The following is a 72089-nucleotide window of genomic DNA, read 5'->3' on the forward strand; positions in this document are numbered from 1 at the left end:
CATCATTGGATGATACAGTGAAGTCTATTGGGGGAGATTTACTGGTAGGTGTAAAAAGGAGAAGTTTAGTTTTTTAGGGTTTAATAGGAGACAGCGCTTTGTAAACCATAGTTCTACAGAGTTAAATAAGTCTTGAGAAAGGGAATGAAGTTCTGATACAGATGTGGCTGAGCATATAAGTGTGGAGTTATCCGCGTATTGTATACATGTAGCTTGGGGAACTACTTGGTGAAGGTCTTTGATGAATATAGAAAACAGGAGAGGGCCCAGTATGGAGCCTTGAGGAACACCGATATTAACAGGTAGATGGATAGAAAGAACGTTGTTCCAGAGCACAGCTTGATGTCTGTTATTTAAGTAGGAATGGAACCATTTTATAGCTAGTGGGTTGAGAGACAGAGATTTAAGAATGTTTATTAGTATAGTATGATTTACCATGTCAAAAGCCTTGGACAGGTCTATGAAAAGTGCAGAGGAGAGCTTGTTAAGATTATGGTTGTTATTGATAGTGTCAATAAAGGAAAGGGCAGTAGTTGTGCTATGGGAAGGTCGAAACCCATGTTGGGAGTTGGAAAGCAGGTTATTATGGAGAAGGTGGTCAAGCAATTGCCTGTGGATACATCTTTCCATGATCTTAGATGAAAGAGAGAGTAGGGCTATGGGATGATAGTTGGAGAGTTCAGTGGAGTCTCCCCCTTTATGAAGGGGAATAATATGAGAGACTTTCCAAAGTTTGGGGATATATCCTTCAGTAATGGTTCTATTGATGAGAATGGAGATGGGGTAAGCAATAGATTTGGCTGCTATCTGTAGGTATTCTGAGGGTAGTCGGTCAGCAGAAGGAGTGCATGGTTTCAGTTTTTGGATAAGGGTGAGAATAAATGCTGTGGGGACAGGTTGGAAGAGAAATGGAGGAGGTGGGTTAGAGTCAGAATTAGATGTTATGTTTTGAGGAGAGAGCTGACAGTCAAGAGTTTGAAATCTTTGGTGAAAAAGGTGTTAACGGCATTAGCAGTTTGTTTAGCATTGTCTTTGTCAGTGCCTTGAGGGTTAGGTGTGATAGATTGACTTAGATGTAATAATTGATTAATACTTGACCAGAACTTTTGGGGTTTATTCTGGTGGGTCTGCTGAAATTGTAGGTAATAGTTTTTTTTATCAAACAATATTGCTTTTTTTGTTTCATTTCTCAGTTGTTTGTAGTTTTGGAGGTCAGCATGGTTTTTAGTTAAGCGTGATTTATTCCAGTATTTATTTCTGAGATGGATTTTTTGCTTGGTTTCCTTAGCAAGCCATGGAGCAGATTTAGTTCTTATCCTGATAGAGTGGGTCAGAGCATGGTGGTTGAGTATGTTTAGGAAATGAGTATTAAAGTAATCAACAGCTTCATCAAGAGAAAGGTGTTTTAAGGGGGACCAATTACATGCTGTAAGTTCACTTAGGAATAGATCCAAGTTGAATTTTTTCTTTGTTCTAATTGCCCTAAATATGGGTTGAATGGGTGGATTGGTTTTGAGCCTGATAATGTAGGTTAGTGAGTGGTCGCTTATGTCATCAGGTAGGGTTCCGGCTTCATAAGTCTGGGGTTGATTATTAATAAGTATCCAATCTAAGGTGCTTTCTTTCTTATTATTCTTGTTTATTCTAGTAGGGGAAGTAATAGTGGGGCAGTTTTATTGCAAACATGCCAATCAATGTTAAAATCGCCTAGGATTATGGTTTCTTGGGGAAGGTTTAGAGATAACCAACAAAGGATGTTTTTGATGGTAGTGATGTTATTACCTGGAGGAACATAGATGCAAATAATATAGATAGATTTGACTGGGTTTAGCTGAAACTTGGTAATAAGTATCTCAGCATTTGAGTCTTGAGGAGGTTTTTGGTTAATGATGGTTATTTGAAAATCAGATTTGAATAGAACAGCTACTCCACCACCTTTCTTGGTTACACAGTCTAGACGTATGATGTTGTAACCAGGTGATAAAATTTCATTGTCTTTTGTTACTGGTTTTAACCAAGTTTCTGAATAATATCAAATGAGTAGAGTTCCAAGAGAGCATGGAGTTGTGTTATTTTATTATTAATGCTACGTGTGTTGAGGTGAGCTATTACAAGTGAGTTTGGAGGTTTTTTAAGTATGTGAATGATAGAGGGGTTTGGGTTAACAAGTTGAGTGGTAATGGAGGTGTTTGGATGAATGTATCCATCCTTTAGGGAGTGTAGTAGTGTTAGATATCGATTATTAGTGTATTTACTGAGAAGAAATGGATACCTTCTGGAATTAGGGAAGTTATATCTAATGTGTGCTGTCCTATGGTATTTAGGTAATAGATAGTTGGGTATGGATGTAACGTTGAAATGGTCGGTGTGAGAGGCTAGTGAAGAAGAAGTAGATTGTTTAGTAGGGTATAGCGAGTTTGTATATACTGGGTGCTCATAGGAGGTTAACAGGTAGGCAAGAGTTAATGGAGGTAGAAGTGTGAGTATGAGTAACATTTGTAAGTGGATTATGGTGGAGGGTTTATTTATAGACATGGTAGATATAAATTATAACTATAGGTGCAGTGGTAAAGTTGGTGGGGTCAGGAAAGGTAAAAGAGAGAGATGGGAGAGATAGGAAGTTGTTGAGAAAAAAGGTGGGAAAATAAAGAAGATTATGTGATGGAAGTGTGACTGTGATAGGTGAAATGGAAAAGGGGTGTGGTTTCATAGGTATAAGGTTAGGACCTCTGGGGGTGGGTGAGATTTGGGGGTAGGGCAGGGGAGCGGAATGACCCCCCAGGGTGAACGGAGCAGGTTAGAGCAAGTAAAAGATGAGATCCCAGAGACAATCAGAAAGCTACCAATTTAGATGTTAGGTGTATTTATACACTACTACAGAGACACACAGCCGATTTGGTTGGCAGAGTTAGGTAGTTTACATATATAAAAGTATCAAAAGCCAGCTATGTATTCCTGCTGAGCAACTCAGAAAAATTATATTAGTAGGTATTAGGTGTGTCTTAAGAGGATGATGACAGTAATAATCAGTAAAGCAGTAAAATACAGGTGAAGCGTATCCAAACTAAGCCCTTCAGCTATCACATTAAAAAGCCAGCGCTCACAATTAGTTTAGCTTTAATAGGGAAGGCGGCATACAATTGTGCCCTAAATACCATGTTTAGTCATACCCTACCAAGTCTCCTCGCAATGCACTTTCAAAAGAGGGAAGGCTAGATCACAGTGGCGTGGGTATTGACAAAATAAAATCAAAGATAATGCCAACACAGGTAGAAATTGCCGCTCTCAAACTACAATTGGTCTAGCTGTTCTATTTTCCCACCTTCAGTTTGGCTCAATAGTTGTAAGTGTTGCGAGGAAATTAAATGGTAATAGCCTCGATAACAATGAGCAATTGCAAGTGGTACTAGGCTTTCATTAAACACCGTCTATGCTGGTTCTAAATTAAACATTAGGACAGCTATTCTTGTACGAAAGACACAGTCCTAGGTCCAAAGTTGGTAGTGAGATCAGAGTAAAAGTAATCAGGCTCACTATTTGTGTTCCTACTCTAACCTGTGCAAATCATCATTAGATAGTTCTTCTAGGGCATACACTATACAAATACAGCTGAAATATACAGCAGCTAATAATGCCTTTACCCCAATTAAAAAGCGAAGCGGCAGCTAATAATGCCTTCACCACAATTAAAAAGCGTAGCAATCTAAGATGAGGATACTACCCTTAACGTTTATTTTTAATGCTCTCATGGGCAAATTAGTTAGCTGTAGGTCTCGGGAGCCAGCGCAGGACCCTCCCACTAAAGCAACGGTGCTAGAACTACGGCGTACATAGAAAGGAAGGATGGCATGGTAGAAACCCATGAGGAGGCACTATGTTTGGTTTATCAACTAGTATGTTGTAAATAGTCAAGATGATAATTAAATTAGCTCTATCTGTTAACTTGAAGCAACTCACTCCGGGCACAAAATAAATGGATAAGTCCACCAAGCAACTTTCTTTGTTTCCATGCTCAGCCAGCCGGAAATGCATGCATGTGAACCCTTGAGCTCAATTCTGACAGGCTGGTGGAGCTGAAGTCATCCCACACGTGATGACATCAGCTCAAAAAGCACAGAAATTTTTTTTTTAAAAAGCTAGGGAAAACAAATCAGAAATAAAGGGGTGCCACTCGAGAATCATGGCACTCCATTATTTGCACCCCAAAACTCAGTAAAAAATGAGTAATTTGGTATGGTTGGGAGGTATGGTTTAAATGGGTGCCACTCGGGAATCGTGGCACCCCATTATTTGGACCCCAAAACTCAGTAAAAAAATGAGTAATTTGGTATGGTTGGGAGGTATGGTTCAAATTGATAATATTACAGACAGAAGAACAGAGATCCCGGGGTGGTGGTGCTGTGGTAGCATTGTCACCTCACAGTAAGACGCTGTCCGGTTCGATTCTCAGCTAGAGCGTCTTCTGCATGGAAACATGCATGAATGAGTGTACCTTCTTTGAAGGTTGTGCGCCAGGCCTGGCAAGCCGGTACGTAAAAATCAACTGCCAATCAGTAGCAGACCGGAGTTCCACTGTGGCGACCCCCTAACCAGGAAAAGCCTAAAGACACAAACAAAACAGACTGAAGAACAGAAATGTACAGAGCAAGCAAAGATCAAAAGCAAAGCTGAAGCTGCTCTTTATAGTATTGTTTAAAAATGCATATTTACTGGATAAATACCACATATGGGGGGGAATTCATCAGTCTCACACTAGGAGAGTTCTGTAAAATTCTCAGAAGTAATTTCTTCTGTAGTAAACTCTCAGAAGCAATATCTTCTCTCTACCCTATTGGCACCTGAATACACATGTTATCATGCTGAAAGCTCACAGTGGTTATGTTACACATTACTAGACCTAAAAGTTCAGTAGAAATGCATCTAAATGCAGAAAGTCTATTACTATTCAACATAAACAACATTTGTTGTTACTACTAATGGTGAATCACATTATGTAGGAAACACATATTCAGGTTATGACTAAGCACGTTACAATTATAAATCTTAATAAAATATAGACACAGCAAAACATTTCCAGGCAAGAAGCTGTCATCAACCTACCTGCACCTCTCCTATGTATGTTAGAAGCCCACATGTTTGGGCAAGTGTTGCTCCATACTGCAGGACTATACTCTGGGAGAGATGTACATTTTAACTTTCCCATATTTTGTTTACCTGAGCCCTGGTTTCACCCATCCTCTAGAAGTTTGGGTGAGTCCATGTGAGTTAGTGACTGTCATGCTACAGAGCAACTCAAAACTCTCTGTTATGTCAACCTAGTGGTCATCAGAGCCACATACTGCCCTTTTCCTGCTTCTGCCATAAGCGTGCTATTTGCCTCCCTGGTGCTGTCAGTTTTATCTTATCTGTTGACCTACCTGATGGTTATCCAGTTATCCAACTATTGCATCAGACTTTGCATTCCCTACAGCATGCCTTCCATACTCAAGCATCTCCAGCTATGACAGCCTAGATACCTCCCTTCTTGAAATAAGTGCAAGATCTGGTACTAGACAATTCTTCTGGGCAGCACAGTGACCCATTGGTTAAGATATCTGACTGGTGCAAAGAATCATTTCTCAAATGTGGTCACTTTCTGTGTGGAATGTGCAAGTCTGATCTGTATCTTTGTAGGCTTTTGTAGGGTACTACAGTTTCTCTCCCCTGTCTAAAAATATGATGATGTACATGTGTATAGTACTTACATAATGGTTTCAGGTTTTAACTAGAGACCCTGCAATTCCTGGAACCACAGGCATAACAGTCACCTTTTAGGATAGCTAATTAACATGGAATTACCTCCTTCGCCCCATTTTTTTCTACAGCAATCTTTCTTCCCTGCAACTGCTAACAAAGGCCAGTTAGCTCTGGGAGGTCTTTCCTAAGGTCATCAGAATTCAGATTCCTAGCCTCTTTTTCAGTCTAAGATGGTTATAAAGACTTATCTAGGCCAGATCTACTTCTCCCAGATGGATGTTAACAGAGTCTGGATATGTTTGATCTCGATGAGAAGGAAGGTGCTTTTCACCTTCTCCTCTCAAAAGCACATTTGGTAGATAAGGCTATAAGGACCAAAGCAGCTGGCTAAAGGAGGAGTGGTTTCTCCATCCGTAGAAGTAAGAGGTACTGACCAGACATTCTGGGTGAGCAGACACTTATAGATGAAAATGCCTGTCATAATGACACTGTAGATAGTTGCAGTATAAATCGTATGCTATAGGCCTGGGATATCCAGCTTTTAGACAGGATAAACAAAGCTTCAGAAAAGTGTGCCTTTCTGTTAACACAATCACTAGGAAATAAAAGTGAAGTAAGAGAGATTTTTGAAACCTCCTCAGCAATCCTGACTTATAACCTGACTGCTTCCTCATGAAGGTGGTCAAAGAGGGGAGAATGAGATTCTTCTACATCCCTGCACTAAAAATCCACCCTGCAATGCAGGGAGGAAGAAAGGTTATATATAGAATTTCTGATCTTGCTTTCCCCACACCACATATATTGTAGCTGTTTCTCCTACCAAAATAGGTAGATATCCACTAAGTCAACAATCTTCAGAAAGACAGGTCAACTTCCCTGGTTCTTTTTGGGTATTAAAAAATACAACAGGAGACAAAGGTCTGGGTTGGGATATCAGCAGTCATAATCTGTTATTGTAAAATACAGTTTTACATAGTCACAAATAATATTTATTTCCTTTTCTTTACAGAAAATGGGATATGCTCCTTGGACCCCTAACTGCCCCAACTTTACATCAGAACTGGAAGGAAGAACATATTAATCATGAGGATCTTCTGTCTGGACAGTCAGTTCATTGTAGTTTCTAAATATTACCTGTTGATCATGTCAAGGGATTCTTCTTTCAACAAACTTCACGTTACAGTAAACTAGGACAAGCCACATCAGAGAATGATTAAAACAATATTTTTTCCAGTGTTCTTTCTTTATATAAACTCTGTAAAAACCCTGCTTCCTTTATTAAGATTCATGGTTCTGTAGAGGGTTGGCTTCCTCATTTATGTACCAAGCCACAATATCAGTAGAAGTGTTTGTCCTAACTTTTTTTTAGACACAAGTTACAACGATCCTGCAAGTCAGCTTTTGTGTGCAGAAATACAGATCTCCTCATGTTTCACATAAGCCTGATGCCTTTTCAGTATCTATTTAGAGGTGAATCTGGACAACTTCCCACTATCGTTCCTCATGTCTAGCATGACTGACCATATGAGATGTTCACATCTAGTTATTATTGGTATTGGTTTTAAATGTACTTTTGGTATTATGGGTTATACTACCATGTGAGACACAGACATTCCTAATGAGCAGCTCTTTCCATGTGGGCTGCCAGTTCCCTGATCCCTACACTCCTATGGTTATGACTCGTGTACAGATGGGTGTCATGAAGTTAGTATAGTTGTGAGGAACTCACAATCATGGCATGTCTATAAAAGAAGTCAAGTAATGCATAAAAAAACAGAAAAAAAATATTATACACAGAAAAAAATCTTTCCTTTAAAGAGGATTTGTGATTTTTTTACTACTAAATGTTTTTTTCCCATGACCTTTGTTATAAATATCAAACTATGAGAAACATACAAGAAAGAGAAGCATCCTATATTCCACTAGTGCAGAAAGGAATAAAAATGCAAACCCTGAGCACAACTTCACCCTAGATGTAGCAGGTTAGGAAAAGGGAATTATGGGTAAGGAAAACTACAAAAAAAAAAAAAACTTCCTGTACTATTAAACCTACAAAATTTGCCACACAATTCTTCCCACCACAAAATGCAAAAAGGTGGAAACAAATAATGAACACTGACAGGGGCAGGGGAGGGTTTGATGTTACAGGAGGACATAATTAGGGGCATTTGTTTTTAAATTTCTGTCTTGGAAAACCCCTGAAGAAGTCAAAACTGGAAAGTGCTCCATTAAATGTAAGATACAAAGCAAAAGGGGGGACTTATCACTTCATCAAGATTTATAGTGGAATCTTTCACTGTAAATGAAATCCTGTAGAACAAACTTCTATAACTTATAGAATCTAGCAAACACTCCTAATAGAAAACATAGACAGACACAATACAAACTTTACAAGTCTCTCGAGTCTCATGAACATTTTCCTTTCTTTTTGGTACACCACTAGAAATATCTGTTGGTAAACCAAGAGCATCCAACATCTGCGACAAAGAGATAAGCCAGAAATTCATTGCATCAAGCACAACTTAAAAAAAACACACTTCTGTAAATTACACTATTTTTTACCAGTAAATTGCAAGCTACTGCCACACAGATTGTATTTATTTAGTCATTCATTTTTGTCCATCCACCTCTACACCAAGATGGATCCATCAGCTGCCCACATGCTTTAGTTTGCTCTGAAAATGATGACCACACACTGGAACTGTACAAGGTGGTCACACTGTAGTAATGAGCTTCTGTACTTGTACCATACAAAGGTCCCTCCAGCTCCCAGTCAGTTCGGCTACAAACAGGCCCCTCATTACTGGGATCTTGGCTGGTTCCATACTCTTCATCAATCACTGTTTGATGTAATACAGTAAATATATAGTAGCTCCCACTTCTCACATTCACCAGACCAGTTCCCCCCCCTAGCCACTATCAGGTACTTTCCTACCAGTCAAGGAAAAAAAATTAAGATTCATACCTAGACTGTTAATCTAACAAAGAACTCCAAAAAGCATAGGCTGTGTGAAGGAGATGGCCATTCACCAGGAATGAAATGACATAATAGTTGACCCATCCTGGAGGGAACAAAAACTGAATGAATCTTCAGCTTGATCAAACACACAATGTTTATCTTTGTCTTTTCAGCTTTTCCCGGTTAGAGATCGCCACAGCGGAACTCCAGTCCGCTAATGATTGGCAGTAGATTTTTTATGGTGCTGAGTTGCCAGCCCGACTCCCAACCTTCAGCAAAGGCACGCCCATTCACACATGTCTTTCGGAGGCCACTGGACTGTGGGGAGGACATGCAGACTCCACACAGAAAGCACTCCAGCCGTGAATCGGACAGGAGAACCTCTTGCTGTGAGGCAACAACACTACCGCTGTACCACAGCGGCAGATCAAAGTGTTTTATTTCCATTTATTAACCAGTGTAGAATGCTAGTCCAAATTGATCATTTTAGGCTTAGCTTGGTGAGACATAAATACAATGATCAAGTTTCTTCAAGGGAGTTGTGCAATGGCATGTTTAAGGTGTGTACCTCGCAAACACAAACTACAGCATTTGATTGTCACCTTTCAGGGAAATAAACTAAATGTAAAATGACCCACAAGGGAAGCTGGCATAGTACTTACCTATGAATCTGTAAATACACAGTAAATATAGTAAAATATTATCACATTTACAGCAGAATTAAAATGATTAAAAACTTTATAGTTATAAATGACTATTTTGTTGTTTTGTTAGTGATAAAGTATTGTAGAACAATAAATACATTACTTTATAAATTATATGAAAGAGGGGCAGTAATCGGAAAAGTGTAACAGAGGATTAGTATGTGGGATTAGTAGAGAATAAAGTAGCTAGTGTGAGATGGGGATAAAGCCCATGTAAGCCTGCTAATTACACAGTGGGGCCTAGGGTCATGCAGTTTCAACTAATATATGTAATGAAAACTCATTTGCATGTGGCTTCTTTGAATAGGAATTTTTAGATGGTAAAGAAATTGATTTAAGATGGTAGGGTATCTTTACCAGGGGTCCCCTGCCCCCCTGATGTGGTACCCTCCATATGTGAACTTGACATCTTCAGTATTAATAAATAGTAATGTCAGTGTCTCACAATCATGGAGGAAAAAAAATAAGGCACATAAACATAAAAAAAATTGTTTTCTTTTTTTTTTTTTTTTTTTTTTTTGCTGGAAAATGCAATTGTGGTTTTAAAACTGAATAAAATAAATAATAGGAATTTATACTCATCTTACACACAGATATTCTATGCTTGCCAACATTTCAAATGCACAATGTGGGACATTTTTTTACAGAAAACCATAATTTTGCAAAACAAACTATACCCATAACTAGTGCAAAGATCTGGACTTCATTTTTTAGCAAAATAAAAGCTTAATATTATATAATTTGGATTGCTTCTGTTGTTTCATGTAATGATAAATTGTTTAAATTAGAAAATAATTGTTTTATGCAACTGTTACAGGAAACTCGGGAATCACTTTCTGTCCTAAAATCTCAAGGATACTTGCAATGTTTTTTATATTTTTTCTGCGTGCAAATATCAGATAGGAAATGTCCTGTACAAAGATGGACAGGTAGCAACCCTAGTACAAATATGCTCTCTGCAAACAGTCCATTAAAAAGGACTACAGTGAATCAAGCATCTCAGTGGTAATCTATTAACTATTATATCCCCCCCCCCCCATAAGGAATCATATTTTAACTTTTGGGTTTGGGTTTTTAAACACTACCAAGCTATAATCCATTTTTTCGGTAAAATTAAAATTTCACTGAGGAAATCTAATTGAACTCTACGTAAACACTGCAATAGTCCATCCAAACTATGAGAATATCTTGCTCAATAGGTATGCATTGAGCATTCTTTCAAAGAGCAGCACAACACAACATTAACTGTTGCATTAGCTATGACTAATAGCATAAAATGAGAACAGGAGATGTATCAACCCCATGCTGTACCTGCATTTTTTCTGAGTGAAATCTCACCACAACATTATGTGGGGCTGTTCAAACTGATCTTATATTTAAATTTTCAGTAAAGAAATTGCCAGAAGCAAAATTTTTACCTTGTCTGCCACATGGTGTTTAGCCATCTTCATGCAAGGCCCTGAAGCTTCAAAGTATTTTCCAACTACCTCAAGCCCCACAGTAAACTCTTGAGCATGGCTTGGACCTGTCTGCTTAATCAGTTTGAACTGCAGGCCAGGGCATATCTCATTCAGTCTCATCAGAGGATTATTTACTGAAGAAGGCTTCATTCTGTTTTTCCTTGTAAAAGGACTGCTAAGTTATACAAAATTGAAATTGTTAATAAACAAATCTTAATCATGTCATTTAATAATAGTTTAGAAAACATGGTACAGCTTATGAAACACTTTGTCTTTGTGTGATTCAAGATTTATGGATTTGTAAATGATATAAATAGCTGTATTTTTTGTTTGTGATTCAGTAATTATTGGGAAAAAAGGAATATTACAAACACCAGCAGTATAAATCACTACTGGTTATTAAATGACTGTGTTGTACAGTAATGTGATCAACGTGTCCCCTACTAGACACATGCGCGTGTGCACACACACACACACACACACACACACACACACACACACACACACACACACACACACACACTCAACTGTGCTCAACTGTATTGAATTACCCCGTATTTATCAGCTTTGAGGTCAAAATAATGGGGTGCCACGAATTCTCGAGTGGCCTTTGAATTCCATTTTTTTTTTTTTTTTTTAAGTTGAACTTAGGGGCATGCGCAATGATGTCAGCTTTATGAGGTAGACTGTGCCAGCCTGTCAGAAACTCAGAGTGCTTTTGTTTACTTTTTTTTTTACTGCATGTACATACACAAACACAATGTGATATACTTGTGAATGTTGTTGTGGATTTAGAGCAGGGATAGGAAAGGAGAGAGGACAGAGCACAGCAGGCACGTATCTGACTATTTTTAACTTTTAGCTTAACTTAAGCCAAGGTAGCCCAAGAAAAAGCAAGTACTTAGTTTCTGCAGCCAGTGCAGTGTACAGCACAAGGCAGAGCAGAGTCTGGTCTGCATCCACCCAGTGTCTACTCTGCACACCCAGGATCAGGATAGGAAGAGGATGAGAAAATGTATCTTCTCTGGCAGCTTGACCACCTCTGGCTGCAGCAGCAGGTAAAATAATTAAAAAAAGGCATAAATAGATTAATTCAGCTTCAGCACCATTCTGACCTAAGCACAAACCATGCCATGATACAATTTACTTTATAATTATAACATGAGCTGAGTGATGAAGTGATCATTAACTTCTGTTAAGGGAAGTGTTTTCATTTGCAGTCTGTGGAGTGCTTGTGCATACATGGGCAGGCAGAAATTGGGAATACAAAACAGATCATTGAGATAAATGTTTCATTTGGTATCAGTGGATTGTTTTTATACATGGGCAGACAGAGTCAGTGGAGTGCTTGTGCATTCATTGGCACACTACAACAGGGATCATTAAGAGAATGTTTATCTGCAACATGAAATAATATAATGCTCATGTATCCTTGTAAATGCATTGAAACACAAAAGCAGATTTCAGGAAAGTTTGAAATATTTCCTTTTTGTGTTTTTATATTTCTTGATTTCACCTTAGGTGTCACGTCTGAGATGTAAACATTTACTATTACAGTGGTAACTGCTTTTGTCTGTTTAACCAGAGGATCTAAAACAACACTAGCATCTCATTTGTATAAAGCAGTCGAGAACTGAAATACCTGGTCAGTTCACATACACAGTCCCAGTTTTTCATGTTGAGGTCCGGAGCACTTGCTGCAGTAAAGCTTTTGTAAAGGCTATGTGGTCAATGAAGTGCAGATTAACATGTGAATGAGTTTTAAAATGTTTCATTTACAATCAGTGGAGTGCTTGTGCTTGCGCATACATGGGCAGAATACAGAATGGATCATTGAGGAAATAGTTATTTTTGTGTCAGACTCAGTGTAATCTTTGAGCATACTTGGGAAGACTACACAAGGGATCTTTGGGGAAAATGTTTCCTTTACATTCAGCTGAATGGATGTTCATAAACTGGCAGACTGCAGAAGGACTTCTGTTAAATGTTTCTTTTGGAGTCTATGTAGTGACTGTGCATAAATCTGCTAACTACAGAAGGGATTCCTGGGGAAATATTTCCTTTGGAGTCAGTGGAGTGCTTGTACATTCATAGGCACACCACAGATGGAATCGTTGAGGAGAAATGCTTCATTTGGTTTAAATTGAGTGCTTGTGTTAAAATACTATTGCTGTGTTTATTTTTAGTTTAATATTTTGTGTGTTCTTCAATTTGCTTTTAAAAGTTGGCATCCCACAATTCCATTGGAGTAGGTGGGTTACATAATTATGTATGCAAAGTTTATGTTAATCAGCATACAGATTTTTGGCCAGTTGTACCTATTTTTCATGGGCCTTTGTCCAGATGTTTTATGATTCCAGGTTGAGAGGTATGACACACTTCAATGCACACACACACACACATACACGCATGCACAGTAGTAGCCAACAAGCAAATCATACCTATTCATAATTGTTGGCAAACTTAATTTCATCTTTTCAGTAAGCACTGCTAAATTAGCTACTATCTAACCTAACTTCAGATTACCATTATAAATACTTCACTCATAAATCTTCAGTCTGCTATAATACTCAACCTTCAACACCCAGAGTACTATGCTGACCCTAGTCTTCTACCCTCTGTCAACACAGGTTAGCAGTCTGCTCTCATTAACTCATAGCTGATTACCAGGCTAATGACCTATGGGGCCTTTTTAAGCCTAGCTATACTTCTCAAGAATCAGACCTGTGCCTCGTGTGTTTAAGGTAAACACCTTACCCATAATTTCAACCCCCAGTACTTACCCAATCTGGAGTAAGTCCAATCAAATGAGGTATTCTAAGTTAGTGTAGCAATTGCCATATGTTTACTAACTGTTAAGTGTGTCTACCAACTCACAGAATAACCTGTGAGAAATATAAATTTTAGGAAACATAGAGACAAACCTCTCACATTGGCCAACTAATCAGTAAGCATCATATAACCACAACAGCAGTTATAACACACCACAAAGTCTATAACTTATGCTGAAACTGTAAAATAACCAGCCTACTAGAACACACTAAGGGGTATCACACAAGATAATGGCCACTCCTTTGACACTTGCACAAACTGCACATCTACACAAGTTCACCTAAGAGCCACTGAGAAAGCAGGCCTAACTCAACTAGGCCACGTGCCTACTAAATCTGCTTCTGCAGAGTTTCATCAGAGTTGACCCTATAATTAGACACTCATACTTCACAATCACCAGACTGGACAAGAACAGGGTGATTGTAAGTGTGATGACCCTGCACTGGCCCAGTAATCAAGGACCTCAATCCTCACCACTGGCAACAGTGAGGGATATACGCAATGGGAGGATAACAAGTACACACAGTAAAGTACAATTTCCCTTAAGAGCACACAGAGATCATAGTCAGTCTGGGGCTGGTTTCTCCCTCTTTCTCCAGATTCCCAATAAGACTCCCCACTGGCACAGCTATAGGGTTAAGATCTCAGCCGAGTGGCCAAGCTAAGACCTCCACCACCCTCTCTGTCCAACCAGTGCTTCGTGTCCCTGCCCAAGTAGGTGACATACACACACACACACTGAGATTTGATTGATATACAAATGCACACACACCTGGGAAAGGCTGGCACAGGTTTACTAGCTATACCCCTTCTGCTCAGAATATAAGGTAGTACCAGCTGCCACCAGCCACCCTTACTTATCAGCTACTATAAAGCCCTTATAAAGGGTGTCTAATCCTACTGTGTAATGTTACTATTACCCAAATGGTAGTTTTGACCAAGACTTGCAAGGCTATTTAGGAGTGGCCTGTACAGTGTCACCAAATACATATGCAAGTACTCTAAGAGCTTAAATATGTCTAACAATTATCAGCCACAAAGATAGGTTTAAATATATTGAAGTTCAAAATCACAGGAAATATTTTCAAATAACATTGCAGGACAGTCTCAAATAAATACAGGATACATCTAAACTAATCTTTACTATATTCCTACCTATATCTAAAAGAGATACTATGCCTAAATCTTACTTACACAGCAAGGCAAATGAAGATGAGTGGATGTTCTTGCCAGTTTCAAGACAAAACCCAAAATGCATAGCCTCTCTCTGAGAGAGTTCTTAAACTGATATCAGACATTACTGATGGGTTAGCTTGGATGACATCACTCAGTCACCTGCCATCAGTTCCCAGGCTAACAGGAACTAACGTCTCTGTGTTAAAAGCACATATCTCTCAGATGTTTGCTCAGAACTGGAAGTATTGAAACAATTAAACACTTTTACATTTTAGACCTAGTAATTACTTCCCTCCAAGACAATAGAAAAACCTCTAGCTCTAGACATTGTGTCTGCCTCACTGAAACTGAGTGATAACACAATTTTAAAACAATTTTAACTTATTTTATTGAAGTTTTATAAGTTCATCTTCTATATTCCAGCAGGGTGTGCTGTGGTTACACTCTTGAAGCTCAGTAAATAACATACAGCTCTGTATAAATCATATCAATATTCACAAATGACATGGAATTATTTCCAAAATTCCAGATAGCTAGCCTGGCAGTGTCACAGTAATTTCTGTCCAGTGCCAGGATCCATGATGTCACAAGGGTCCTAAGATCCCAAATGTTAAGGGTTTATTTGAATACCCCTGATTTTCCTTATATTTTTGCTCTGTCCATTACTGTAAAATTCATGATTTGCTGGTAAAATCACTGAGGATTTCTGTCAGCCAATAATTCCAGACATTACAGTTTCACACTTATTGTCCACAGGAATGCATGTTGCTGCCAAAATCTGGAGTTGTATTAACTTTTTAAGTGAATTACAATAAATACTTCAACATTACATGATACAAACACAGACACACACACACGCACACTGCATACACACAATCTGCAGTTTCTGAGATTAAATTTCAATTTGGTTTACTGTACATGAGTTTATGTCATGCATGTCACAGAGGATATAGTTTTCTTTGTCTCTGGCCTCTACCTGCCATCAGTTGACTAGGCTATTACACATAAGCCACAGACCTAAGGCAGGTATACATTTATTTTATCCTCAGTTAACCATGTTAGTCGCACTAGGTCAGTGTTCTATTTTCAGAGGAGAAATGAGGTAGTATTCATAAGCTATTGCTAGTAGGCACATTCTGTCTATATGCATCTATTTAAAATAATTGTATGGAATTTTGTGTGGAATTCTGCAAAGGCAGCTGTGTTCTCTGATTTTCGAAGGACTTAAAATTTTGTCAGGTAATCACTAAGTAACCGGTAGTTTACCTTAAATTAGTTCCGTGGTTCCTAAATGTTACTGGATTTTTTGAGAATAACAGCACTGATTTTTATTTTAAAGGAGATAGCTTTATGGTCTGACCTTAGTTAAAAGGATACTAGATGGGGGGGGGGGGCAGCTTTCTCCCATATTTGTGAGGGCCAGATCCAGTATCTTTGCACCCCCTAGTGGGGGCAAATGGATTAACTGATCCAGGCTGTTTGTGTTTACAAAGTCCAGGAATCTCTGTGCCTGCAAGTTTGGGATCATGTAGGATTCCCAGTTTATACAGGTATAGTTAAAGTCCTCCATGAGCATGGTATTGGGTTGAATGGTGAGTTTCTCCACTAGGTCTAAGTATGAGCTATGGATTTTGTAGGTCATAGAGGGTGATCCATAACTTTCAAGAACATGATATGGGACTTTAAACCACGTCTTGGTCTTGGTAACTGACTGCACAGATGTCTGCATTTTCAAAGGTGAGAAGAGCATAGAAAGGGTAGATTTTCTTGTTTAAGTTTCTGACATTGAGCAGTAACATATTTAGATTCTCTTGGGTTAATTTTTTTAAGATGGAAGGTTTATCGATTTGACATTGCCTAAAACAAGTACTATGAGGGAGGACAGTGTTTAGCCAGTATTCAAAATCCTAATGGGGAAAGTTGTGGACATCCTTGGCAAACAAAGAATTCTGATTAGGGGAAATTTGGCATTAAGTGTAGTGGTACCTTTTGCATCCACCTGAATTAGAACCACCTCAGGCAGCTGAAGCTACTGTTTAACATAGGTTCACAGGTAAGAACTTGAGTAGCTGCCCTTATAAAGGCAAGGAAAATCAGTAGTTCAAGACAGCATTATGGTGGACTGCACTGCCAATAACTGAAAAATGAAGGCAAACAACCGTGGTGAGAATAAAACCCATGGCCTTCTGATCTTCCATCAGCAAAGGTGAGTGTGCTACACTGTGAGCTACTGACAGCCCATGTACATATGTATGTGCATGCGCATACAAGCAATGGCTCACAACTGACAATTACCAAATTATTTTCTACCTAAAACTGTCTTTAGCCTGTAGCATGTGATACACTGTACATACAACCCATATTAGTTTTATTCATTCAGTGGTCTTTGCAAAGAATTTCAGCAAAAGAAAACCACCATGAAAGGGAAGAGTTTAAAGAACCAATAAACTACCTGTCAAAGGGACTGGGCAATAGTACAGAACCTCCTATGCTGCGTCTTGTTGGTACTTTTGAGGTTTCTGATCAGCCAGTCATACATGACAACTACAGTGTTTCAGTTGACTCAGTTTGTATCTCACTCTGCCTTCTTATAAAAATGGCAGAACCAGCAAAATGCCCAGACAGAACAGATGGAGTCTAAATGTGTGTGAGGCATTGTACCCTTACACTGTCAGGATGTTCTCTGCAGCTTTAAACCACATCTAAGTAACTGCACAGATATCTGCATTGTCTAAGGTGAGAACAGGTTAGAGTGGGTGGAGTTTCTTGTTTAGGCACCTGGCAGTGAGCGGTAATGCCTTTAGATTCCCTTGGGATGGATTTGCTGAGTTGGACAGTTTGGTCAGTTTGTCATTGCCTAAAAGAGATACTATGGGGGAGGACAATGTTTTAGCCAGTATTGGAAAGCTTAGCAGGGACAGGTGCAGACCATCCTTGGCAAACAAAGCATGCTGATTAGGGGGAATTAAGCCATAACTGTAGTTGAATCTTTTACATCCACCTGACCTACAACCATGCCAGGTAACTGAGTCCATTGTTTAACCTTTCATCTAAAGGACAGCAAACTCAGGAGTTCGGCATAGCTTTATGCTGGACTACACTTTCAATAATGGAAAAAAATGAATCCAAACACCTGTGGTAAGAATAGAGCCCATAGCCTTCTAATTTCCCAGCAGCAAAGGTGAGTGTGCTACATATGTATGGCTTTCAAATGACAATTCCCAAATTGTTTCCAACTAAAAATGTCATTAGCCTGTAGCACATATAGTCCAGTTGCGACACAACCAACAAGATTAGTTTTATTTATTCACTGGTCTTTGAGGAAAGTTTCATTAAAAGAAAACCAACATGAAAGGGAAAGGATTAAGGAATCACAGAAGTTTCTGCTGAATGGATTGGGCAGAACCTTCTTTTGAGGTTTCTGTTCAGTCAGTCCCACCTGACATAGTGTTTCAGTTTACTTAGTTTGTATCTCACTCTACCCTCTTACAAAAAAAAAAAAAAATGCCAAAGACATCAAGATACACAGGCAGTAGTTATCAAACTACAAATCTAATGAAACTCTAACAAGGCAGGAGTCCGAGGAGACTAGAACTGAGAGCAAACCAAACAATGAACCAGCAAATGTACCTCACAGGTGACAAAGGAAGGAGACCGATGAGGCAGCTACAATTGTATTTCAGTTAACTTATAGCAGTCACTGCAACAAGTAGTCCACTAGCCATTGGTGATGGTAAACAAAAATGTTGTGGGTTCGGTTCCCACTACAGGTGATTGGATTACTGACATTGAAGTGCAGCATTAGGGAGGTGCAGCATTAGGAAGGTATTAAATTAGGGAAGTGCAGCATTAGAGAGGAGCTGCATTAGGGAGGGGCTACACTAGTGATTCTACCTTCCTTTGAGACATTAACCAGAGGCTCCACCTGCTTGATTAGTGATAGCTCAGGTGAATGGTGAAATATCCCAAAATATGTATTAAAAAAAGTAGGGGAATTTCCCTAATGTTATGGCAAAATTTCCTCTAACCATCTCAGGTCTCCGCTGAAAAGATGCAACTAACCAAGTGGGGTTTAATTGGTCAACAAAGGATAAATAAAAAATACAATGTTATGGTCTTCAGAAACTTGCAGTCATGGCTCTTAGCTGAAGAAATATGGACAAAGCCTAAAATAATGGGGGGGGGGGGAACAAATGCCCAAAGATAAGGCCAGAATTTAAATATTGCTCTTATAAACTTAGAAATTTGCTAGAATAACAAGATTTGCGGTGGCACACATTTTCTAAAAGCAGTGAATTCTGAAACTCAGATTTATGCCATTATTTAGTGACTATCATCCTTAGTGATCTACAAGAAAAAGTAGTTGTGTAAAATATTACCATAACGGTAGCTGTCCTTGCCTTCTCTACTGCAGTATTCTTAACATATGGGGATTCCCTGCTGTGGAAGCCTGACATTCAGTCAGTCTATCAAAGACTCCTGTTGCAATAAAACTATGTTAAACATCACACAAACACTCCTTGAATAGCGTAGGGCATAAAGGTGATGTTCAGGCCTACTATAGTCAGAACTGATTGCTCCAGTAGAACCACCAGTCCAAGTAACCTAAGAGGTAATTTGTACATCCAGTAAGGCAAAGGGCTAGGGGGATGGAGGGAGGGAGTGAATACTGCAGTAGTGAAGGCAAGAACATCTACCATTATGGTAAGATTTTACACAACTGTAATATGTCCTTGCATTCACTGCTGCAGTATTCTTAACATATGGGAGTGCCAAAGCTCAAGAGGAAACTAGGGAGGGTAGAGCAGAAGAGTCCCCTAAAATGCCATGAAAAATGGGTCTATATCATATGAGCGAATTGCACAAATTGTGAACGCTCATAATATCGAACGTACCGGACCTCAAAGTGCTTTTTCTGAGATTGCAGTACATTGAAGAATGGGATATTTGCCCTTTGCTCACTGTAGTGCGATCTTGGAGTTGGAATATATATTTAGTGGGGGGTGTGGGGGTCACAACCCCCCACAATAGGAAGTTCGAGGTCTGGTATGTTCGATATTATGAGTGTTCACAATTTGTGCGATTCGCTCATATAATATAGACCCATGAAAAATAGCACTAGCAAAACCAGCCCTAGCTCTTGCGACACCATCCAACTTGCAATGCTTGGTAAAGGTATGCACAGAAGTCCAGGAAGCTGCTACAAGAATAGGATTAGTATCTAAAACCTTGAAAAAAGCACATGAAGAATCTACAGCTCTAGTAGAATGAGCCTTGACTGAAGAGGGGAGGCACTTGCCATGAAAAGTGTAACAAAAAAAATAGCCTTAGAAATCCTAGAATAAATAGTTTGCTTGAATACAGCAAGTCCCAAAGATCTAGGATGAAAAGAAACAAATAACTGATCAGATTTTCTAATAGCCTCAGTCTTATCCAAATAAACCCTGAGTTGCCTATCCACGTCCAAATTATGCACCACCCTCTCATTGTCAGTTTGCAAAGGGGAAAAAAGTAGACAGATTAATAGACTGATTAAGTGATAGCTCATTAACCACCTTAGGCATAAAAGAAGGGTTAGTGCACAGGGACACTGTCTTCATGAAAGATTAAAAAAGGAGGACAAACCTCGAGGGCCTGTAACTCAGACACCTGTCTGGCAGAAGCAAGAGCTAACAAAAGAGCAGTCTTCCAGGAAATATGTTGCAAGGAAGCTGAAGCAATAGGCTCAAAAGGAATGTGTCATCTTCTTCAAAACAAAATTAAGATAACAGGGAAGAGGAATAGGCTAATATTAAGAACCCCTTTAAGATGAAGTACCTCTGTTTTGCTTTTTATTGATTACTTTCACTAGCTGCACTATTCCAAGTGTTTTTATTAACTTTGCAACTAATTTGAACTGTTTTTTTTTTAATTCTAATACGGCTTGTACTTCAACTGATCATTTTTAAGTGTTTTTCAACTGTTGAAGTGTTGAGGGCTACAAACTCAAGTTGATAGCCATTTTTCTGCTTAAAAGTGTTTCTTTCACTGTGTGTTTTACTTTTAAAAAAATCCTATCTCTACTCATTTCCCACCTTTCTATAACCAACAGAGTCTGTTTTTCAGATTTTGCTGAATTCTGGGCTGTTTTGTAGTTTCTGTGTTGCCCAGAACTTACTAAGATAGAAGGAAGCTTCTCTGTTCACCAGTTAGTGTGGTGAGCTTTGAGCAGTCTATCTGTCATTGGAGGAGTGGTTTCAGCACAGAATCTGTAGTTGTATTGGCCATTTTGAGCTATTTCTATCCCTTTCATCTTTCTGTTTAAAAACCCATGTTTGCACGTTTTTTGCAATTGTATTACTTCAGCAAGATCCTGCCTGGGTGTCCAGCAGAATTCTACAGCAGCAGAAAGAGAAAAGGGAGACTTTAAGTACCTCTGTTTTGCTTTTTATTGCTTATTTTCACTTGTCACACTATTCCGAGCATTTTTTATTTACTTTGTAACTTATTTGAGTTGTTTGTTTGAATTCTGATACTGTTTGCACTTCAACTGATCGTTTTTAAGTGTTTTTCAACTGTTGAACTGTTGAGGGCTACACACTCAAGTGTGAGAGACATTTTTCTGCTTTAAAAGTGTTTGTTTTACTGTATCTGTTTTAATTTTTGAAAACACCCCCCCCCCCAAAATCCCATCTCTCTACTTGTTTCCCACCTTTCTATAACCAGTAGCGTCTGGCTTTGTAGCTTCTGTGTTGCTCAGACCTTACTAAGATAGATGGAAGCTTCTCTGTTCATCAGTGACAGTGGTGAGCTTTGAGCATCCTATCTGTCGCTGGAGGAGTGGTTTCAGCTCAGAATCTGTTGTTTTATTGGCCATTTTGGGCTATTTCTAACACTTTCATCTTTCTGTTTAAAACCCTTGTTTGAGCATGTTTGCTCATCACTCAGCTCTGTTTAACTAGGGTTAAACTATTCCTGGTTCCTAAAAGTCTGCTCTTCTAATTTTCCATTAGAACTAGCCAGTTTTCTAGTTTTAGCACTCAAAACTGTTTCCTTGTGCTCAACACTTGTTCAAAACTCGTTGCAAGCACTAAATCTACAAATTACTGCAGCACTCAACTTTTCTGAATTGTTAGGAGGAAAACAGTTTTTAGTACTTAAATTAATAAGCACCTATCCAGGCATGTCTAAGGGTCAGCTCCCAGTATTTTCCCTTGTCCACCTGATGAATCTGGGCATCTTTGGGCAATGTAGCAATTGCCTCATGTACACTGACAACCCTCTCCTCCTACCACCCAACATTACAACCTGTGAGAGATGCACTTATATAGCCAAACTGGAAGCCAACCTCTCTCCAGCCAAGACTGTACTAGACAGTCAAAAGGAAAAGGTAAACACCTGCACCACACCATACTCAACACATAGTCCATCAAAACCTACACTACCTAAACCCACACATAGTAACACAAAACACACACCTACATTCGCGGAGGCTCTCAATAAAAATCTGCCCAAACAACAGAGATCTCCAAAGCTGAAATGCAAGCAACCCCCACCCCGCAAAACTACCCAGATGACATATCCCACAAAATCAGTGTGCCACTCCACCTCAGCCCATAAGACAAAACAATGTACCTAACACACTAGTCATAGGTGACTCTATAGTCAGGCATACTGATGTCCTACTCATCAGGCTAAACAAGGAGAAAGTTACTGTCAGCTGCCTGTCAGGTGCCAGGATCTGCCACATAACGCAAGCACACAGGTCACTCCACAACAAGTGTAAATATGACTCAGTCATTGTCCATGTTGGTGTGAATGACATGAGACGTACCTCCCTGGACTACATGAAGAGAGACATGGAGGAGCTCTCAGATCATGTAGCCCAGGCAGGTATGACCCTAGCCCTGAGTAGCATCCTGCCATTGCCCAGAATGATACCACAGTACAAGGACAGAATGATTGACTTTAACAATTTGCTAAGTTTCTGGTGTCATTCTAAGGGAATCTAGTGTCTGTCTGCCTGGGATGACATGATCGGCAGACCACGATGCTTTGCCAGGGATGGCCTGCACCTGTCTCCCCTGGGATTCCGGATACTGACTAAGGTTCTTGCCACCCCTAAAGTGCATATTTTAGGCAAGGTTTAAATGACAAACTCACCACCATAGCAGGTATAAGCAAGCAAATTCTGAGGGTAATGCTACTCAATACTAGAAGTCCAAACCTCAGAATGCACTCACTCAAGGCACACCATAAAATGGAGAACATCAACATCTGTGCAGTGACCGAGACCTGGCTCAAGGCTCCAGAGAGTACCCCTGCATTACCAGGCTATAACTCATACCACACCTAACCTGGACAGAAACACTAAAGTGTCTGTATTCATTAAGGATATCCACACCTCCAGGCTAGTTGCTCAACATAATGCATCCAAAATTATCCAAGTGCAACTAACACTGGGGGCAAGACTGCAATCCAGGTTGTAGCTTGTTACAGATTCCCCCGCCATGCCCCAGGATGCCCACTCCACGTTTCTTGATATACTGAGTAATATTAAGGTACAGCCCAATACCCTAATAATGGGCGATTTCAACTACCCCACCATCAACTGGGAAAACTACTCATGTACTAACTCATTTGCTCAACGCTTTTTGAAATTCATAAATTCCAATGCTCTGGATCAGCTTTTCCATACCCCCACCAGGGGCAGCAATATCCTAAACCTGGTCATTACCAATATGGGCAACTGATGTTCCACACCAGTGGTCAACTCCTCGCTGGTCAGATCCGACCACAAGCTAATCACCCTAGACATCAATACCCCCCCATTAAAGAAACCACCATAAAAAAACTTCTCCAAAGCTATCTTCACGCTTCTTAAGGCAGAAGTGACAAGCTTCACGACACCCATACAGATGGAAAATGGAGGTATGACTGCTGAATCCTATACAAATGCACTGTATAAGCACATACACGAGTGCATGGATTGTGCCATCCCCAACAGAACCAAGACGCTATCCTCCAAAAAAGGAAGCCAATCTGGTGGTCCTCTGCCATAAACAAACTCTATAACAGAAGGAAAAAGCTGTTGCAAAAAAGAGTAAAATCCCCTGATTGCAGGAACTCCCTGGTCAGCCTGAGTAAGAAACTGAGATCACTCATAAAATCGTCCAAAGCTAGTTATGAAAATAAAATCGCCACTGATTCTAAAGACAACCACAAAGCATCATTCTACAGCTATGTCAAGAATCTCAATGGTGGCACTCAGATCTGCTCTGAGCTACAGCACAATGGCACTAGATGTACAGAACCAACTGATATTGCCAACATCCTGGCAGATAGGTTCAGTGCAAACTTCACCCCCCCCACACCCCCCTAAAGGGCCCATCACTATACTGGAAGAATGCAAAGCCCCTGTAATCATGGCTGCAAAAGTAAAGACCGCACTCTCCAGTGCCAAGAACACAGCATCCTTGGGACCTGACAACATCCCAGGCTGCATTCTGCATGAACTACAGAATAAACTGGCACCCCACCTAAGTACCATGTTCAACCATAGCTTCACTTCAGGCTTTGTGCCTACTAAATAGTGCACAGTGACGGTTTTCCACTCCACAAAGGGGGCGCCACCACGGACCCTGGGAACTACCACCCCATTAGCCTGATGAGCCTGGTCTGCAAAGCCATGGAATACATCTTGGAGCTTATAAACAAGGACATGGGTAACCTCCAAACTCTGGACCCCACTCAGTTTGGGTTTGTAAAAGGTAGGTCATGTCTCCTAAACCTGACTGACTTCTTTGAAGCAGTTACCAGAGCCATGAATGAGGGTAAGGTGGTGCACACAGCCTATCTTGACCTCTCCAAGGCTTTTGACACCATCCCTCCCACTGGAATTACAGATAAACTCACTAGTCTGTGCATAAATCCCTATGTGACAAGATGGGTGGCCAACTAGCTCACTAACAGAACCCACACAGTGAAAGTAGCAGACTCCAAATCCAACTTTAGACCAGTGACAAGTGGAGCACCACAGGGGTAAGTCCTGGGTCCTCTCCTGTTTGGCATCTACTTGTCAAAAGTCCAGGCTAATATAGCATGTCTTTGGCTAACAAAGTTTGCAGACAACTGCAAATTAGGTGCCATAATAGAATAGCCTAATGATGTGGACATTCTACAAAGGGGCCTCACTGAGACTGATGCTTGGTGTCAAAGTCATGGCCTCAAGTTCAATGCCAAGAAGTGCATTTTCATCCCCTTTGGGAAAAACACTGTACCCATGAACTACCACATAGGCGGTAGCCTACTAAACACTGAAAGTGTGATAAGAGACCTTGGGACAAAGGTGGACAGTAGTCTCTCCTTTAATAATCACATCGCCACAGTAGTCAGGAAATCCTTCTACTTGGCACACCTCATCCCAAAGGGGTTCACCTCTAGAAAAAGAGAGGTCATTGTTCCACTCTACTCATCCCTCATCATACCCATTATAGAGTACAATGTCCCATTTGGCATGTACCTCACAAGACATCCACAACAACTAGAAAGGCCACATAAATACCCCACTAAGAGGATTACCAGCCTCAAACAGATGCCATATGCAGACCATCTCAAAAAACTCCAGCTCTACTCCATCACTTATCGCCTACTCAGAGGTAACTTCTGCATAACATACAAAGCCATGTCAAACCCAGATCTGTTGGACATGCTAAACTTAAAGAAACCCCAATCCCTCCGAGGCACATGGTCCAGGGACCTAAACCTTGCCACCACAATAAACAGAACATGCTGGAGGGATAGATTCCTATCCCGGAGACTTCCCATGCTCTGGAACAGATTACCCATTCATGTCAAGCAAAGTTCCTCATTAGTCCTCTTTAAGAAAAATTTCGAAAATTGGATGGGAAATAAGAAATTCACACCGGGGATCACTTCTGTGACTCTGCTAGACAGGGGTGCAGGAAAATAACTTTCATGGGCACCCAAAGCCAGGGAACGTTTTTGGCTAGGCTTATATATGCCTCAGGGCTGATAGCCTAGTACCTACCTATGAATCTATGAACCTATAAGAAATTATTTCACCTCAAAGGTAGAAGCTAAAGGAGGAGAAAAAGTCAGAGAAGGAGAGATCGCTAAGTGGGCCTTAATAGAAGAATAACCCAAACCAACATTGAGCAACTCACAAATAAGAGAGAACCAAAGGAGCATCCTCAGTAAGAAAGTCCAAGTTATGAGAGAGACACCAAATAGAAAATCTCTTCCATTTGGATAAGTAGGATTTTATGGTAGTAGGTTTCCTGGTCACCTGCAGGACTTGCAGCACATCCTCAGAAAAAAGGATGCAGAAAAAGAGGAAAACAGTGATGTTGCAGCCAAAAGGGAGTCACCAACAAGATTTTGAGAGCATCCTAATGAATTTTGAACAGGATATTTGGAATGAGAGGAAGGGGAGGAATGCATAAAGAAACATCCATCCATCCATCCCCTTCCAAAAAAATGAGAGCATGTCTACCTTCCACAACAGAGGACCTGAGACTCTGGTACAAAATAGAGGAAGTTGTCTGTTCAGAGGGGAGGCAAAAAGATCCACTTGAGGAGTACCACACTGGTGGATAATGCCCAGAAATACATCCCTGTGAAGTATCCATTTGTGGGACTGAGTTAAGGACCTGTCCAGGGTGCCTGCCACAATGTTCTGACCAGAAGGGATATAAACTGCATGAAGAGTCACTTGATAGTTGATTGCAAGATCCCATTCTAGAAGTGTCAAACAGCAAGAAAGATAAGATCTTGTTCCTCCCTGTTTGTTCATGTTATCATATATCTGTGGTATTGTCTGTGAACACCTTGCGACACCCTGGGAGAAGAGGATGAAAGGCCTGAAGAGCCAGCAGAACATCTGTCATCTCTTTGACACTGATGTGCTCTTTCTGCTGATAAGGTGACCACACACACTGAACTTTTAGAGAGTCATATGTCACCCCCATCCCATGTCTGAAGCATCTGTGAACAGTTCCTGAGAGGGAGAGGGGGGTGAAAAGGATCCCTGGATTCAGAAGCAGCTGCTGAATCCATCAGTGGAGTTCCTGAGAGAAGGAAGAAGAGAAACTGTACAGGATGTGCATGTTGAAGCCACACTGACTTCAGAAACCAGTGAAACTTTCTCATGGCCACAAAGAACATTGGTATAGTGGATGCCATGAAACCCAGAGCTCTCAGAAACTCCCTGGTGGCAATTTAAGCCAGAGGAAGAAGAGTTTGAAAGAAAGAAATGAGAGTTAGGGCCTTTGGAGGGTACAGGGAAGCCAGCACTGGCATTGTATGAATTCTGTAACCCAGAAAAAAATTATCCTGAGTCTGAAAAGACTTTTTGAAATTTATAGTGAACCACTGACTCTGAATAAGGGAATGACAAAAATGAAGATTTTGCAAAAGGGTCTCTGGAGAGGACACCTAAATCAACAGGTCATCCAGGTAAGTAAATATTTGGATCTCTTGAAGCCTGCAAAAAACAATCACAGGAGCGAAGTATTTGGTGAACACCCTTGGGACAGTAGGAAGGCCAAATGCAAAACAGAGAACTGAAAATCCCAGGAAGCACCAGAGAAAGGAAAAAAACTCCCAAAAGAGGATGGATCAGAATATGGAGATAAGCATCCTTGAGATCCACAGATACCACATAGGTTTAAGGGAGAAAGAGAGGAAACAGAATATGAAGGGACAACATCCAATAGGAAGGCACTTTTAGAAAAATATTTAGATGAGAGAGGTCTAGAATAGGTCTCCCAGTGTCCTCTTTCCTGGGCACTAGAAACAGTCTGGAGTAGAACCTTTTCCCCTTTGGGGAACAGGCACCTCTTGAATAGTACTATGAGTCAAAAGATTTTAAAGAACCTCAGGGAAAAATAGAAGTTGTTCCCAAGGAGGCTGAGGAATGCCCATAAAAAGCAGATGGGATTTCCATATCACCAAGTAAACCTTATGGAGGAATAACAGAGCCCAAGCATCCTGTGTGATCTGAAATCAAACTGGGAAGGGAGAGACGGTCATACAGCATCTGGTTGGTCTGGAAATGAAGGCTTTGGAGTCCCTGAAAACTGAGGAGCCTAAGCAGTAGGAGGCCGTTTGCCACTCTTCCTACCTTTAATAGAAGGGCGGGATTACCCACAGACAAAGGCAGGCTTATCAGGGTAGTTTCTCTGAAATTTAGGCACAGGAGAAATTTATACATATTTAAGCTCCTGTATGGCCTTACCCTTATCCTGAAGAGACTTAAAAACAAACCGACAGCAGCTTCCCCAAACAAAAGCTTAGAATTCAGAGGCACATCTGTCAACTTAGCTTTAATATCATCAGGTAAAGGTTGAAGCCTAATCCAAAAATACCTCTTCATCATTGAACCAAAAAGAGCAGCCCTAGAAGAGGCATCTGCCACATCATAACTACATTTAGTAGAATGATGAATGACTTGAGATGAAGCCCCCAGCATGGAAAGAACAGAAGTTTTACCCTCAGAGTCTGAAAAATCAGAAATAACGTTGACAAGCCTGAGAAAGAAGAGCCAAAACATACCTAGACACATGGGTCTGATAATAATAGCCCAAAACTCTAGGGTAGCAGAATTGTAAACCTTCTTACCCAGCCTTTCCATAGCTCTGCTTCTTGTCAGAAAGCAATAACTTGGGTGAAGGAAGCAATTGAGACAGCTTACCAGAGGCTACAGACATGACTGAGGTGTCAGTGGCAGGACATTTATATAAAAAAAAGAACAATCCTCAGGCACCCTATATAACATGTCAGGTTTCTTGGGAGCAGGTGGCAGAGAATCAGGCACATGGGAGGCATTGGAAAAAGCATCCAGCAAAGCAGCCAAAACAAGAGTACTAGCCGCAGATTTAGGAGATTCCAACTGCAGCAACTCATAGTACCTCTTATGGATATCAGAGACCTGAGTACAATCTCACTTACAAAAATCTACCATCCTAGAGAGTGTGTCCGCCAAAGGAAATTTTCTCAAAAGGAACATCAGGACTAAGAGTCCTCCTCTGACTATAGTCCAAAGGAGAAGGAATTTGAGTAAAATAAGTCAGGGATTCATCATCAGAATCTGACTCAAACCCTGAAGAATCGTGTTCTCTAGGCCTTTTAATGGGAGTAGATGACTAAGGAGGAGCAGTAAATGAAACCCCTTGAGGAGGCTTTAAAGGGCCCTAAAGCAGTAAATAGCCCATGAGTAAAGCCCTGTCACTCACTTTGTAGATCTCTAGGAGCAGAAGAAACAGTTTAAGTTTTTGTATCTTTTTTAATGGAACATCCATTCCAAAAAACGAGAGGGCTCAGATCCAGGGTGACAGTTGAGAACTATAGTATTAACTTCTTCCCCAACTAAAAGTGGAGGAACTCCCCTAGTTCCTCAGAAAAAAATCAAACAGTTCCCTCTGAATATCTGAGACAGATGCCTGTAAAACCTCTTTGAACGTGCTGCCAGCTGGATCCTCACCTGCCTCCAACACAGTTGTGGCAGAAAAATGCAAAAACACAACTAGCTGAGCTTCCACGTTTGTAAAGACCTCGGGAAAAACACCTGGCAGAGACTGGACAATGGAAGATTCCTGTCGTACTTTTTTCACCTACTTCTTCTTCTTCCCTAACAGCTGACCCTGGGAGCAGAAAATTCCTCCCATTGTAGCCTTAGCGAGAAGCTTAAGATACTGGTTCTCAAGATAAAAAGAAAGGGAAGAAATTCTACTGCAGAAGGTTTTTGGGATCAACACCTGACAAACTGAGTAGGATGTCTGGTCATGAGAAGCTCCTAGACAAAAAAAATGACACTTATAGTGGCAGTCTTTATGGGAAATCTGTCTCTCACACTAACATTTACCCTTCCTGGATGATGTTATCCCCAAGGAGCACAAAACAAGACAACAGAGTACTTATCTGCAGCTGCAAAGAAGTCAGCAAACAGGGGTAGGTAGTCACTGGAGAACAAAAATGTGTTCAATTGGCAGAAAACGGAAGCAGATAATCAGACCAATGGTGAAACATATATTTGGACTGGCAGCAAAGAAGTTCTAACTATGTTCATAGATTAGTACTAAGCTAACTGCCCTTGCGAGCCATTTTAAGCCTAGCCAATTATCCCTTGTGAGACTCAAACCCTGCACCTTGTGTTTTTAAGGCAAACACCTTAACCGTTAGGCCACCCTCCCAACCCAAATAAACAGCCTTTGGAAGGCCCGAACCCAGGACCCTGCACACCAGAGCCAAAATGATTTACCACTAACCCATGTCAGATATACATCACTCTGATGTTTTCAATGGTAGGCTTGAACGTGACGTCACCTTTATGCCCTATGCTATTCAAGGAGAATATGGGTGATGTTTGGCGTACCTTTAAAGCAACAGGAGTCCTTGGCAGGCTGGCTGGATATCGGGCATCAATGGCAGGGAATCCCCATATGTTAGGAATACTGCAGCAGTGATTGTAAGGAGAGCTACAAAATTCAAATATAAGACAAAAAGCTGGACAGTTGAGAGGTATGATTGCAGTAAGAAGTGACTGCTTTGTGACATGTTCCTCAAAGAATACAGTATCCAACAAGCAGCTTGCAGTCCCATAACTTCAGTACCTTTTTTGCCCTCTGAATTCCACCTTTACACCCAAATAATTTATGCCAATGAAAGAGTCAGCATCCTTTCCCAAGTTGAGAAATATTAGGGAGACAAGAGTTGTTGGAAGCCTCACTTCCTCTGACAGGAACATAAATATTTTACACAGATTTTTAACAAACAGTTAAAGATAGTCATTGGTCATACCTCCCAATCTGTGGATATTAAAAATAAAAACAAAAGCCCTTGAAAAGAAGGAACATCCAGCTAAAAATATGGATAACTAATTAGCATAAAATGTAAATAGCAAATGGCACATAACTCTTACACCTCCAGTAAGAATGTGGGATACTACTCAGAACATGTTTAAAATTCAGAGAGTGATAAAAATGTAAAAATATAAGCACTATATCAAAGAGACAGCGTAAAATCTGTAGACTTTAATGAACTGCACTGCAAAATTCTACCACATAATGTCCTTTATATTTTTGCTACAGAAAAAGAGAGATGTAAGCTGTGTAGTTTTATGTGTACTAATGAGCTCCAAGCATCACATGTGACAAGTGTGAGTCAGAAAATTGCATAAAGAGGTAAATAAAGCCTGAAAATAGGAACATCATGTGCAGGAGTAAACCAATCCTAAAAACAGGAATACTTGAGAAGTTGGCTTTGGAGGGGTGTCTGCTTTCAAGTGCTGTTCAGACAAGGCTAAAAGATTCAGCACTTTGTCTAGCTAGCAGCTGATAACAAACAGCATTCTTTTGGGGAGCAGTGCTTTAGAAAATGTTTTATTTTTATAGTGTTTTACCACCCCCTCACTGACTACACGAACATTATGACATAGGGCTTGCATACTTCTCAACTGTCCAGATTTTTGCAGAATGTCCATTTTTTTGCCACATATTTTTCATTTTACAGATTTGTGCCTATTTTTCATGGGCCTTGTACAGATTTTTGATGTTTCCAGGTTGAGCGGTATGACACACACACGCACACACACACTATCCTGGACCAAAGTCTCTTCGTCGTAGATAAGAGAGAGATTTCACCCTGGACTTGAGAATGGCAGAACAGGTCCATATTTGAAAACAAAAACTATGAAAACTGTTTCCCTGCTCATGTGTACATCAATTCAAAGTCCAGCAATGATGTGTATATCCATTCAAAGTCTGGAAATGTGTACACTGAGCCCTTGAGCTCGATTCTGACAGGCTGGTAGCCCTGCCGGAGCTGACATGGGGCATGTGATGACATCAGCTCAAAACCGGGAAAAATTAGAAATACGAAAAGAAGCTGGAGAAAAAGTCGGATATGAAGAGGTGCCACTAGGGAATCATGGCACCCCAATATTTGGACTCCAAAACTCGGTAAAAAAACAAGTAATTTGGTATGGTTGGGAGGTATGCGTATGTGTGTTTTGTCATTGATTTTTTTCTCCCATTTAAAGTACATGCAGTGAGTGGGGAATAAATGGTTTACATTGACACTGCCTTGCTTTTCTGTTTTAGTTAATTGCCAATAGGAAAAGAAGTGCAACACAGTGCATTTTATGAACTATAACATGGAAGAATTTGTAATATCTGTCATTACCAAATGACTCTAGTCCTTCATGATTAATCTAGGAAACTAAGAGAAAAAGAAATGAGAGGGACAAGACAAAATCAAAGGCAGACGAGAGGTATGATTATAATAGGTAGGATGGCGAACTGTACAATATCAGCAATACCTGAGAGGTACAATGTAGGTGAGGCACTATATAATATCAGGAATACATGAGGGGCATGACGTAGGAGAGGGACTATGCAATATCAGGAATACAGAAGTGGTATTGGTGTGTGGGATGGGGCTATACAATATCAGGAATACCTGAGGGGTATGATATAGGAGAGGAGGCTATGTAATATTAGCAATACATGAGCAGTAATGATGTGAGGGAGGGAGCTATACACTATCATGAATATCTAAGAGGGACGATGTAGAAGGTGGGACTTTACAATATCAGGAATAGATGAGGGACACAATATAGGGGAGGTGCTATACAATATCAGGAATATTCCATGGTTAACAATGTGTGGGAGGGGGCTACACAATACCAGGAGTACACAAGGGAGAGCAATGGGGAGGAGGGGGCTATGCAATAACAGGAATACCTGAGAGGTACAATGTAGAAGAGGGGGTATACAATATCAGAAGTACCTGAAGTGTATGACATAGGAGAGTGTCTGTACAATATCAGGAATACCCAAGAGGTATGATGGCAGGCTGTGGCTCAAATTTGCAATGTTCCTCATTATGGAGGGAAACACACACTTTTCAACTATCCAGAGTTTGGCCTCAAATTTTTTGGTCTGTTCCTCATAAAAATATATGGTTTTCTGGCAAATCACTGAGCAATGAAGTCACTAAATAATGAGACACACTTGAGTTTCAGACTTCATATCCTTAAGAAAATGCATCCTCCTAATATTCTAACAACGTTATAACTTTATAAGAGCAATATTAAATATCTTTCCCTTTTTGGGCCTTTCCCTCCATTATTTTAGACTTTGTCCAGATTTCTTGCACTAAGAGGTGAATAGGATTACGGAAATGTTACAAATAAAGATAAAGGGCAGAGTTTTACTTGTAGTCTTTTGCGGTTTTCATTAAATTAAATTGGTAAATAATATAATTAAACTTATCCTGTTAGCTTCATATGGGACTGGCTGTAAATATTTCAAACACGATGTCCATTAAACTTTCCCATGTTTGGTGCTTTAATTAATAAGGAGGGCAACATGGTGGCTTAACGGCTAGCATGATCACCTCACACTAAGAGGCTCCCCGGTTTGATTCTCAGTTGGGGTATCTTCTGCGTGTGATATGCATGTCCCTCTTATGTGTACAGGGGATCGGGTGCTCTGCTTTGCTGCTAAAGACATGCAGAAGGCGGATTAGGCACTCTTACCTGGCCATAGTTGTTTGGAAGAACTACCACAGCAAATATAGTGTAAACTTGATTTTAGACAATCCCACCGAATATGAGAGAGGGATTATTAACAACAAGAACATTAAGGAACATGAATCCATCCAATCAGTGTGCACATTTATGAATAATATTAATAAACACGTAAACAAGAATATTACAGAACATAAATCTGTCCAATCAGCGGGCACGTTTATGAATAATATTAAGCATATAATTTATAAAACGCGTTACAATCTGGTGAAACCCAAACAAGAGGGCTTGGAGGTACAAAGGTACATAATATTATAGATGTAGAAAGGTGCTAGAATATCACATTGTGCATTAGCATGTACTGAGGCCTTACGTATATGAAGTCTGAAACTCAAAAGACTATTTATCTTAAACAATTTAATGGAAAAAACAGACACAAATCCATACAGTTAAGAAGTATGAATAAGGCAGTCATTCAGAAACACCAGAAGAGGTCAGAATCTCATGAGAGGTAAATAAAAAAAAATACCCTATGACAATTACCCCGTAATAACACATATTTACACATGTTATTATGCCTTCGATGGGGGGGGGGGGGTGCTATACGTGTGTAATGTGGATGCAGCATTTCTTTTTTACTATGGAGCCTCACAGCATCTAATAGAGTATAAAAGTAAAATTAAATAAGTTATTTGCATGCTGTCCTAAAACAGTTTACCAACAGGATGAAGTATTTTTGAAATTATACCTTGCTGCAGCTGTCTTTGACCAACTTAAATATCCTGATGTAATAAACCTTTAGAAATAACTTTCTAGATGAGCATTTCTCACAGCTCCCTCTCTCCTCCTGGACTGAATTACTCCATAAATGAAGTTTTCATAACTCCATGTAAGACTCTATCCACTTTGAGCATCTCCTGCAGCACTACATTAAATGAATATACCTGTATGCTGCTGGACTATTTACCAAATCACTGATATGAATGAGTTTTAAATGCATAATGTCTCTTGCCCTTGAAGACCTGATACCAACCAATGCGCAGGTGAAAAAATGCTGTAATTTAAGACAGTCTACTGTCTCTGAATCCATGGCTTGTCTGCATTAAGCACTGTCATAATAACCAAATTCCAGCTGTTAAACTAAGCTTCTACTTGTAGAATTGTATCATGTTAGTGTTCTAACATGCAGCCCATTGTGATGTCAGCCAAGCAGAAAAGCATAACCAGCCTTAGGTCACAATGCAGGCAGGCATACTTTGGACACTGCAATGATACACACCTTGCTGATGCAGTAATTGAGTTATTTATTTATTTTTTATTTGGGGACAAGGTGGTGCTGCGGTAGCTTTGTCGCCTCACAGTAAGATGCTGTCCGGTTCGACTCTCAGCTAGAGCGTGTTCTGTGTGGAGACATGCGTGAATGGGCATCCCTTCATTGAAGGTTGTGCATCATGGCTGGCAACTCGGTACATAAAAATCAACTGCCAATCATTAGCGGACCGGAGTTCCACTGTGGCGACCCCTAACCGGGAAAAGCCGAAAGACACAACAACAATGATATACCTGCTTGTTGAGATAAAGACATCTGCAGTTCACTGACCCATATCTCTCAACATCTTTGCTCAAGAATTAGGGGCAAAGTAAAAAAATGACAGGGATAAAAGGTCAAAATCTCTGACATTTTTTATTTTTTAGATATTATTCCAACATAGCAACTTGCGTTGTTACCTCACAGCAAGAGGTTCTCCTGTTCGATTCTTGGCTTGGCTTGGCTTGGGAGTGCCTTCTGTGTGGAGTCTGCATGTCCTTCCCCGCGGTTGGGTAGCGTTCAAAAGACATGCATGCGTAAGTGGGTGTGCCTTTGTTGAAGGTTGGGCGTCAAGCTAGCACCTCGGCATTTCGTAAAAAATCTACTGCCAATCAGAAGGAGGGGGGGTATCCATATTCATCAAGGACACCCACACCTCAAGACTGGTGGCAACGCACGATGCATCGGAGACCATCCAGGTGCAATTAACCATAGGCAAGACTGCTCTGCAAATTGTAGCATGTTACAGGCCACCCTCACAAACTCAGGAACCTCACATGGCCTTCCTGAAAACACTAGAGGGGATAAATGTATCACCAAACACCATCATACTAGGTGACTTCAATTACCCTAATATAGACTGGGAACACTACTCAAGCCCAAACACCCTAGCCCAAAAGTTCCTGGAATTCATAAACTCAAATGCCATGGAACAACTAGTCACCATCCCCACAAGAGGAGATAACATACTTGATCTCATCATCACGAACATGGGAGCACAGTGTTCAACACCGGAGGTGTACCCTCACTGGTGAGATCAGACCACAAACTAATCTCGCTGGAGGTCCTCATCCCACCCCCACCTGAAATAAAAAAGACCACAGTAAAGAACTTCTCAAAAGCCGACTTCACACTTCTAAAGACTAGTGTGGTCTCCTTTAAGGCCCCCGAGCTGGCGGAAAACAGTACTCAAGCCGCTGAATCACTTACAAATGCCTTCTACCAGCACCTGCAGGACTGCATGGATAAGGCAATCCCAAGCAAAACAAAGACTCTTTGTACCAAAGGCAAGGGTCCAGTCTGGTGGACCCCAGCCATAAACAAACTCTACAACAAAAGGAGGAAGCTACTACAAGATAGAGCAAAATCCTTAAAAGGTAAGACACCCTTGATCACTATAAGTAAAAACTAAGAGCTCTCATAAAATCATCAAAGCAAATTTCGAGAAAAATAGCTAAAGACTCAAAAGACAATCATAAGGCCTTCTTTAGCTATGTTAGAAACCTGGGAGGAAACTCCCAGATATGCTCAGAGCTAGTTCAAAATGATGTGAAGATTACTGATCCTACAGACATTGCCAACATACTGGCTGACAGGTTCAGTGCAAACTTCTCCCCTCCCCAAAAGGAGAGATATCTATACCAAACGATTGCAGCCCCCCAAACATCTCCAGTGCCCAAGTGAGAACTGCTCTCTCCAAAGCAAAAAACACAGCATCCATGGGACTTGATGGTGTCCCCGGCTGTGTGCTCCATGAACTCAATGAGGAATTAAACCCACAGCTAGGACAGCTGTTTAATCAAAGTCTTACCTCTGGATACATACCCAGGAGTGGCGCACTGCAACTGTGGTACCACTTCACAAAGGCGGTGCCTCCACCGACCCTGGAAATTACCGGCCCATTAGCTTGACAAGCCTTATCTGCAAAGCCATGGAGAGATCATAATGGACCTCATAAATAAAGACATAGGGAATTTGCAGACTTTGGATCCAACCCAGTTTGGCTTTGTCAAAGGCAGATCATGCCTTTTAAACTTGGTTGACTTTTTCAAAACAGTCACCAAAGCCATTGATGAGGGAAAGGCAGTCCATACAGCCTACCTCGATCTGGCTAAGGCCTTCGATACAATACCCCACTCGGGTATCATTGAAAAACTCATCAGCTTAAATGTCAACCCATACATCACAAGATGGGTTGCAAACTGGCTGAGTGACAGAACCCACAGGGTCAGAGTTGCTGGCGCCATGTCAGACTCAAAGCCTGTCACAAGTGGTGTCCCACAGGGCTCAGTCCTGGGCCCACTCTTGTTTGGCATCTACTTTTCCGAAGTACAAGCAAACACAGGAGGGTTATGGCTGACAAAGTTTGCAGATGACTGCAAACTTGAGCGCCATAGTAGAAAACACATCTGATACAGATATCCTTCAGAAGGGTCTCACAGAAATGGATAACTGGTGCCAGAGCCACGGCCTAAAGTTAAATGCCAAAAATGCATAGTCATACCCTTCGGGAAAAACAAGGTTACCCTAGCTACCAAATAGGTGGCAATCCACTGAGCACAGAAGAAGTTATCAGGGACCTGGGGACCCAGGTTGATAGTAGTCTGTCATTCGACACCCATGTAGCTAAAGTAGTTAGGAAGACCTTCTACATTGCCCACCTTATCATGAAGGGATTCTCATCTAGATCAAGGGAGGTCATAGTCTCCCTTTACTCATCACTCATCAGACCAATGATTGAGTACAATGCCCCATTCGGAATGTATCTGACCCGACACTTGCAGCAGCTGGAGAGGCCACAAAAGTTCCTCACCAAAAGGATAAAGGGCCTCAAAAATCTGTCCTATGCTGCCCGACTGAAAGAACTCCAGCTCTATTCAGTCGCTTACCGCTTGCTCAGAGGTGACCTTTGCCTAACATACAAGGCCATGTCAAACCCAGATTTGATGAATATGCTTCACCTCAAAAAATCTAGATCCATCAGAGCCACAAGGGCTGGAGACTTAAACCTTGACACGGCTATTAATAGGACGTGCTGGAGGGATAGATTCATCACCCAAAGACTCCCTATGCTGTGGAACAAAATCCCGGTACATGTGAGGCAGAGCACCTCGCTGGCCTTGTTCAAGAGAAATCTTGACCAATGGATGGGAGATCACAGATATACCCCAGGGATAACCTCAGTGTCACTGCTCGACAGAGGCACAGCAAAATAATGGGTATAGTTCCCCATACTAAAGGGGTGGCGTAAGCCACAAAACGATGGGCTAGGCTTGTAAATGCCCTCGGGCAGATAGCCTAGTATGAACCTATGAACCTATGTGGCAACCGCTTACTGGGAAAAAACGAAAGCAAACAACAACATTCCAACATAGCACCTTGCTAAAAGAAAGAGTTTTGGATCCACACAATTTCTGAAGAAGAAGCAGTATTGAACAATGGCCTGACTTGCAATCCCCAGTGATTAACCAGGAAATCAAACATTTTGCTAGAGAAAAAGGCAAAAATATGAGACGAAATGAAGGACAGTCTGCAAAATCAGGCATAATTAAGAGCTATGTAGAGAACAACCAGGAACACACCTGCGTGATTACGAGATGAACAAAGCTTTCATCTCGAGAGCCAATCGGAACAAGGGACGCAAACGAGTAAGATTCCAGGCTGATTTTAGCCATCAACGTCATCCAAACTCATCAGCATCTGCTTCCGAAGGGGGATTTACCTCGGGAGAAGAAGAATATGAAGATTCAGAATTTCCCGGTTTACCGGCAGCTCAGCAACCAGCAGGTTTCCGACAGACTTTTCGTAATGAAACATTTCAGTCATCTAGGAACTTGCAAGGACAAAAACGTCAATGGGAATTTACGCAATACACAGCATATGAACAGAACGGACAGGGTGGCCACAAGAGAGGTAGATGGTAACCCAGTTCATAATCATCATAGTAACTATGTTGTGAATTTGTCTAAGCATTTATTTAATGATGAGGAAATTTCAGTTTTAAATCTTGGTTTGAAATTCATTCCTACGGTTGTACCAGGATTACATGATTTAAAGACGGATGTGTATAGATTTGGTAGAAAACTATATCTTAAGCATTTTTTTAGTCAACATATTAGTCAGGTTCAGGATAATTCTGAAAGTAGCTCTAGTGCATCGTCAGACAGTTTTTATTCATGTACATCTGATGAGCCAGTCAATGCATATTCTAGATTAGATACTGAGAAAATACCTTCCAGCAGTCATTTTACACCTCATGTCCTACATTATGAAGTTTCTAACTTTGTAAAAATGGTTAACCATACTATCGATATAACATATAATTCTTTTATACGTAATAAAAGTAACATTAAATATAATATGACGTTTAAAGAATGGCAGACTTTATGTTCACTTAGTAAGAGAAACGATATAATTTTCAAACCTGCTGACAAAGGCAACAAGTTGGTAGTCCTTGATCCGAAGGATTATTTTGATATGTGTATGAAACATCTTCAGGATATTAATACATATGAAAAAACAAATATTGAGAGTTACAATTTTGCTATCATAGAATATAAAGCTCTCATATCTAAAGGCCTAAGACTAGGCTACTTTGTTGCTAATGATGTTAAGAACAAATTTCATGTGGATGATTGTGACATGGCTTATTTTTATTGTTTGCCTAAAATACATAAAAATATATCGAAACCATCTGGTAGACCTATTGTTTCAGGTCGTAGATATTTTTTACATAATTTGGGCATATTTTTACATAATTATTTTTCATCTTATGCAATGGCATTACCCTCTTTTTTGGTGGATGTTTTTGATTTTTTGGATAAGATAAAAAATGTAAAATGGAACAAAAACATGTATTGGGTAACCATTGATGTCAAGAGCCTATACACAAGTATCAACCATAAGTTAGGCATTGAAGCTATTAGGTTCTTCTTAGGTAATTCTCCTGTCACCGAATACATTGTGGAGCTAACTGAATTTTGCCTAACTAATAATTTTTTTGAATTTCATAATGAATTATATCGTCAAAAACAGGGGACTGCCATGGGGGCTGCATTTGCCCCCATGTATGCAAATTTAGCCATGGGGCTGTTTGAATTTGAGTATATATATAGACACAAATTTTTTCATCAACATGTAATTAAGTATTATCGTTATGTGGATGATTTGATTTTTTTAGTGGAAGGAGACCAGGTTTTGGCACACCAATTTTTTATTGATTTAAACTCCAATAGATTTTCCTTGGAGTTTGATGGCTTACAAATAAATACTTGTATTCCCTTCCTTGATGTTAAACTAGAAATTTTGAATGGTAAAGAACTAATTACTTCGGTAAACAGGAAATTCACGGGCATTGTGCAATATGTACATAGTTCTAGTGGTCATCCACCCCATACTATTAGTTCACTTCCATATAGTGAAATGTTGCGGATTTATAGACTATGCAACAACAAAAATATATTTTATGGGGAATTAGAATTGTTATCCAATTCATTTTTACATAGAGGTTATAGTGAAGCTTTATTAAGGGAAGGTTATGCAAAACTTTTTAGTAAGAATGATGACAAACATAAATGTATGAGGTATAACAATTCAAGACATTTCAACATTAGTTCAGAAGACAAAGAAATTATGTATTTTGTTACTAAATATAGTTGTTTTTCTGATGAATTTGTTAAAATTGTCTCCCAGTTTTGGAATTACTTGTGTTCGTTGAACAATGTTAAAACTTGGCTAAACGCTGATTTAAAGTTTTCATACTGCAGGGGCAAAAGTATTAAAGACATGTTGGTAAAAAGTAGATTTAATTTTCCAAGTGAGGCTGTACAGCATAATCTTACAAGTAGAGGCACACTTAGATGTGGCAAATGTAAAGCTTGTAAGTTTATAGTTCCCTTTTTTGAACATATTAATAATATTGCCTTTCAGGTAAAACATTCTTTTAATTGTTACACAGAAAAGGTGATTTATGCCCTAAGATGCCCGTGTAAAAAGTTCTATATTGGAGAGACGAAAAGAGCCTTTAAAATAAGGCTCTTAGAACATGTCAGAGATATTATTAATAAAAAAGCAGAAAGTCCTGTAGCAACACATTTTCTACAATGTCATAATAGCAATCCTGATGGTTTATGTGCAACTATTTTAGAACAAATACCAGTTTATAAATATAATAGCTTAAATACAAAATGTTTGTTGCAACAAAAAGAAGCTATTTTTATTTTGAAGTTTAAAACGTTATTCCCTGAAGGTCTTAATGAAGATTTTAACTGGAGAATGCTTGTTAATTGAATAATGATGTTTTTTATTACTAATTGTATTAATTGATTCAATTAGTGATTATGTATATATATGTGAACAGTGTTTTAGTTATCTGTACTCCTTGAAGGCTCAGGCCGAGACGTCAGAGGAAAATTAATTTTGGAATAAATCGCTTTTTGGTGGATCCTTTTGTTGTTTCTTCATAATTAAGAGCTATGTATGACTGGTCTCATAGATGGATTGTTTGAGTGGTTATTGAAGCTGTGCTAATGACAGACAGGATGAACATTGTTGTGGCAGTTATAAGGACTCACGCTTATTAGACTCTTGCAGAAAGGATAGACATTTACTTAACTCAGAAAGAAGAAAGCCAAAAGGAAACAGTTTGTACTGTTTAGGATGGGGATTGTATTAAGCAGAAGAGAGAGAGGAGTAGGCAGGCTGGAATATGAAAATTGTACAACATGATTGCATTCGGTTTCTGAGCATGATCAAATGGAGCCCTAGGCAAGGAAATGGACCAGCCCCCCCCCCCACACACACACACACACATCCATTCCAGGGTTGCATTACTTAGGTGTCTCTCCTCTATCACATAAACACTGTTCCAACCTGACAATGTTCATATTATTTTCTTCTTTACTTTTACAATAATTAGAAAATATTTGCATTTAATTTAAAACTTTTTTCAAGTTTCATAGCACAGACACTGATGAACATTTCCTAAATAAAATGGTCTCACAGTCAAACACTGACTTTTGTCTCTTCCTAAACTCAGTCACAATCTTCCTTTATTCAGCAGAGCCTGCTGTCACTACATCTGACTTCAATATTGCAGAACCCCTGCCAGAAGGCTCTAACCTACAAGTCTACTCAGACAGCGGTCACTACATCTAACCTCAGTATTGCAGGACTTCTGCAAAAGGACCCAAACCTACAAGTTTTCTGAGACTTTTGCAATTGTTTCCTAGCCTGCGGTCACTATGTGTGACCATGATATTGCAGGAGCTCTTCCATAAGGCCCTAATCTAAAAATTTGCTGACATTTTCTTATTGTTTTATCACCTGTGGTAACTACATTTGACCTCAATATCGCAGCAGCTCTGCCACAAGGCCCTAACCTACAAGTTACTGATACTTTTGCCATTGTTTCCTAGCCTGCGGTCACTAAGTCTGACCCCGATTTTGCAGATCTGTCACAAGTCCCTAACCTACATGTTCACTGAAATGTTCTCATTCTTTCAGTGAGGTCACTACATCTGACCTTGCTATTGCAGCAGCTCTGCCACAAGTACCTAAATTACAAGTTTACTGAGACTTTTGTTATTGTTTCCTAGCCTTTGGTCACTGTGTCTGACCTCAATATAGCAAGAGCTCTGCCACAACGCCCAAATTTAGAAGTGTACTGAGATTTTCTTTCATAGCCTGTGCTCAATACAGTGGATATAAAAAGTGCACACACCTCTGTTAAAATGCCAGGTTTTTGTGATATAAAAAAATCAAACCACAATAAATCATTTCAAAAGTTTTCCCACCTTTAATGTGACCTATAACCTGTACAATTCAATTGAAAAACAAACAAGTCTGTTAGGGGAAAAAGTATAGAAAATATAAAACATACAATAAGCGGTTGTATAAGTGTATAAGGTACCCTTAAACTAATTCTTTGTTGAAGCAGTTTAACAGGGATGTGTACAGTTTTTATATCCACTGTACGTCTGACCTTGATAATACAGGAACTCTGCCACAAGGCCCTAAATTACAAGTTTACTGAGAATGTTTTCATTGTTTCATAATCTGCAGTCACTACATCTGGCCTCATTATTGCAGGAGCTCTGACAAAAAGCCCTAAACTATACGTTTACTAAGACTTTGTCATTGTTTCATAGTATGTGGTCACTATGTCTGACCTTGATATTGCAGGAGCTCTGCCACAAAACCCTATGCTACAAGTTTAGTGAGCCATTTGTCATTGTTTCTAGCCTGAGGTTACTACTTTTGACATTAATATTGCATGAGCTCTGCCTCAAGGCCCTATCCTACAAGTTTACTGAGAATTTTCTCATTGTTTTATAGCCTGCAGACACTACATCTGAACTCCATATTGCAAGAGCTCTTACAAAAGGCCCTAATCCAGCAATCTACTGAGACGTTTGTCATTGTTTCATAGGAAGCGGTCACTACTTATAACCACAATATTGCAAGAGTTTTGCTACAAGGCCCTACAAGTCTGCTGCAACTTTTGTCATTGTTACATAGGCAGATGTCACTGCATCTGACCTCGATTCATAGGAAGCAGTCACTACCTCTGACCGCAGTATTGCAGGAGTTCTGCGACACAGCCCTAGCATACAAGTTTTCTGAGACATTCGTAATTGTTTTCTAGCCTGCAGTTACTACATATGACCTTGATATTGCAGGAGCTCTGCCACAAGGCCGTAAACTACAAGTTTACTGAGACTTGTGTCATTCTCTTCTAGCCTGCACTCTGTTCGTCAGACCTTGATATTGCAGGAGTTCTGCCACAACACCTTTGCCAACAAGTTTACTGAGTCTTTTGTCATTGTTTCCTAGCCTGTGGTCACTATGTCTGACCTAAATATTGCAGGTGTGCCACAAGGCCCTAACCTACTAGATTACTAAGAATTTTATCAATGTTTCCTCACCTGGATTCTTTGTGTCAGACCTCAGTATTGTAGACAATCTGCTACAAGGCACTACCCTACAGGTTAGTTTACTGAGACTTTTGTCATTGTTTCCTTACCTGCAGTCACATCGTCTGGACTTGATATTGCAGAAGCTATGCCACAACACCTGAACCTACAAGTTTACTGAGACTTTTGTCATTGTTTACTAGACTGTGGTCATTATGTCTGACATAGTATTGCAGGAGATCTGCCTCAAGGCCCTAATCTAGATGTTTACTGATAATTTTGTCATTGTTTCATACCCTGCGGTCTCTACATCTGGCCTCAAAATTGCAGGAGCTCTGCCTCACGACCCTAATATACAAGTTTACTGAGACTGTTGACATTGTTTCATAGCCGACTGTCACTACATTTGACCTTGATATGACAGGAGTTCTGCCACAAGGCACTAACCTACAACTGTACTGAGATTTTTGTCATTGTTTCATAGCATAAGATAACTATATCTGGCCACAATATTGAAGGACCTCTGCCACAAGGCCCTAACCTACAGGTTTACTGAGACGTTTGCCATTGTTTCATAGCTTGTAGTCAGTACATTTGACCTTCATTTTGAATGACGTCTGCCACAAGGCCCTAGCCTGCAAGGTTACTGAGACTTTTGTTGTTGTTTCCTAGTGTACGGTCAATATGTCACTATTATCTGACCTCGATATTGCAGGGGCTCTGCCACAAGGTCCTAAACTACAAGTTTACTGAGAATGTTTTTATTGTTTTATAGCCTGCAGTTACTACGTCTGACTTCATTATTGCAGGAGCTCTGACAAAGACCCTAAACTGTAAGTTTACTCAGACTTTTGTCATTGTTTCCTAGCCTTTTGTCACAACTTCTGACATTGATATTGCATGAGTTCTGCCTCAAGGACCTAACCTACAAGATTACAATGAATGTTCTCATTGTTTCATAGCCTGCAGTCTCCACATCTGGCCTCAAAATTGCAAGAGCTCTGTCTCACGAACCTAACCTATAAATTTACTGAGACTTTTGACATTGTTTCAAAGCCAGCGGTCACTACATTTGACCTCGATATGATAAGAGCTGTGCCACAAGTCACTAACCTACAACTGTACTGAGACTTTTGTCATTGTTTCATAGCATAAGGTAATGGCGTCTGGCCACAATATTGAAGGACCTCTGCCACTAGGCCCTAACCGACAAGTTTACTGAGACTTTTGCCATTGTTTCATAGATTGCAGTCAGTACATTTGACCTTGATATTGAATGACGTCTGCCACAAGGCCCTAGCCTGCAAGGTTACTGAGACTTTTGTCATTGTCTCATAGCCAGAGGTCACTATATCTGACCCTGCTATTGCAGCAGCTCTGCCACAAGGCCCTAATCTACAAGTTTACTGAGAATTTTTTCATTGTTTCATAGACTACAGTCACTACATCTGACCTCATTATTTTTAGAAGCTTTGACAAAACCCCTAAACTATAAGTTTACTCAGACTATTGGCATTGTTTCATAGCCTGCGGTCACTCTGGCCTTGATATTGCAGCAGGTCTGCCACAACACCCTAACCTACATGTTTAGTGAGACTTTTGTCATTGTTTCCTAGCCTGTAGTCTCCAAGTCTGACCTTGAAATTTCAGATCATCTGCCTCAAGGCCCTTACCTACACATTTAGTGAGACTTTTGTCAGTGTTTCTAGCCTGCAGATACTATCTCTGAACCCCATATTGCTGGAACACTATCACAAGGCCCTAATCCAGAAGTCTACTGAGTCTTTTGCCATTGTTTCATAGGAAGAGGTCACCATACCTCTCAACTGTACACATTTTCGCAGAATGTCCAGATTTTGGCCTCACATTTATGGTCCGTTTTTCATATATTTGTGATTTTCTGGCAAATTGATGATAAATCATTACAGTTTGCAGATAGAAAATAATGACAGGCATTTGAGTTTCAAATTTCATATCCTTCACAAAATTCATGCTAATGCAAAACCTGTTATTGTATCAACTTTCTAAGTTTGTAAGAGCAATATTTAAAAAATTGTCCCCATTTTGGGGCATTTGTCCCACTTTTATTTATGGCTTTGTCCAGATGTCTTGCTCTAAGACGTTGAGACATATGGAGGTCACTACTTCTGACCATGACATTGCAGAAACTCTGCCACAAGGCCCTAACCTACATGTCTACTGCAACTTTTGTCATTCTTTCATAGGAAGATGTCACTACATCTGACCTCGATATTGCAGGAGCTCTGCCAGAAGGCCCTACCCTTCAAGTGTACTCAGAATGTCATTTTTCTTAGCCTGTGATCACTATGTCTGACATGATTTTGCAGGAGATCTGCCACAAGTCCCTAACCTAAAAGTTTACTGAAATTTCTCATTTTTTCATAGCCTGCCTGCGGTCACTACATCTGACCTTGCTATTGCAGTAGCTCTGTCACAAGGCCTTAAACTACAGGTTTACTGAGACTTTTACCATTGTTTCCTAGCCTGTGGTAACTATGTCTAGACTCAGTATTGCAGAAGCTCTGCCACAATGCCCTAACTTACAAGATTACTGAGATTTTGACATTGTTTCATAGCCTGCGCTCAATACATCTGACCTTGATATTACAGGAGCTGCCAGAAAGCCCTAAGCTGCAAGTTTACTGAGACTTTTTTTAATTTTTCCTAGCGTGCGGTCACTATTTCTGACCTTGATATTGCAGGAAGTTTTGCCACAAGGCCCTAACCTTCATGTTTACTGAGAATTTTTCATTGTTTCATATTCTGCAGTCACTACGACTAACCTCATTATAGCAGGAGCTCTGACAAAAGCCCTAAACTATGTTTACTCAGACTTTTGTCATTGTTTCATAGCATGTGTTCACTATGTCGGACCTCGATGTTGCAGGAGCTCTGCCACAACTCCCTAACCTACAAGTTTAGTGAGAGGTTTGTCATTGTTTCCTAGCCTGTGGTCACTACTTCTGACATCGATATTGCATGAGGTCTGCCTCAAGGCCCTAACCTAGAAGTTTACTGAGAATGTTCTCATTGTTTCATCGCCTGCAGACTCCTCGTCTAAACTCAAAATTGCATGAGCTCTGCCACAAGGCCCTAACCTACAAGTTTAATGAGACTTTTGTAATTGTTTCCTAGTCTGCAGACACTATGTCTGAACTGCATATTGCAGGAGCTCTTACACAAGGCCCTAATCCAGCAGTCTGTTGACACTTTTGTCATTGTTTCATAGGTTCATAGGTTGATACTAGGCTATCTGCCCTAGGGCATTTATAAGCCCAGCCAAAGTGTGTTTGGCTTTCGCCACCCTTTTAGATTTGTAGACTGTGCCTTTGAATAGTAGGTCACAGAATATAGCCCCTTTACGGTTAGTTTATTGTGCCTCTGTCTAGCAGGGACCCAGAAGAAATCCCGGGGGTATACTTACGATCTCCCATCCACTCATCAAGATTTCTCTTGAAGAGGGTCAATGAGGGGATCTGCCTAACCTGGACTGGGATTTTGTTCCAGAGTGAAGGGAGTCTCTGGGATATGAATCTGTCCCTCCAGCATGTCCTATTTATTTCTGTGCTGAGGTTCAAGTCTCTGAAGCGTGTAGCTCTAAGGGATTTGGATTTCTTGAGGTGGAGCATGTCCATTAATTCTGGGTTGGACATGTCTTTATATGTCAGGCACAGATTGCCTCTGAGTAGGCGGTAAGCAACTGAGTAGAGCTGGAGTTTGTTTAGCCTAACTGTATAGGGCATCTGTTTGAGTCCCTTGATCCTCTTGTTGAGGTACTTTTGGGGTCTTTCCAGTTGCTGCAGGTGTCGGGTAAGGTACATCCCAAATGGGGCATTGTATTCAATTATGGGCCTGATGAGTGATGAAGAGAGTGGCACAAAGACCTCTCTTGATCTAGATGCGAAACCTTTCATGATGAGGTGGGCTATTTGGCAACGTGACTGTCAAAGGAGAGATTACTATCTACTTGGGTCCCCAAATCCCTAATTACTTCCTCCGTACTTAATGGATTACCTCCTATGTGGTAGTCTGTGGGCACTTTGTTTTTCCCAAAGGGTATGATTATGCATTTTTTAGCATTTAGCTTCAGGCCATGGCTTTGGCACCAGTTATCTGTCTCTGTGAGACCCTTTTGGAGGATGCTTATGTCAGCCGGAGAGTCTATTATGGCACCCAGTTTGCAGTCATCTGCGAACTTGGTCAGCCATAGTCCTCCCGTGTTTGCCTGTACCTCAGAGAAATAAATACCGAACAAGAGAGGTCCCAGGACTGAACCTTGTGGGATGCCACTTGTGACTGGTTTAGAGTCTGACATGGTACCTGCAATTCTGACTATGTGGGTTCTATCCCTGAGCCAGTTTGCAATCCATCTTGTGACATAGGGGTTGATATTCAGGCTAGTGAGCTTATCTATGATTGATTCCTGAGTGGGGTATTGTGTTGAAGGCTTTTACGAGGTCCAGGTAGGCTGTGTGGACTACCTTCCCTTTGTCTATGGCCCTGGCAACTGTTTCAAAGAAGTCGACCAGGTTCAAGAGGCAGGATCTGCCTTTAACAAAGCCAAATTGAGTAGGATCCAGTGTCTGAAGGTTTCCGATGTCATTGTTTATGAGTTGCATGACGATACACTCCATAGCTTTGCAGACCAGTCTAGTCAGGCTTACAGGGCGATAGTTTCCGGGGTCTGTTGTGGCACCTCCCTTATGGAGCAGGACCACCGTTGCTGTACGCCATTCCTTGGGTACATATCCTGTGGTAAGGCTGAGCTTGAACAGCAACTTAATGTGGGGGTTAAGTTCATCTTCTAGCTCATGTAAGACGCAGCCCGGGACACCGTCCGGTCCCATTGATGCTGTGTTTTTTGCTTTGGAGAGGGCAGCTCTCACCTGTTCATCTGTAATGTCTGGAAGGCTACACTCTGTTGGGATGGAGATTTGCTCTTTTGGGGGGGGATGCGGGGGAGAAATTTGCACTGAACCTGTCTGCCAGGATGTTGGCAATGCCTGTGGGTTCAGTGTATTTTTTGTCATTTTGCACTAACTCGGAGCATATCTGGGAGTTGCCGCCCAGGTTCCTGACATAACTAAAGAAGGCCTTGTGATTGTTCTTAGTATCTTGTGCAATTTTTATTTCGAAGCTGGCCTTAGATGATTTTATGAGGGATCGTAGCTTCTTGCTAGTACTGATCAGAGATGCCTTCCCTTTTTGGGATTTTGCTCTATCATGTAGTAGCTTCCTCCTTTTGTTGGATAGCTTATTTATGGCCGGGGTCCACCAGACAGGTCTCCTGCCTTTGGAGGAGTGAGTCTTGGTTTTATTTGGGTAGCATGATCCATATATTCCTGTAGGTGTCTACAGAATGCGTTTGTGAAGGATTCTGTGGTTTGAGCTGTGTTTTCCACTGGCCCAGGGGCTTTGAAGGATACCACCTAGGTTTTGAGAAGTGTGAAGTTTGCTTTTGAGAAGTTCTTCACTGTGGTTACCTTGGCTAGGGGTGGGGACGGGATATGGATGTCCAGTGAGATTAATTTGTGGTCTGACGTTACCAGTGAGGGGTATACCTCTGGTGTGGAACATAGAGTCCCTATGTTTGTGATGACCAGGTCCAATATGTTTTCCCCCTCTTGTGGGGGTGGTTACCAGTTGTTCCATAGCATTTGAGTTTATAAATTCTAGGAACCGTTGGGCGAGGGTGTGTGGGCTTGAGTAGTTTACCCAGTCAATGTTTGGGTAGTTGACGTCACCCAATATAATGGTGTTTGGAGAGACCTTCATGTTCTCCAGTGTTCTCAGGAAGGCCGAGTGGGGTTCCTGAGTCTGGGAGGGTGGTCTGTAGCAGGCTATAAACTGAAAGGCAGTTTTGCCCACTGTTAGTTGCACATGGATGGTATCCGTTTCTTCATGCAGTGCTTCTAACCTAGAGGTGTGGGTATTTTTGAGGTATATGGATACTCCCCCTCCTTTTGTGGTTTGGTCTGAGTTTTGTGGCCGAAAAGCATGGTATGAAGTATAACCTGGTAGTGCTGGGGTGCATTCTGGAGCCTTGAACCAGGTTTCTGTTACTGCACAGACATTTATTTATTTATTTTATTTATTTATTTGCAGTTGGTTTACCAGGATAGTCCATTGGGCCAAATGAACCCGTTTTCAATGGAGTCCTGGGGAGAAAAGCTCCAAAACTAAATAGGTTACAATAGATTGTTCTTAATAGTTGCACAAATTATACTCTTATACAAAGGTTAAAGATACAGAAAAATTATTTGCAAGTAAATACATCAAAACTAGAATGAATGCAGACTAGTGATGAATTTAATAGATAATACAGACTAAAAGGAAATTTAGCATGAAAATATTGAGAAATAACATATTCGGAAGCAAACACTTACGAGGTGTGGCTTAGAGCATTATTTCCAATTATCATAGGAATAGTAATATGTAAGAGTTAGGGGTGAATAACAAGGAGAGTTGCAGGAGGAAACAGAGGAAGGAAGGAAGATGGAATTTGCAAGAGTAAGTTATGTGGGGTGGGAGCAACAGCATTTCCACTGGGATACAAGATGTGAATGAAGAGATCTTTTAAAAATAAAATGGTTGTGGGTGGTGCGAATGGAAGGTAGTAGGGAGTTCCAAAGGCGATTTTTTCCTGGGGGACGAGTTGGTTTATATAGTTCTAACAGATTTTGATTGTTGGATCTTAATACTCTATCAGGAAGGTGCATTTTAAAAGCTGATGAAAGGGAGGGACAGAGGGAAGGGTTGAAAATAAGCTTATGTGCAAGATTTAGTTGAATATATGCGAGATAACTGGGTAGCTCTAGCCATTTCAGTTTTTGGAGAGAGGAACAGTGGTGTGTGGAGGACTTGTAGTTGGTAGCAAACTTGGCAATTTTGTTGTAGCAAGAGGAAAGTTGTGTTTTTAGAGAGGACTGTAGATTAGTTAGGAGTGGAGCTCCGTAGAGAAGGGAGAGGATGAGAAATGAAGTAGAGAGGGTGATTTTGGTAGCAGGTGTGAGGTAATGATATTGTCGGTAAAGCATACCTAGTTTTTGATGTTTTTTTTGATATTTAGCTGTAGGTGAGAGCTGAATTTGAGCTGGCTATCAATTTGGACCCCAAGTAACTTGGTCTCTGACTCCAGTTCCAGAGGTACATTATTTTGACTAGTGATGAAGAATGTGTTTATATCGAAAGACGTTGCCTTAGAGGGGGTAAATAACATTAATTTAGTTTTAGAGGCATTGAGTGCTAGGTGATTTGTTTTCATCCATTGCTCAGTGGTTGTAAAGGCATCCTGAGTCAGTTTTAGGAGTTAGGGGATAGAAGTGGCAGAGCAAATAATAGTAGAATCATCAGCATATTGGATGATATCTGAGAATGGGATAGAGTTGCGGAAATCATTTATAAATATATTAAAGAGAAGGGGACCCAGTATAGAGTCCTGGGGTACCCCAGTAGGGGTATTTAGAAATGAGGAGGTAGCCTTTTTCAATTTGACTGCTTGATACCTGTTAGATAAGTAGCTGGAGAACCAGTTCAGAGAGGAGGGAGATAAGTTAAGTTTTGAGAGTTTAGTTAATAGCAGGCTGTGGGAGATAGTGTCGAAGGCCTTGGAGAGGTAGAGTAGTAGGGTAGAAACAATTTGGCCAGAGTCTCGGGCTTTATTTACAATTTCAAGGAAGGAGAGGAGGGCGGTCATAGTGCTATGATTTGGTCTGAATCCGTGTTGTGTGGGAGTTAGTAGGTGATTATCTAAGAGATGTGGAAGGAGTTGTAGTTGGATGCATTTTTCTATGAGTTTAGAGATGGGGACAGAATAGCGATGGGGCGGAAATTAGTAACATTGTTATTGTTGCCACCTTTATGTAAAGGTATGATAAAGGCCTTCTTCCAGGTTTGAGGTACTATACATTCTTGGATAGAACGGTTGATTAAAATGCTAATGGGGTAGGCGATTGCTTCAGCAGCTTTGCTAAGAAAGTAAGAAGGGATATTATCAGGAGCATTAGTGCATGGCTTCAGTTTTAGAAGGAGTTTCTTTATAGTAGAAGTGGGTATAGGTTTTAATGAGAAAAAAGGAGAGTGTGAAGAGGGGGAATTAGGGGCAGAAGAAGATAATAAAGTAGTTGGAGTAGGAGAAGGAGAGGAGGGACGAGAGTTAGTAGATGGGAGTGAGAATGTAGTAGCAGTGCAGGGTAGAGTGCTGTGGGGGAGTATTGGAGTATGTAGTGGTGTTAGAGAAAGATGATGTTAATTTGGAAATAGAATCAATGAAAAAAAGAATTAAATTAGGTAGCCAAATCTAAGTCAAGAGCGTTTGGGTCTGGGGTAGGGGTATCTGGTTTGCTGGGGTTAAGGAGAGTAGAGATACCTTTCCAGAATTTCTGAGGGTTTGATTTATTATTGTTTTGGAGTGTGGAAAAGTAATTTTGTCGATCGGAGATTATGAGCTTTTTTACCTTATTTCGAAGTATTTTATATTCATTATGGACTAGGGGGGATTTGTTTTTCTGGTAGTGTGCCCAGACTTTATCTCTGTGTCACATAGATGCTAGCGTGCTTTTGGTTAGCCAAGGGGCTGTTTTAATTTTTATTCTTTTAGCCCTTAAGGGTGCCTGGGAATCAAGTAGTTTTAGGAATATTGAGTTGAAATGGGAAACTGCGTTATCTAGAGATAATGTTTTTAGACAATTCCAGTTAATTGCTTTTAGAGAGTTTGAAAAGGTTGTTGGGTTAAAGTTTTTTTGGTTACGGATAGTAATATAATTATGGGTGCGAAGCAGGAGTGATGGGAGTCGATGAATGAAGATGGGTATGTGGTCACTGAGAGGATCAGGAAGAGTGCCACTGTCAGAGAAATAATGGGGATGAGAGACTAGAATCCAATCTAGAATACTGCCGCTAGAAATGTTTTTTGAGGGGTATGTCACATTGTTGATTAGCTGTGAAAAATTGTAGAGGTTGACATTATGGTGGTTTTTATGAGACTGAATGGAGGCCCAGTTAATATTCATATCTCCTAAGATTATAGTTTCATTGTTAATATTGTTGGAGAACCAGGAGAGGATATCTTCAAGTGTAGAAATATTATCCCCTGGGGGGATGTAGATTGAGGCTATACATATGTGTTTATGTAGGTTAACTTGGAGTAAGGTGAGGAGTAGTTCAGCATTTTTAAAGTGTGGAATAGGTTTGTTATAGGGGGTAACTGATAATGAGGATGCGTATAAGAGAGCTACTCCACCCCCTTTTTTATGGGACCTGTCTTTTTTTATGATAGAATAGTTTGGAGGAATAATTTCAGAGTCTTTTATATGGGGTTTTAACCATGTTTCAGAGATGGTTAGGATGTCAGGATTATTATGTATGAGCCAAGCATGGAGGTTTGGGACTTTGTTGACTATACTTTGGGCGTTAAAACAAGTAAATAGTATGGACTTGTCTGTAGTAGAAGATGTGGAGGGACCTGGGTTGGGATGGATGTCACCTGATAATAGACTGGAGATTAGATGTAAGAATGGATTAGTAAGGTAGTTGGACAGTTTAGTAAGAAGATTGGGTTCTGTTGTGAATCTAAAGCATTTGCTAGTTGCTATGGGGGTAAAATGTTTTTGAGAGGTGATAAGTTTGTATGGGAAAAGTAGGAGGTTATTTATAGGATATAGATGTGGAGAAATAGGAGTGTGGAGAAATAGGAGTGTGTGAATATGTTCTCCATACTGAGGAGAGTCTCGAGTGCGTTCATTTTGAGGTTTAGACTTCTGGTGTTGAGCAGCATTACCCTTATTTCATTTTCCTTGAATTGTCTATGGAGGTGGGTTTGTCTTTTGAGCCTTGCCTAAAAAAGGCACTATGGAGGTGGCAAGAGCCTTAGCCAGTATTTGAAAGCCCAGGAGTGACAGGTGCAAGCAGTCCCTAGTGAAGCAACGTGGCTTGTCAAACATGTCATCCCAGGCTAACAGACACTGGATCCCCTTTGAATGGCACCAATACTTCAGCCAATTGTTAAAACTTATCATTTTGTCTTTATACTGTGGCATCATTCTTGGTGAGGGTAAGATACTACTCAAGGTCAGGGTCATACCAGCCTGGGCTACATGATCAGAGAGCTCCTTTATGTCTCTTTTCATGTAGCCCAGGGAGGTACGTCTCAGGTCATTCACACCAGCATGGACAATGACAGAGTCATATTTGTACTTGCTTTGGAGTGACTTGAGTGCGTGTGTTATGTGGCGGATCCTGGCACCTGACAGACAGCTTAGAGTGACTTTGTCCTTGTTCAGCCTGGTGAGTGGGACGTCAGTGTGTCTGACTATAGAGTCACCTATTACAAGTGTATTAGGTGTGTTGTTTAGCCTTAAGGGCTGTGGCTGTGTGGCACACTGACTTTGTGGACTATGTGATATGTGGGAATTGTTGTGGGGTAGCAGTTGTTTGGGTGTCTGCTTTGGAGGTCTCTACTGCTTCGGCAGATTTTTATTTAGAGCCTCCAGGTATGTTTTTGCATGTTTATGTGTTTGGTTTGTTGTTGCTATAGGTCTATGTGAGACTGGATTTGTGATGTGTGTGGTTACCTTCTTCTCCTGATTGACTGTGCCAGTCATGGGTAGAGAGTGCTCAGCCTCCAGTTTGCCAATATAGTTGCATCTCTCACATATATTAGAGTTTGTTGGGAGGAGGAGAGGGTTGTCTGTGTACATAAGGCAGTTGTAACATTGCCTTAAGATTCCCATATTCACCAGCTGGACTGGAGAGTACACATGAAACTGACCTTTGGACATGTCAGGATATTTAGGATTACTACTTTTGACTGATCTAGGAGGATCAGTTAAGTATTTAGAAGAGTATAAGAGAGGTTTTAGTGCTTTAAAATTTATTCTAAGTGCAAGTGAAAGGCTATAACAGGAGAATAGAGTGCTTCCTTTGAGATACAGATCAGTTCCAAGGGAAAAAGTGAAGAGCAGACTCTGTGGAGCTGGTAATAGTTTAAACCTGTTTAGGCGGCGCTGCCCGATGCTGGCAAAATCGGGCAAAGCCGCGCTAAACCGGGTTTTAAAACAGGGGACTTGAAAGAGCTAGGACTTAGCCCAAAACAGCCAATAAACAACATGATTCTGTGCTGAGATCACACCTCCAGGGACAGATAGGCTGCTCAAAGCTCCCCACTCCCACTGGTGAACAAAGAAGCTTCCTTCTATCCAAGTAAGGATATGGGCAACAGAGGAACACTTCTAAAGTCCAGAATACAGCAATACCTGTATTAGGGACTATTCTAGCTCAGGAAAGGCGGGAAAACAAGGATTTTTTTTTTTTTCTTTTTTTCTAAACAGGCAACAGAAAATGCACAGTAAATACTTTACATAGGCTAGCGCACTTGAGTGAGCAGCCTCAACAGTTAAATCAACAAAAAGACAAATTTTAAAGTGCAGGTATTAAATAAATGGAAAAAACAAGCTTAATTCTAACATAAGAGCAGTTTTTACTCACTTTTTGGTGAGAAGAGACAGTCGCAAAGGTAAAGGCAGTAAAAGGTACTTAAAATCAGGTAGCAGTCACTCTTTTTCATCTCTCTGCTGCTAGCACCACTCTCTGCAGGACCACAAGGAGCTTTGCTAAGTTGGAACAAGCGCAAAAACCAAGCTAAAGTGGGTTTTTAAACAGGGGACTTGAAAGAGTTAGGAATTGGCCCAAAACGGCCAATAAACAACAAGATTCTGTGCTGAGATCACCCCTCCAGGGACAGATAGGCTGCTCAAATAGGAAGTGGTCACTACTTCTGACCATGATATTACAGGAGCTCTGGCACAAGGCCCTAACCTACAAGTTTACTGAGACTTTTGTCATTGTTTCCTAGCCAGCGTTCACTATGTCTGACCTCGATATTGCAGGCCCTCTGCCACAAGGTGCTAACCTATAAGTTTACAGAGACTTTTTGTCATTGTTTCCTAACCTGCTGTCACATCGTCTGACCTTCATATTGCAGGAGTTCTGCCACAACACCCTTACCTACAAGGTTCCTGAGACTTTTGTCATTGTTTACTAATTTGCAATTACTATGTCTGACATAATATTGGAGGGACTCTGCCTCAAGGCCCTAATCTAGAAGTTTACTGAGAATGTTGTTATTGTTTCATACCCGGCGGTCACTATGTTTGACCTTGATATTACAGGAGTTCTGCCACAAGGCGCTAACCTACAACTGTACTGACAATTGTTTCATAGCATAGGATTACTACGTCTGGCCACATTATTGAAGGACCTCTGCCTCAAGGCCCTAACCTACAAGTTAACTCAGACTTTTTTCATTGTTTCATAGCTTGCAGTCACTACATCTGATCTTGATATTGAATGACGTCTACCACAAGCCCCTAGCCTGCAAGGTTACTGAGACTTTCCTCATTGTCTCTTAGCCTGAAGTCACTACATCTGACTTTTGTCATTGTTTCCTAGCCAGTGTTCACTATGTCTGACCTCGATATTGCAGGTCCTCTGCCACAAGGTGCTAACCTACACGTTTACAGAGGCTTTTTGTCATTGTTTCCTAACCTGCTGTCACATCGTCTGACCTTCATATTGCAAGAGCTCTGCCACAAGGCCCAAACCTACACATTTACTGAGACATTGCTCATTTTTTTCATAGACACTGGTCACCATGTCTGATCTTGATGTTGAGCTCAGCCACAAGGCCCTAACCTATAGGTTTACTGAGACTTTTGCCATTATGTCATAGCCAGTTTTTACTACATCTGACCTTGATATTACAGTAGCTCTGTCACAAGGCCCAAATCTACACATTTACTGAGACTTTTCTCATTGTTTCATAGGCACTGGTCATGTCTGATCTTGATGGAGGAGCCCAGCTACAAGGCCCTAACCTTCAAGTTTACTGAGACTTTTATCATTATGTCATAGCTGTCATTTATTACATCTGACATTCATATTGCAGGAGTTCTGCCACAAGGCCCTATCCTACAATTTTACTGAAACTTTTGTCATTGATTCATAGTCTGCAGTTATTACATCTGACTTTAATACAGAAGCTCTCTCACAAAGCCCTTACCAGCTAGTTCACTGAGACTTTTGTCATTGTTTCTTAGCCTGCGATTACTATGTCTGACAGCAACATTGTGGGAGCTCTGCCACAAGGCCCTACCCCTACAAGTTACTGAGACTTTTGTTGTTGTTTCCTTGCCTCCAGTCATTATGTCTGACCTCATTATTACTGGATTTCTGCCACAAGGCCCTTACCCTCATATTTATAGGAGGCTTTTGTCATTATTTCATAGTCTGTGATCACAACATCTGACTTCGATTTTGCAGGAGCTCTGCCACAGGTTCCCAACCTACAAGTTTATTGAAATTTTGTTGTTGTTTCATAGCCTACAATCATTACATCTGACCTCGATATTGAGCAGTTCTACCACAAGGACTTAAGCTACAAGTTTACACAAACATTTGCCATTGTGTCCTTGCCTGTGGTCACTACATCTTACCTCAGTATTGCAGCATCTGTGCCATAAGGCCGGCGGTCACTATCTGTGACCCCGATATTGCAAGTAGTTCTTCCACAAGGACATAACCTACAAATTTACTGAAACTTCTGTCATTGTTTCTTACCCTGTGGCCAGTATATCTGACCTTGGGTTTCACTTCATATCATCGAAAACTCATTTCATCAAATTTCAAAACAGCGAGACCAAATCATCGAAAACTCAAATCGTCAAAAACTCATCATCGAATTGCAAATCATTGAAAACTACAAAGCAACTAGAAATAACATCCCACAGAGTTTTTACTACATTTATGCAGAGGGATAAGCCCCCCTGCACCCCCCATCCCCCGTGCATTAAATATACCAACTCCAAGGTCGCACTACAGTGGGGGAAAAAGGTAATTTCCTAATCCCACTGTAATGCGACCTTGCAGTTGGCATATTTAATTTTCGGGGGGTGTGGGGGTGCAAGGGGCTTGCACCCCTGCATATAAACAGTGTCTGGGATGTTATTCCTAGTTGCTTTGTAGTTTTCAATGATTTGAGATTCGATGTTGAGTTTTCGACGATTTGAGTTTTCGATGATTTGGTCTCGCTGTTTTGAAATTCGATGAAATGAGTTTTCAATGATATGAAGTGAACCCCTGACCTTGATATTGCAGGAGGTCTGCCATCACGGCCCTAGCCTATGAGTTTACTGAGACTTTTGTTATTCTTTCCTAGCATGCACTCACTGCATCTAACCTCTTTATTGCAGGAGGTCTGTTAAAAGGCCCTAAACTATACGTTTACTCAGACTTTTATCGTAGTTTCATAGCCTATGTCTGACCTTGAAATTGCAGCAGCTGTGCCACAACACTCTAAACTACAAGTTTACTGAGAGTTTTTTCATTGTTTTCTAGCTTGCAGTCACCAAGATCAGAATATGCTAAACTAAAAGATTACTGAGGCTTTTGTCATTGTTCCAGAGCCTGTGGTCACTGCTTCTGACCTCAGTATTCCAGGAGCACTGCCACAAGTCCCTAACCTGAAAGTTTACTGCGACTTTTGTCTTTGTTTCAAATCATGCAGTGACTGTGTCTGACTTCAGTATTGCAGCAGCTCTGCCACAAGAATACTTTCAAGTTTACTCAGACTTTTGTCACTCTTTCATTGCCTGCGGTCACTCCATCTGACCTTGATTTAGCAGAAGCACAGAGAAGACCTTAACCTAAAAGAGTGTTGAGAGTTTTGTTATTGTTTCAGAACCTGCAGACACTATTGTCTTACCTTGATATTGCAGGACCTCTGCCACAAGGCCTTAACTTACAAGTTTACTGAGACTTTTACTATTGTTTCATGGCCTGAGGTCACCAAGTCTCACCTCGATATTACAGGAGCTCTGCCAGAAGGCCCTAACCTACTAGTTTACTGAAACTTTTGACATTTCCTAGCCTGCGGTCACTATGTCTCACCTACATATTTCAGGAGCACTGCCACAAGGCCCTACCATACAAGTTTACTGAGACACCTGTCATTGTTTCCTAGCTTGCACTCTCTTCATCTGACCTTGATATTGCAGGAGCTCTGCCACAACAAAATAACCTACAAGTTTACTGAACCTTTTGTCATTATTTCCTAGCCTGCGGTCACTATATCTGGCATCAGTTTTGCAGGAACTCTGCCTCAAGTCCTTAACCTACAAGTTAACTGAGAATTTTGTCATTGTTTCATAGCCTGCATTCTCTATGTCTGACCTCAGAACTGCAGGAGCTCTGATACATGCCCCTAACCTACAAATTTACTGAGACTTTTGTCATTGCTTCATTCCCTGTGGTGACTACGCCTGCCCTCAATATTGCAGGAGCTCTGCCACAAGTCCCTAGCTTTCAAGCTTACTCAGAATTTTGTTGTTCTTTCATTGCCTATGGTCACTGCATCTGACCTTGATATAACAAGAGCTCTGTCACATGACCTTAATGTACAAATTTACTCAGACTTTTATAATTGTTTTGTAGGCTGTGATCACTACGTTTCACCCCTATATTGCAGGAGCTCGGCCACATGGCCATAATCTACAAGTTTACTAAAACATTTGTCATTGTTTCATAGGCTATGTTTATTACCTTCGATCATAGGTTCATAGGTTGGTACTAGGCTATCGGCCCTAGGGCCTATACAAACCTAGCCATAACAATTCCCTGGCTATTTCTTCCCACACTATTTACTTCCCTGGACCCCTGTATAGCCGAGGGACTGACATGATCCCCGAGGTGAATTTCCTTTCTCCCATAGAATTGTCAAAGTTCCTTTTGAAGAGGGCCAAAGAGGTGCTCTGCTTGACATGTATGGGCAGTCTATTCCAGAGTCTGGGGAGTCTCTAGGTCAGGAACCAATCCCTCCAGCATGTTTTGTTTATTGTGATGACAAGGTTTAGATCCCTGGAGCATGTGGCTCTGAGGGATTGGGATTTCTTTAAGTGTAGCATGTCCAATAGCTATGGGTTTGACATGGCCTTGTATGTTAAGCAGAGATCGCCTCGGAGTAGATGATATGCGACAGAGATAGCTGGAGTTTTTTAAGGTGGTCAGCATAGGGTATCTGCTTTAGGCCTGTGAATCTTTTAGTGAGGTATTTCTGCGGCCTTTCCAGTTATTGCAGATGTTTTGAGAGGTACATACCAAACGAGGTGGTGTATTCTATAATGGGTCTAATGACGGATGAGTATAGTGGGACAATGACCTCCTTTTTTCTGGATGAAAAGCCCTTAGTGATGAGGTGTGCCACATAGAAGGATTTCCTGACTGTTATGGCGATAAGGTTATCAAAGGTGAGACCACTGTCCACCTGTGTCCCTAAGTCTCATATCACACTTTCGGTGTTTAGTGTACTGCCACCTATGTGGTAATTCATGGTTACATGTTTTTCCCAAAGGGGATAACTATACATTTCTTGGCACTGAGCTTGAACCCATGGCTCTGGCACCAAGCATCTGTTTCTGTAAGGCCCTTTTGTAGAATATTCACATAATTTGTGGATTCAATAATAGCTCCCAGTTTGCAGTCATCTGCAAACTTTGTTAGCCAGAGTCCCTTAGTTTTGGCCTGTACTTCAGAGAAGTAGATGCAAACAAGAGCGGTCCTAGGACTGAACCTGGAGGTACTCCACTTGTCACTTGTCTAGAGTTGGATTTAGAGTCAGCTACTTTTACAGTGTGGGTTCTGTCAGTAAGCCAGTTGGCAACCCATCAAGTGACATAGGAATTAATGCCCAGCTTAGTAAATCTATGATTCCAGAGTGGGGGAATGAAAGGCCTTAGCTAGGTCCAGATAGGCTGTGTGGACTGCCTTACCCTCATCCACGGCTCTGGAGACTGATTTGAAGACATCAGTCAGGTTCAGGAGACCAGATCGGCCCTTCACGAACCCAAAGTGGGTGGGGTCCAGTGTTTGAAGATTGCCAATGTCTTTGTTTATAAGTTGCATGATAATATGTTCCATGGCCTTGCAGATCAGGCTTGTCAGGCTGATGGGGCGGTAGCTCCCGGGATCCAAGGTGGATCCCCCCTTGTGGAGTGGGATAACTGTAGCTGTGCACCACTCACTGGGCATGAAGCCTGAGGTGAGGCTATGATTAAGCATGACACTTAGGTGAGGTGCCATTTCATTTTCTAGTTCATGTAATACACAGCCCGGGATGTCATCTGGTCACATGGATGCTGTATTCTTAGCTTTGGAGAGTGCGTTTTTTACCTGTGTGACTATTATTACCCAAATTTGGCAATCTTCCAATATTGAGATGGGCTGTTTAGGAGGTAGAAGAGGGTGAAGTCGGCACTGAATTGATCTGCCAGGATATTGCCAATATCCTTGGGATCAGTATATTTAATGCCATTCTGTTGTAGCTCAGAGCAGATCTGAGCATTGCCATTTAGATTCTTGACATAGTTATAGAATGCCTTGTGGGAGACAATGTGGCAATTGAGATTAAATGCTTCCAGACCTCCAGGTATTAATGAGAACATTTCCATGGCAAGTATTTTAAAATACAGGTCTCTTTTTATATGAATTTTATACATTTATACACATACATAAACATTTTTCTAGTGGTTTATTCGCCTTTCATTGCATGTTCTTGCAACTGTAGTGTATTCTTATTGTTTCATATTTATTTCACTTTTGACATTTTATTTAATTTGCAAGTAATGATTTGTGTTACTACTATGAAGGTCTACCAACTAAGGCTATTTTATGCTTTGAAGTCGTAAGAACATTTTTACATTAATGTTTTAAAATGTTTTTTGTGTTTACTTTTTGTTTCTGTACTTTTTAACACAACTCGGTTAGAAATTTGTATTGATAGGCTGGTCACTAAGGGCGGGATTTTTTGAATTTAGTTATAATAGTTGGTTCATTAACAACTTTTTACCACTCTGATGAAGCCTGGTTTGTTTCTAGGTGAAACCGCTAAGTGGTATCAGTTCTTGTTTACGTACTTTTGTTTGTACCATTGTTTTTTACTACTGGATTAAAAAAGTTTTGCCTATTGGATTTGTGCTGGAGTTTCTGGCTGGCTATTACCTGGGAGTTGCATTGGATTACTTTACTGGTTTATTTCAGTGTTTTGCCTTGTGGTTGTCTTTGGAATCTTTGGCAATTTTATTTTCATAACTAGCTTTGAAGGATTTTATAAGGGATTTCAGCTTCTTACTGAGGCTGGTAAGGGAGTTTTCTGCACCCTGGGATTTTCTTCTTTTCTGCAACAGTTTCTTCCTTTAGTTATAAAGTTTGTTTATGGCAGGGGACCACCAGATTGGCTTCCTTTTTTGTGAGGAGAGCATCTTGGTTCTATTTGGGATGGCACGATTAATGCCTGAGTGGATGTACTCGTACAGTGCCTTAGTGTATGATTCAGCAGTCAACCTTTCAGTTCCCATCTGCATGGGTGTCATGAAGTTTGTCACTTCTGACTTGAGTAGCATGAAGTTGTCTTTGGAGAAGTTTTTTATGGAGGTTTCCTTACTGGGGGGGTGGGATGTGGATGTTAAGGGTGATTAGCTTATGGTCAGACCTGACCAACGAGGGGGTGACCATAGGTGTGCAGCATCGATTTCCCATGTTGGTAATGATCAGGTCTAGGATATTGGAGCCCCTGGTGGGAATATGGATTAGTTGATCCAGGGCATTGGAATTTATGAATTCCAAGAACCGTTAGGCAAAGGTGTTGGTACACGAGTAGTTTTCCCAGTTAATGGCAGGGTAGTTGAAATCACCCAGTATTAGGATGTTTGGTTGTATCTTAATATTATCCAGTATGTTTAGAAAAGTGTAGTGAGAATCTTGGGGCATGGTGGGGGATCTGTAGCAAGCTACAATTTGGATTGCAGTCTTACCTAATGTTAGTTGAACCTGGAGAATTTCAGACACATTGTGTTTGGCAACTAGCCTGTGCTGTGACTATTCTTGCTGAATATGGACACTCCTCCACCTTTAGTGCTTCTGTCCTAGTTTGGTGGCCAATAAGTGTGGTAAGAGTTGTAGCCTGGTATTGCAGGGGTGCTGTCTGGACCCTTGAACCAGGTCTCAGTTACTGCACAGATATCGATGTTCTCCATTTTTAGGAGTGCCTCCAGAGAGTGTATTTTGAGGTTTAGACTTCTAGAATTGAGAAGCATTACATTCAGAGTTTGCATGCTGGCACCTGTTACAGTGCTTGTTTTGTCCTTTGAACTTTGCCTAAAAAAGGCAGTATAGGGGTGGCAAGAGCCTTAGCCAGTAACCTGAATCCCAGGGGCGACATGTGCAGACCACCTCTGGCAAAGTATCATGGTCTGTCGATCATGTCGTCCCAGGCAGACAGATTCTGGTTCCCCTTTGAATGACACCAGAAGCTTAGCCAATTGTTGAAGTCACTCATTTTGTCCTTATATTGTGGTATCATTCTGGGCGAAGGTAGGATGCTACTCAGGGCTAGGATCATGCCTGCCTAGGCCACATGATCCAAGAGCTCTTACATGCCTCTTCATTTAGTCCAGAGAGGTACGTCTCAAGTCATTCACTCCAACATGGACAATGACAGAGTCATATTTGTACTTGTTGTGGAGGGATATTGAAGTAGCTCTGCGACAAGACCCTTGCCTACAAGTTTACTGAGACTTTTGTTATTGATTCATAGCCTGTGATCACTATGTCTGAACTTGTTATTGAGGACCTTCTGCTACAAGACCCAAATCTGCAAGGTTACTGAGACTCTTGTCATTGTCTCATAGGTTGTGCTCTCTACATCTGACCTCGATATTGCAGGAGCTCTGCCACAAGGCCCTAACCTACAAGGTCACTGAGACTATTGTATTTTTTTCATAGAAAATGGCCACTACATCTGATCTTGATGTTAGAGGAGCTTTGCCACAAGGCCCTAACCTACAGGTTTACTGAGACTTTTGCCATTGTGTCATAGCTGTCATTCACTACATCCGACCTCGATATTGCAGGAGCCCTGCCACAGGGCTCTACTCTGAAGTTCACTGAGACTTTTGTTATTGCTTTTTAGCCTGCGGTCACTACATCTGACAGCAATTTTCCAGGAGCTCTGCCACAAGGCACCACCCTACAAGTTTACTGAAACTTTTGTCATTCTTTCCTAGCCTTCCGTCACTACATCTGACCTTGATATTGCAGGTGCTCTACCAAAAGGCTCAAAACTATAAGCTTACTGAGACTTTTGTCATTGTTTCAAAACCTGCAGTCACTACTTCAGACCTCGATATTACAGATGCTGTGCCACAAGGCACTTACCCACATGTTTACAGAGACATTTGTCATTGTTTCATTGCCTGCGGTCATAACATCTGACTTCAGTTTGGAAGAGCTCTGCCTCAAGTTCATAACTTACAAGTTTATTGAAACTTTGGTCATTATGTCTGACCTCGATATTACAGGAACTCTGTCAGAAGGCACTAAACTAAAAGTTTACTGAGACTTTTGCCATTGTTTTATAGCCTGTGGTCACTACATCTGACCTTGATATTGCAGGAGCTCCACCACAAGGCTCTAACCTACAAGTTTGCTGAGAATTTTACCATGGTTCCATAGCCTGCAGTCACTACGTCTGACTTTGATATTGCAGGAACTGTGCCATGTCCCTAAACTACAAGTTTGCTGCAAATTTTATTTATGTTTCATACCATGCAGTGACTATGTCTGGCCTCAGTATTACAGGAGCTCTGCCACAAGACCCTACCTTCAAGTTTACTCATACGTTTTCCATTCTTTCATTGCCTGTGGTCACTATGTCTGACCTTGATTTAGCCGGAGCTCAGACACAGGGCCTTAACTTACAAGATTACTGTGACATTTGTAATTGTTTCTTAGCCTGCAGTCACTATGTCTTACCTCGATATTGGAGGAGCTCTGCCACAAGACCCTAACCAACTTGATTACTCAAACTTTTTGTCATTGTTTCATAGCCTGACGTCACTATGTTTGACCTCAGTATGGCAGGAGCTCTGCCACAAGGGTGTGTCCTACAAGTTTACTGATATTTTTGTCATTGTTTCATAGCCTGTGGTCTTTACATCTCATCTTGATATTGAAGGACATCTGCCACAAGGCCCTAGCCTGCAAGGTTACTAAAGCACTTGACATTGTCTCATAACCTGTGGTCACTATGTCTAATCTCGATAGTGAAGGAAATCTACCACAAGGCCCTAATCTACAAGATAACTGAGACTTTTGGCATTGTTTCTTAACCTCTGGTCAATACTTCTGACCTCAGTATTGTATGAGCTCTGCCACAAGACTTTACTAATATTTTTACATTCTTTCATAGTCTTCAGTCACTACATATGACCTAAATTTTGCAAAAGCTCTACCACAAGACCATAACCTACAAGTTTACTGAGACTTGTCATTGTTTCATAGCCTGCAGTCACAATATCTCACCTTAACCTACAAGTTGACTGAAACTTCTGTCATTGTTTCTTAGACTATGGTCACTGTGTCTGACCTGTATATTGCAGGAGCTCTGCCAGAAGGCCCTAGCCTACAAGTGTATTGAGAATTTTGTCATTGTTTCCTAGCCTGTGGTCACTACGGCTGATCTCGATATTGGAAGACCTGTACCACAAGGCTCTAACCTACTAGTTTGTTGATACTTTTGTCATAGTTTCCTAGCCTGCAGCCACTTCATCTGACAACAGAATTGCAGGAGCTCTACCTTAAGACCTTAATCTAGAAGTTTGCTGAGAATTTTGTCACTCTTTCATACCCTGTGGTCTCTACGTCTGACCTCAAAATTGCAGGAGCTCTGTCACAAGACCCTAACCTACAACTGTACTGATACTTTTGTCGTTTGATAGCATAAGGTTTGGCTGCAATATTGAAAGACAATATTGAAGGACCTCTGCCACAAGGCCCTAACCTCAAGTTCACTAAGACTTTTGTCATTATTTCTTAGCCTGCGGTCACTACGTCTGACAGCGACAATACAGGAGCTCTGCCAAAAGGCCCTACCCTACAAGTTTACTGTGACTTTTTCCATTGTTTCATAGCCTGCGGTCACTATGTCTGACCTCGATATTGCATGAGCTTTGATAACAGGCCATGAAATACAAGTTTCCCAGACTTTTGTCATTGTTTGATAGGCTGCAGTCACTCTGACCTTGATATTACACAGGAGGTCTGCCTCAAGGCCCTAACCTTCAGGTTTACTGTGACTTTTGTCATAGTGTCTTCGTCTGAACACCATTTTGTAGCAGCCCTGCCACAAGGCCCTAACCTGCAAGCTTACTGAAACTTTTGTCATTGTTTCATAGCCTGCTGTCAACTATGTCTGACTTCAATATTTCAGGAGCTAAATCAGAAGGTGCTATACTAAAAGTTTACTGAGACTTTTGTCATTGTTTCATAGGCTGTGGTTGCTACATCTGATCTTGATATTGTAGTAGCTCTGCCACAAGGCAGTAACCTAGAAGTTTGCTGAGAATTTGTCATTTTTCCTTAGCCTGTAGTCCCTGCATCTGACCTCAGTATTGCAGGACCTCTGGCAGAAGTCCCTAACCTACAGTTTTACTGCAACTTTTGTCTTTGTTTCATATAACAGGGTGACTACGTCCAGCCTCACTATTGCAGGAGCTCTGCCACAAGACCCTACTTTCAAGTTTACTCAGGCTTTTGTCATTCTTTCGTTGCCTGTGGTCACTACATCTGACCTCAATTTAGCAGGAGCTCAAACACAAGGCCTTAACCTACAGCATTACTGAGACTTTTGTTGTTTCTTTAACTGTGGTCACTACATCTTACCTTGATATTACAGGAGCTTTACCACAACACACTAACCTGCAAGATTACTGGGACTTTTGTCATTGTTTCATAACCTGCAGTCACAAGTTCTAATCTCAGTATTGCAGGACCTGTGCCACAAGATCCTACTTTCAAGATTACTGACTTATTTCATTCTTTAATAACTACTGTCAACTACTTCTGACCTCAATATTGAAAACAGCTCTACCACAAGACCCTAACCAACAAGTTTACAAAGACTTTTGTCATTGTTTCATAGCCTGCCCTCATTACATTTAACCATGATGTTGCAGGAGATCTTGCCACAAGGCCCTGACCTACAAGTTTATTGAGATGTTTGTCATTGTTTCATAACCTAAGGTCACTATTTCTGATCTTTATATTGCAGCAACTCTGCCATAACACACTAGTGAGACTTTTGTAATTGTTTCATAGCCTGCAGTCTATGTCTGACCTCAAAACTCTAGGACCTCTGCCACAAGGCCGAAAGCTATGAGTTTATTGAGACTTTTGTCACTGTTTCCTAGCCTGCATACACTGTGTCTGAACTCCATATTGCAGGAGCTCTGCCTCAAGGCTCTACCCTACAAGTTTACTGCAACTTTTGTGATTGTTTCATAGCGCGCCATCACTTCTTCTGATCTCGATATTACAGGACCTCTGCCAGAAGGCCTTTACTCATATATTTACAGAGACCTCTTTTTCAATAAACATCTTTATTAAATTATCACTTATGACATAGGCAGACTTACATTTATATAAAAGAAAAACAACCTTGACACTACTTTAGTTGCAAACATTATTGGTCGTTTTGGGCTAATTCCTATCCCTTTCAATTTTCTGAGTTAAAAACCCATGTTTGTATGGTTTGCGTGATTTTGTGCATCACGCCGCATCACTTAGCTAAGGTTAAACTATTCCTGGCACCATAAAGTCTGCTCTTCAGTTTTTCTCTTAGAACTAGCCAGTTTCTTATTTGTAGCACTTGAATCTGTTTTTTCGTGCTCGGCACTGTTCAGAACAGCTGATAGCACTAAATAAGCTACAAATCTCTGAAGCACTCAACCCTTCTCATTACCTAGTGGCTAACAATTCTTTTGTTACTTATCTTCCTCAAAGTTACCTTGAGGAAACAGCCCAAGTACTTACTACCCTCACTGTCTAGAGGAAAAAGTGTTTACCCAGGCATGTCCAAGGAACAACTCCTGGTGTGCTCTCCTGTCTACCTGATGAATTTGGGCATCTTGGGGCAATGTAGCAATTGCCTCATGTACACCAACAACCCTCTCCTCCTACCACCCAACACTACAACCTGTGAGAGATGCATTTATCTAGCCAAACTGGAGGCAAAAGCTCTCTCAACCCAAGACTGAAGTTGTCAGTCAGGAGGAGAAGGCAAACACTTACTCCACACAATACTCACCATGTAGTCCCAGTACATCTACACCACCAAGACCCACATATAAATACACAAAAACATTCTTGGAGGCTCTCAGTAAGAATCTACCCAAACAACAGAGACCTCCAAAGCCAAAACACAAGCAACCTCCAGCCCTAATCACAACCCAAATGACACATAACACACAGACTCAGTGTGCCACTTAACCACTGCCCATAAGGCAAAACTACGTACCTAACACATTGGTCATAGGTGACTATAGTCAGGCACACTGATGTTCCACTCACCAGAACAGACAAGGAGAAGGTTACTGTTAGCTGCCTGTCAGGTGCCAGGATTTGCCACCTAACCCATGCACTCAGGTCACTCCACAAGAAGTACAAATATGAGTCAGTCATTGTCCATGTTGGTATGAACGACCTGAGACATACCTCCATGGGTTACATGAAAAGAGACATGGAGGAGCTCTCTGATCTTGTAATCCAGGAAGGTATGACCCTAGCCCTGAGTAGCATCCTACCTTCACCCAGAATGATACCACAATACAAGGAGGAAAATGATTGACTTCAACAATTGGCTAAGCTTCTGGTGTCATTCAAAGGGGTTCCAGTATTTGTCTAGCTGAGACGACATGGTTGACAGGCCATGATACTTTTCCAGAGATGGCCTGCACCTGTCACTCCTGGAATTCTGGATGCTGGCTATGGCTGTTGCCTCCCCTATAATGCCTTTTTTAAGCAAAGCTGAAAAAACAAAACCACCACCGTAACTGATACAGGCAAGCAAAAACTGAGGGTAATGCTACTCAATGCTAGAAGTCTAAACCTCAAAATGCACTCACTCGAGGCACTCCTTAAAATGGAGAAAATCAATATCTGTGCAGTGACTGAGACCTGGTTCAAGGCTCCAGAGAGCACCCCTGTATTACCATACCTTTTGGCCATCAAACCATGACCAGAACACCAAGGGCGGAGGTGTGTCCTTATTCGTTAAGGACAATCACACCTCCAAGATAGTTGTTCAACATAATTCATCCGAAATTATCCAAGTGTAACTAACTCTGCACAAAACTGCAATCCATATTGTAGCTTGCTACAGATCCGCCACCATGCCCCAGGATTCCCACTCCTCTTTTCTTGATATAATAGAAAATATCAGGGTCCAACCTAACACCTTAATATTGGGTGATTTCAACTACCTCACCATAACTGGGAAAACTACTCTTGTACCAAATCCTTTCCTCAACACTTCCTAGAATTCAAAAACTCTAATGCCCTGGATCAGCTTGTCCACACCCCTACCAGGGGCAATAATATCCTAGACATAGTAATTATCAAAATGAGTGACAGGCGCTCCACACCTGAATTCAAATCCTCGTTGGGCAGATCCTACCATAAACTAATCATGCTAGATATCCACATCCAGTCCCCACCCCCCATTAAGGAAACCACTGTCAAAAAAGTCTCCAAAGCCAACTTCATACTTCTTAAGGCAGAAGTGGCCAACTTCACGACACCCATGCAGATGGACAATAGAGTTTCCACTGCCAAATCTTATACAAATGTACTCTATAAGTACCTACACAGATGCATGGATTGTGCTATCCCTAATAGAACCACGATGCAGTCCTCTAAACAAAGGAAACAAATCTGGTGGTCCCCTGCTATAAATAAACTCTACAACAGAAGGAAGAAACTGTTGCAAAAGAGAGTAAAATCCCACGAGTGGTAGAGCTCCCTGGTCAGCCTCAGGAAGAAGCTGAGATCCCTCATAAAATCCTCCAAAGCAAACTATGAAAACAAGATTGCCACTGACTCAAAGGACAACCACAAAGCATTCTGCAGCTATGTCAAGAATCTCAATTGCAAAATCCCAGATCAGCTCTGAGTTACAGCACAATGGCAAAAAATCATGGAACCAAATGATATCACCAACATCCTGGCTGATAGGTTCTGTGCCAACTTTACATCCCCTCACCTCCTAAAGGGGAGAATGCAGTGCCCCTGCAATCACAACCAAACAGGTGAAAACTGCACTATCGAAAGTCAAGAACACAGCATCCATGGGACCGGACAATATCCCTGGCTGCATTCTACATGAACTTCAGAATGAACTAGCCCCCCACCTAAGCACCATGTTCAATCATAGCCTCTTGATAGGCTTTGTACCCACTGAATGGCACACGGCAACAGTTGTACCACTCCACAAAGGGGGAGCCACCACAGACCCTGGGAACTATCGCCCTATCAGCCTGATGAGCCTAGTCTGCAAGGCCATGGAACATATCATCATGGAACTCATAAACAAGGATATTGGTAAACTCCAAACTCTGGACCCCACCCAGTTCAGGTTTGTGAAACGCAGATCATGTCTCCTGAACCTGATCGACTTCTTTGAAACAGTCACCAAAGCCGTGGACAAGTGTAAGGCAGTTCACACAGCCTATCTCAACTTTGCCAAGGCTTTTGACACCATTCCCCATTCTGATATCATAGATAAACTCACCAAATTGGGTATAAATCCATGCATCACAAGATAGGTTGCCAAGTGGCTCACTGACAGAACCCACACTGTAAAAATTGTGGACTTCAAATCTGACTCCGAACCTGTGATAAGTGGAGTACCATACGGTTCAGTCTTGGGTCCCCTCCTGTTTGGGATCTACTTTTCTGAAGTACAGGCTAACACAGAAGGCCTCTGGCTGACAAAGTTTGCAGATGACTACAAATCGGTGCCATTGTTGAGTTCCCAAATGATGTGGCCATCCTGCAAAAGGGCCTTACTGAGACTGATGCCTGGTGTCAGAGCCATGGCCTCAAGCTCAATGCTAAAAAGTGCATTGTCATGCCCTTTGGTAAAAACCCTGTACCCATGAACTACCACATAGGCGGCAGCCCACGTAACACCAAAGGTGTGATAAGAGACATCAGGACTGTAGTGGACAGTAGCCTCTACTTTGATAATCACATCACCACAGTAGTCAGGAAATCCTTCTACATGGCACACCTCATCACAAAGAGGTTCTCATCCAGGAAAAAAGAGGTCATTGTCCCCCTCTACTCAGCTCTCATCAGACCCATTACAGAGTACAATTCCCCATTTGCAATGCACCTTACAAGACATCTGCAACAGCTGGAAAGGCCACAAAAATACTTCACAATGAGGATTATGGGACTCAAACAGTTACCCTATGCTGACTGCACAAAAAACTCCAGCTTTACTCCATAGCATATCGCCTACTCAGAGGCAATCTCTGCCTAACGTACAAAGCTATGTCTAACCCAGAGCTGTTGGACATACTACACCTAAAGAAATCCCAATCCCTCTGACCCACAAGCTCTAGAGACCTAAACCTCATCACCACAATTAACAGAACATGCTGGAGGGATAGATTCATGTCCCCGAGACTTCCCATACTCTGGAACAAACTACATATCTATGTCAAAAAAAGTTCTTCACTAGCACTCTTCAAGAAAAATCTTGACTAGTGGATGGGTAATAGGAAATTCACGCTGGGAATCACTCCAGTGGCCCTGCTAGACAGGGATGCAGGTAAATAGCATCCTTGGGTGGCGAAAGCCTGGAAATCTTGTTGGCTAGGCTTACATAGGCCCTAGGGCTGATAGCCTAGTACCTACCTATGAACCTATGAACATTTTACATCACAGACACCATTAAAACATCTGTAGTTGCAAACATTATCCATCACTTATAATCTATATACTCACTGTCAGTTAAGCAGTATATGTCCCATTCAAATCCTGCCTCTTAAACCTTGTTCCTTCTCTGCGACTCTTGTTCCCACAATTCCCATTTTTTCCTATGTACTTTGCTCTTTTCCTTTTCTAAAGATCCCAATCCCAGTTGTTTTATGTTTGCTACTATATTCACTACTTCTAGTAAAGTTGGTTTAGACTTTGATTTCCATTTTCTAGTAATTGTTTTTGGTAGCCACCACAACTGGACTCAGCAAGGGTTTACTATGTCTAGGCAATTCTGATCCTGTATCATAGCTCAAGAAAATGGATCATGCTATCCCTAATAGAACGAAGATGCTATCCTCCAAAAAAAGGAAGCCAATCTGGTGGTCCTCTGCCATAAACAAACTCTACAGCAGAAGGAAGAAACTGTTGCAAAAAAGGGTAAAATCCCATGACTGGAGGAACTTCCTGGTCAACCTCAGTAAGAAGCTGAGATCTCTCATAAAATCCTCCAAAGCTAGTTACGAAAACAAAATTCCATGGACTCTAAAGACAACCACAAAGCATTCTATAGCTATGTCAAG

Source organism: Protopterus annectens, chromosome 10.part0 (assembly GCF_019279795.1).
Source record: "Protopterus annectens isolate FY-2018-M chromosome 10.part0, PAN1.0, whole genome shotgun sequence".
NCBI lineage: Eukaryota > Metazoa > Chordata > Ceratodontiformes > Protopteridae > Protopterus > Protopterus annectens.